Here is a 67,841-nt window from a genome sequence, read left to right as displayed (position 1 = left end):
GCCCCGCGGAGGACGGCAAAGACTTGGCGGGAAACCCGGGCGCTCTCACGTCTCAAACCCCCCCCCCCCGTGCGCCGAAGGAGAAAAGCAGCGGCGGGGGGGGGAGAGGGACTGAGCGGGAGCCCGGCGGAGGGAGCCCCGCGCCGTCGGGGGCACTAGGGCGGGGGACTGGCCCGGACCCGGATGGGAAGGCGCGCGGCGCACTCGGCGATCCCCGGAACACACCGCGGCCCCCCGCGCGGCCTCGAAGAGGCGGGAGGGCACTCCCGCCAGCTCTGCCCGGAGCTCGCGGAGTCTTCGAGGCTTCTTCCAACGGTGGCGGGCTGGGGTCCCCGGCCTGAGAGACCACCCGGAGACCAGAGACAGAGAGACAAAGAGAGCTCGGGTCCCACAGGGAGGAGGCTCGTGCCGAGGGGGAGAATGGGCGACAGCGGGGACCCTGCGAGGGCGGCGAGGGCGCGAGCGAGGCAGAGTGTCAGGGCGTGGGAAAGTGGGCGTCCGGTGGAAGGTGGGCGGGCGAGCAGGCCGGGAGCGGGGCCAGGAGCGGAGGCGGAGAACACACTGGCGGACCGAAGGGCGCACGGACGGGTGCGAGGGCAGGCAAGGAAGCGACACCCTCACCTCCAGCCTCTGTGCCCCGCGCGCTCCGCCCCTGAGCGCGCCAGGTAGCCCACCTTTGTCCAGGCGCGCAGCCAGGTGAGGCGGGAGGGCGGGGCCAGAGGCGGGCCAAGGCCGTGCCTTACCTGTCCGGCCGGCGGGGCGGGGGCGAGGGGCGCGGGGCCGAGCGCCTGCGGGAGCCGAGCGCAGCCAAGGGCCGAGCGGCGGAGCGGGGACGGCGCGGAGAGGTGCGCGGGCGGCGGGAGGATGTGCCCAGGCTGAGCGGGGCGGGAAGGAAGGGGGAGGGGGCGGGCGGGAGGAGAGGGGGCGGGAGCGCGGGGAGGGGACTGCGGAGGGGCGGCGGGCAGCGGGCTCCACTGCCCCCCGCCGAGGGGCAGCCCCTGGCCCGGCCGGGCCCCGCGCGCTCCCGGCCGGCGCGCCCTCGCCGCCAGCTGCGCTCTGCGCTCCGGGCCGGCTCCCCAGAGGCCTAGCCGCAGCCGCCGCGAGGGCGCGGGGCAGACAAAGGAGGCAGACAAAGGCGGGCGCAGCCGGGCGGCCGTGCGGGCACCGGGCGAGGCTGGCCCGTTCCTCCCGGTACGTAAGAGTCGCCTCGTGAGGCCCGGGGCGCGTGGGACGGGAGGGGCGCCGGCAGCGGTGGCGCATCTGGAGCGGCCCCGCGGGGAGCTGGGGGACAAAGGGCCGCGGCGGGGGGTCCCGGGCCGATCCCAACAATGGATCGAGGTCGCGCGCTCAGCTGCAGCCGCGTCTGGCCGGGCAGGGGCCGGCCGGTCCCCAAAAGGATTATTCCGCCTAGACTGTCAAATGGGATGGAAGAAATGCCCGGGGCGGCGGAGGCGGGACGCAGAGCGGCGGGGCCTTTGTAGCCTCCGAAAGTGCGCGGAGTCGGGGAGCGGGGTTCTCGGAGAGGTCGCTCTTTGATATGGGGGTATAGGGGTCGTCAAAGTGCTACCATCTCACCTGGGACGCTGAAGGCGCACCTGCGCCCCCCTTCTCCGGGTAATGAAGGCAGCCCCCCCGCAACACACACACACACACACACACACACACACACACTCACACACACACTCACACACACACTCACACACACACTCACACACACACACCACACACACACACTCACACTCTCACACACACACACTCACACACACACACACACACACACACACACTCTCTCTCTCACACACTCACACTCACTCACTCCGCCTCTCAACGCCCCTTCCAAAGCCGGCCCGAAGCTCCTCAGCCTGGCCCAGCCGGGACAAAGCCAGCGCTCCGGGCCACCTCATTCATCACCGCGCTGGGCGCCTTGTCCTGACGACCCTGGGAGTCCGGGAATGCTGGGTTATGAGTCCCGCGGCCCCCATAACTCATGACGGGGTCAGTGGGGCCACGGGCGCTGCAAAGATCAAAGAGTAGTGGGGCGGAAACCCCGGCATGTGGGAGGTCGTGGTCTCGCTTGGCGCCCAGAGCTGGCCGAGTGGTTTCCATTTTGATTGTTTTCTTCTTTCTCCAAATTGTGGCAAGTAATGGCTTATAGGTTTAAGAGCACCATCTAAGCCTAGATGCCTGGGCTCCTCTTCTGGTGCCATCCCCCATGACCTTGGAGAAGTGCCCTAACCTATTTGAGCTCATCCTTTTCTCCCTAACTCTCAGAGCTCAAGGATTAAATGCAATGGCCCAGGCCAAAGGAAATGTTCCAGAAAAATAAGCTGCCATTGTTATTGTAATATTATCAGCCCGTTGGGCACCAGGATGGATTGATGAAAAGACTGGACTGTATTCACTGGAAGAGTCAAATCACCCATTCCGTAAATACCTATCGAACACCTACCATGTGCTGGCACTGGGGACACAGTAGTAAACTACATGGACAAGAATCTCTGCTCTCATGGAGCTTACATTCTAGGGAAGGATGTAGAAGAAACAAGTGAGCAAATAAATGTATACTCTGGCAGGTGGTAATTAGTGCTATGAAGAAAAATAAAGCACGTTAAGGAGAGATTGCATGAAGGGGAAGGTGTTTTACACAAGGTCATCCGTAAAGGCCTCTTTGGTGTGGCGATGTTTTTGGCAAAGAAAAGGAGGAGCCATTCAGCTGTGGGGAAGAGTGATGCAGTCAGAGAGAAGAGCCAGTGCAAAGATCCTGAGGCAGGAGTGTGCTTGGTGTGTTTGAAGAAGGGTGAGGCTGAAGCAAGGAGATGAGGTCAGAGGGAGCTGGGACAGGAGCAGGTGAGCCTACAAAGGCCCCTCCACCTTTTTAGGTTGAGTTGGGAGCCATTGGAGGGTCATAAGCTGAGCAGAGGTGTGATCCAACTTAGGTTTTAATGATTCACTCTGATTCCTAAGGTTTCAAATACACCACAGTGGGGCAAGGGTGAAAACGGGATGATCAGTTATGAACTGTGGCACAGAAGAGGTGATTGTGGCCTGGAAGGGAGCAGTGGGAAATGGGCATGATTTTTCTCCTTATGAACCAGAAGCAAAACGTTGGACACACTGGTTCAAATGCTGCTGCCATGGCTGTTCCCCAGCTGGGTGATATTTTGACATGCTCAGACTCTGTTCTCTGGGTTCTCCCACAGTGATGCAGTGGATGTCAGGAGAGGCCCGGACACCTATCCCATCCAGGTTATGGTGACTTTGGGCCTCAGTTTCTCCATCTATAAAATGGTGGCAGTTGAATGGCCAAAGTGCACCCAAATATCCATCAACTGATAAGTCGATAAACAAAATGTGGTAAATCCATGCAAGGGAATATTATTTGGCTATAAAAAGGAATAAAGTCCCAATATATGCCACAATCCAGATGGACCTTGAAAACATGCTAAGTGAAAAAAGCAAGACATTAAAGAGTGTGTAATACTGTATGATGATATTTACATGAAATGTTGAGAAAAGGTAAGTCCATAGGGACAGAACGTAGATTAGTGGTTGCCAGGGGCTGAAGTGAGGAGTGACTTCTTCTGGGTATGGGTTTTTTCTTTTTGCAGAGATAAAAATGCTCTGGAATTAGATTGTGGAGATTGACGTACAACTCTGTGACTACACTAAAAACCACTGAATTGCATAGTAAGAGGATGGACTTTACGGTTTGAGGACAGTATCTTGATAAAGAAGTTATTTATTTTTCTTAAAGTGGCAGTTGAGCTGAATCAGAGGTTCTTAACTTGTGGTCCAGGATGGCTTCAGAGGATCTGGAAACTCCTGAAATTGTCTAAGACATTTAGTGTCTGTGCATTTCTCTGGGTAGAAGCTCAAAGTTTAAGAAGAGATTTGTAAGTTTCCCCTGACCGGTGAGGGTCCAGCACCACTGGAGAGTCAGCAGAACCCCATGGAGGGAATGGCACATGTGGGCTTTGCTCTGGCTGAAGTGTTGTAAGCCGCCCAGTGTTGCTGGCCTAAGGTCAAGGCTTTGGCTCAGGTCCGAAGTCAGCAGTGGACCCCAGGATCTGGGGCAGAGCTGCAGGTCAGGTCTCACACCAGGAGGCCAGACGAGCAGGGGAGGACCTATCTGTCAGCCATAGCCCCTTGTCTTTAGGGAACTTGTGCCATGAGAATGCATGTCTAGGGCACCTTGGGGGCTGTTTGCTGTCTTGGGAAATGGAAATGGGAAGAAGGTGCAGCCACGGGTGGTTTGGATGGCATTTTGAAAAGCATGATGGTTTGTCCAGAGTGATTGCTTTGGGGGCTTAAATAGTGTATGTAGATTCTAATATCAGTGTCACAATGGTCATTCATTGAGCATTTATGTGCCAGGCACTGTGCACTTTATATTTTTACAAACATCTCATTTACTCTTTACTCAACCCTATGGAATTGGAGCTACTATTATCCCATTTTACAGATGAGCAAACTGAGGTTCAGAGAGGGAAGGGCCTCACAGGTAATTAAGGAGCAGTGCTGGGGAGAGAAGCAGCATGTTGGACACATGAGCAGGTCCTGTGGGTGTGGGGGGCATCGGAAGGAACAGTGTGGAGCCCCTGCTTTGTTTTCAAAAACAGCTCTTATCTGCACACCACCACCTACAACCCAATCACTGAAGTCAGGGGTCTTTGCTCCTCATCCAGACTAAGCTGGGATTCAAGTCAGCCAGGTGGTAATTGAAAGAAAGTGAGCCGAGATGCTGGGTACCGTTCAAGCTTTATTAAAGAAAGAAATCTGCTGGGCTGTGCTCAAAGTAGCAGGCACCCCAGGGCTGCCCTGGAAAGGGGACAGCACCAGGTGTGGGGGTGGTGAGCTTATATTGGTATATTGGCGCCAAGAGCTGGATGAAACCATCAAGGAGGGTCATTATGCTAATGTGGATCCAGGTCGAGAACTGCCTCCCTGCAGAAGCAAAAGGGGTTTCTGTTTAAGTCAGGAGGCTTCTCACAAAGGGGAGGGGGAGGGGAGGGGAGGATGTGAGCGGTGCCATTTTGTACTGGGGCTTGTCTAAAGTGGCGCTGGTTATGTTGCAGATCTATTAGTAATGAGTCATAGTCCCCCATCATTTCATTTCTCTGTCATTTTTTCATTCACTCATTTAACACACACGCATTGAGACCCTGAATTGAGGCAATAGGTGAGGCGTTGGACTGAATGAATGAGACTGGGCCCCCGAGCGTCAGGGTATTAGTGGGATGGTCACCAGGCTATGTGTGGATCACTCTATATGTGTTGCCCCCCCACCTGTGTGTTTGGTGTCTGGGAACCTTAGGCAGGGTGGGATAGATGATACGTCCTGTGATCAGCCTGGTGGGTATGGAAGGGGGCTTTGGAAGCATCTTAGGGGTCTGGACACTACCCATTCAATCACCATGTATTTGTTCAGCAAACCTCAAGAATCCTCCCCTGCTCATGTACTGGGCTGGCACTCACTCTTTCTTGCAGCTTGCCTTCTCAGTTTTCATTTAAATGTCTCTTGGGAGTGATTTTCCCTCTATCCCCATTGCAGGCCCTCAGGGACCTGCTCCAGTTGGCAAATAAGATCTCTCTCCTCCTAAACATCCATCCTTCCCTCCTAGCCACCCTCCTATATACTGTCATTATGGTGAAAAATATGCAAATAACTTTGAAAAACAGTCTCCCAGCAAATGGGTATTCAAAAATGTAATAAATTAACCCCATAATGTAATCTGGGTCCCACGACCATCCATCACGCTGATGCGATTAAGATATGAAAAACCAGATGCTGCAGAGCCCAGATGAGTCTTCACAGAGCTCGCCGATGGTCCCATGTAGACTCTGCCCCTGCCCCATCCCCAGCTTCTTGGCCCCCATGGAAGCCAAAGCCATCAGAGGTTTAGGAACATTGTCCAGCCTGTTCATTTCACAAATGAGACTGAAGCCTTTTGGATTAGGGGTCAGATGAGTTTGAATCCCTTGTCATCTGCCTCCCAGCCTGTGTTCCTTCTGTTTGTGACTGGTTCTGAATCCAAGGCCCCAAACCCAGACATTTTTATCCACGGGTTTCTAGTTGACATGGTGGGTACCCCAGTGTCAAAGGCTACTGGCGACTTCAATTTCCCCATAGGAAAAATGAGGGTGTTGGTTTTATGTCCTCATAGATTTCTTTTAAGATCTTAGTTCTGTGAGTCAGGAGACCTATACATGGCTTGTACTGTGTCTTCTTAGGGCAGGGGCCTGAGGGGCCCTTGAGGGAGGGCCTGGCTTAAGCACCCATGTTCCTCATACTGTATCTTGGAGGCCACCCCACAGGAGTAGTTAGGCTCTGAGCCTCCCTACCCCAGGCCCAGTCCAAAGGGTCCCTTTACAAGGAATTGCCCCCTGAAGATTGCCACTGCCTGTCACCGATGAAAAAGCTGCTTGAACAGCCTCCAGAGAGGGGCAAAAAAAGACCCTTACTTTCCCCAGGTAATCAGACATCTGGAATGATTAAATCTCAAGAAGCCAGGGGACACTGTCTACAAGCCAGTGAGCTGCTCAGCCAGCTCTGTGTGGAAATGGTCCTCTTCTACATGGCATGATGTGGGCAGGGTCCTCCAGCCTCGAGAAGGGTTGCTGTGCCTAAAATGTGCTACTAGGTGCATCGCTTCCTGAAACAAAATTATCCATCCCTTTGGGTTAAGCATTGCAATTTTACAAAATGCAGATATTCCTTGGGAACAGCCCAAACCACTGTGGTGATTCCCCTACTTTCTTGGGCATCCGGGCTCCTGGTGAGCTTGTTAAAGGGCCAGTGCCCCGCTGTGCACCCACACCAGGCAGCTGCCCAGCTGCCTGTTTAGTAGCCTGCCTGGGGATTCTGATGCAGATTTCCTAGGACTGTCTTTTGAGAAATGCTCTGCTGACATTCCTGGCTTAATTGGCCAGGTTACTTTTTTCCTCCCCAGCAGAAGTGTATAAATACATGTTTGAAGGTATGGTGGTGGTGGTGGTGGGGGGTGTTCAGATTTCCAATAATGAACTGTAAATGGTAAACATTCCTGGCTAGATCTGTGTACAAACAGATGGACAAGACTCTTAGTAAGCTCTGACCTCCCTTAGTCTTCCCACCAGTAAAACAGGCAGCTGTAAGTAAGTTGAAGCCCTCGTGTCAGAACAGGTGTCAGAGCTGGGTTTGTATTCCAAATGATTTGGGGGAATTAGGGAACATCTCTGGGCCTGTTTTACCATTTATAAAGTAAAATGGATACTTAGCTCCCGGGGTTAACAAGGGAATTAAAGAAATCAGTGTTTGACACCTACGTGCTGGACCCGTGTTAGTAATTATTTTAATAATATTATCATATCTCTCAGGAGCCTTTCAACTCTTCCAGACTGAGTCTATGCCTTTGGGGGACTCCAGAACAGTACACGGAAGACACCTCCGTCCCCCTGCGTCCCCCAACTAGCTGTGTGACTCGGGCAGCTTACTTCACCCCTCTGAACCTCGTTTGGCCCATCTGTACAAAAGGGGACAATCATAGTAACTGCCCCATAAAGATATTGTGAGGATTTAGAGAACCCACGTCCACCCTTAGCCCAGTGCATAGCACACAGCTGGAGCTCTGTCAAGGTCAGCTATTGTCGTGAAGTACAGGGCGGGACGTTTTATCTTCTTGGGCGGTCAGCCAGGCTGCACTGAGGTACCGGATGGGGGTGGGGCGCCCTGGTGCACTCCGGTCTTTCGCTTCCTCGCCCCCGAACCAGCGGATTTGCTTTCGGTTGGGCGGGCAACTGTGGGTCCGGGGACGATGACTACGGAACTAGCGGTAGATGTCGCTGCCCTTAGTCCCCAGTTGTGCCATCCACCTGACCCACACCAGCAACCTCTATCCTCTCCCTTCCGGGACTGGAGGGGAAAATACGTAGCGATCCGAGGTGAAGACCCAAGAGGTCTTTTTTTCGCGCCCACCCGATGTCGAAGGGAGGCAGCACCGCAGTCTCAGCCCGCTGCCCCGCCCTAGGGTGGCTTACGCGAGGCCGTCACCGTCCCCGCTCCGGCCCCGCCCAGTGCGAGGGTGGGCGTGGCCTACACGGCGGGCGCTAGGACCCGCGGAGCGCCGCGGACGTCACCGAGCGGCGCCGAGGCCGCGGGTTGAGCGGGAGGCGCGAGTGGACCCCGGGCGGGAACGGAGGCCGGAGCGGGTACCGGGCGAGGGGAGAGGGATCGAGCCCGGCAGGGGGCGGAGTCTTAGTCCCCACTAGCTTCGGTTTCCGCGTGTCCGGCTTTGCGTTCCTGGCCCCGCATATTTAGCTGTTTCCATCTGTGTCCGCGGCCCTTCCCTTTTGCTGGCACAGCCCTGGTCTTTTCTAAGACAGCTGGGCGAGGAGGCGCGGGCGGCCCGTGACAGAGGCTATGACGCCAGCGTGCGGGGGTCCTTCCCAGCTGCCCTGATTCTGTGTGAATTGGGGCGGAGGGGTGGAGCGGTGGAGGCGGGCGGGCCCCGCGGCTCCTGGGCCTTTGGAACTACACGCTACCCACTCCCCAGGTAGCGGGCAGGATGACCACGCTCACGCGACAGGATCTCAACTTTGGCCAAGGTAGGGAGGCTGGACCTGCAGACCTGGGGGGGGGGAGGTCTGGGCCGGCGGGCTTCCCGGAGCGCACACGGTTGTGCCCCCTTTGCAGTGGTGGCCGACGTGCTCTGCGAGTTCCTGGAGGTGGCCGTCCACCTGATCCTCTACGTGCGCGAGGTCTACCCGGTGGGCATCTTCCAGAAGCGTAAGAAATACAACGTGCCGGTGCAGGTGAGCACCTAGGCCGCGCCAGGACGGCCGGCAGCCCCAGGGTCACGGTGGGTAGAAGGTGGCTTTTTGAAAACTCTCTTCCACCTTCAGCCCCGCTCCCTCATTCACCAGGGGCCTGCCTTGCCTTTGAGTTCCCCGCAGCTGCCACAGCCTGCCAGCCTGCCAGCCCTCACCGAAGTGTCTTTTCTTCCCATCCCCTGCAAGGGGAGTTCCCCTTGACAGAAGTTAGAGACCAGGGCCTCGGATTAGAGTTGCCCTGTTTTAAAAGAGCTCCTGAAGCTGGTGAACCTCGGATTGGGGAGGGGATTCCCGTAAATCTCTGGCATTTTCTCCCTCCCCTCATTCATCGTAAACTCTAATGGGCTTATGTTTAAAAGGCAGACAAAGTGGTCTGCTCTGTCTTCAGTCATTAGAAGTGCCTTCCCTTAGAAGGCATTAAGTACACATTAGAATGAATGACTGAATACTGGAAGGTGGTGGAAGCTTAAAGGATGCACAGGGAAAAAGAAAAAAGAACCAACACTGAGCACCTCTTGTGTACTAGGTATTTACTCATCTCATTTAATCCTCACCTATTAGTCACAGATGAAGTCACTGAAGCTCAGAGAAGTTAAGTAATTTGCCTGAGGCCACACAGCTCCTTAGTTCTTAACTTGAAATCTGATTAAATTTCTGGGTCCTTTCTCTGGAAAAATGCCCATATGCACAAATACACACAACTTTGTGTACATTTTCAGACTCTAGAGGAGCCCATGGATCCCACATTAGGAACCCCTAATGCTACATTAAATGCTAGTCTTTACATTGAATTGTCTTCTAACTTCTCTTCCTCCATGGATAAATGGTAGATGGGTTTCTTAGGTAGGGAGCCCTAGGGAGCTGCTGGGCCTCAGACAGATGTGGCCTGGGGCTTCTGGAGGGATGTTAGGTGGTTTCCCCATCCATGCCTCGAGCCTCACCAGCCACATGGGGTTGTGTGCAGATGTCCTGTCACCCGGAGCTGAATCAGTATATCCAGGACACGTTGCACTGCGTCAAGCCACTCCTGGAGAAGGTGAGGGGGTACCAAGCCCCTCCAGCCACCTCACCCCCAATCTGTTCCACACTTATGGGAACATGCCTGACTCTGGGATGGGGTGATGCTGGGACCACGCAGAGTCCCCATGGCTCTAACACTCAGAAGCCTTTTCCCCGCACTCTGGAGACCACCCCTATGTAGGGACAGGCCCAGGGCACGTGCGTCAAGTTTAGGGTGCCTTAGGCCCAAGAGTCCGGGTTAGTGGGGCTGGCTCTGAGTGGGGGCTGCCCCAGAGTGTTCTGGGTTCTTGTCACATCTGTTTCTCCAGTGCCCCCCACACCCTGAAAGTTCTTTCTGGGCTGGGCCCTTCAGGGTTTCCTCCTCCTATCTTGTCCTGGCCTCCCTGGGACCCCCATGGGATCCAGGCATCCTCTCCTCTTAGCCTATACCATTCAGGGCCAGGACTGCCAACTTGAACTTCTCAAACCCACTTTCTGGACTCTCGGGGACCCACAGACTAGCAGCTGAGTAGGGCTATGGGTGTGCCCTTTCCCATCCTTCCTGGGGCAGGGAGGGGCAGGGTGCCCGGCTCTGGAGTGGGGGATTACTGTCCTTGCAGAATGATGTGGAGAAAGTGGTGGTGGTAATTTTGGATAAAGAGCACCGCCCAGTGGAAAAATTCGTCTTTGAGATCACCCAACCTCCGTTGCTGTCCATCAGGTGAGCTCCCTCCTCCCTGCAGCTGCTAGCTGGTGTGAGGTCTCCAGTAGTACCCCCTCCTCCTTCCCCCTTCAGGCAGCCCCGAGTACCCTGGTGAAGACCTGAGAGGAGAAATGACAAGACACGCCAGCCTGCCAGGGCTTCAGCCTGTTAGTGGCTGAGACATGCCTGGCCTCGCACCGGCCTCGATGGACAGTGCACAGGTTACAGGGACACCCTCCCGTGCCACACATGGAAAGTCATAGCTTGGTGAATGGCTAGTCCTAACCTCATTTTATAGATGGACAAACCAAGGTTCAGAGAGGTGACGAGTTACCCAGGGTTGCCCGAGGGGTGGTAGAGCCCAGGACACAGATCCAATTTCTTGACTTCTCAGTCCAGTGTCAGGTCTGTAGTCAACTAGAAGTTGACCTTGGCCACATGTGTTAGCTGGTCAGCTGCGTGCTTCGTACGAAGAGGTCAGGGCATTAGAATCTAGTACCAGCCTGTCCCCACTGGCTCTGTGGCCTCAGGCAGCCCTTCCCCTCCCAGCTTGGTGTCCTAGGGTATGAACAGGCTTGGGCTATGGCCTGGCTGTGTCTTAGAACAACCTTGAGATTCCCTTACATCCCTCCCCACTTTCTGACTTAGTCTGATTGGGGCTGGGCATTGGTTTTAACTGTGTAGACTAATTAGGGTCCCGGGCCCTAGAAGCCAACACTCAGAGGCACTGGAGGGGTTCTGGACCCCCAGCTCTCCTTCCCGGGTTGTGTCTGCTGGTGGAGGGAGGGCACCAGTGTGACGGGGAACCCTCCTCTCTTGTTCCCAGCTCAGACTCCCTGCTGTCCCATGTTGAGCAGCTGCTTCGAGCCTTCATCCTGAAGATCAGTGTGTGTGATGCCGTCCTGGACCACAATCCTCCAGGTGTGCTCACCCTCATCCCTTTTTCCCTTGTGTTTCAATGGTTACCTTGAGTTGGCCTGTGTTCCCAAGTACCTATCTGGCTGCACCAAGCCTCATCTTTTCCTTCCTGCCCTTCAAAATCCCTCTGAGAGCCCACCTCCTCCAGGAAGCTTCTCTGAATGACCCCACCTGGTTTCAGTCTTTGTTGACTGTGCCTTTTCTTAGCATTTGGTTTACGCCCTACTCTAGGGGGCTGCCAAGCCAGCGAGGGAGGTGGGAAGAGGCTGGCATGGCATGGGGCGGCCCAGCCTTGACCCACCTCTTGCCTCTCCAGGCTGTACCTTCACAGTCCTGGTGCACACGAGAGAAGCTGCCACTCGCAACATGGAGAAGATCCAAGTCATCAAAGTGAGATGGGACTGGTCTGGGGGGTGGGTAGGGAGACAGCTGGGAGGCTCTGAAAACATGATGCCACAGTCTCAGGCAGGCAAGGGTATTGCTCATGGCAGTGCCTGGCAACCCAGCAGGTTCTTTTGTGCTAACCATGTGGCCACATGCCCATCACTGCTCCATCTGGGCACTCAGAGCTGAGAGGAGGCTTGATGGAGCCACATGATGGGGTCGTCAGCTCATCCTGGCTCTTCTGACATGGGGGTTCTCAGGGAAGGAAGTCATTGCCAACCAATTTCAGAATGGGTGCTTGGGGCTCAATAAGTCACTTGGGTTCCGGGCCCCAGCTTGGACCCAGAGACTCGGTCTCTCTGGTGGTGAAGGAGCTTGGGAATCTGCATGCCAGCAGTTCCCTAGGGATTCTGATGCTCCCTCAAGTCTGAGGATCCTCCCCCCTCAGAGGAGGGGGGAGGATGGCAAAGTGAGGGCAGGCCAGGGTCCAGCCCCCTTTCACCCCCTCACATTGGTCCCTTCCCTAGGACTTCCCTTGGATCTTGGCGGATGAGCAGGATGTCCACATGCACGACCCCCGGCTGATACCCCTAAAAACCATGACGTCGGACATTTTAAAGGTGAGCTGCATGGGGACTGGGGAGGCTTCATTTAGGGGACACCAAGAAGGTGAGGCCTAGAGCAGAGGCCTTGCCGGTCAAGGCTAGGGGTAGAAAACTGGGGAGAGCTTAGTGTAAGGCTCCTCCCATCTCCCTCCGTTTCCCTTAACCCTGGCTGTGGCCATGCGGTCCTACTCTGGCTCATAGGCCCTTCAGAGGGGATGCCCCGGCTATCCCCTGACCATGGCTGTTTCTTTCCATTAGATGCAGCTCTACGTAGAAGAGCGAGCTCATAAAAGCAGCTGAGGATGTGCCTGCCACCCCACTGATGCCACAACTGTCAGACTTTGAGGGTCCCTCAGCCCAAGGCAGCGCTGCAGGGCCACCCTGATTCCAAGTGCTCTTATTACCTCTCTATGTGGACCGCCCACCCTCCAGCCCAGGGCTTCTCAGGTCTGGTTGCCTTCATGCGGGAAGCCTCCCCAGGCAGGCAGCAAGAAATGCTGGGACCTTGATTTCTCAGCCTCCTGGGGTTCAGCCGGCCAGCACAGTCTGTCTCAAATACTGCTGTGAGTTGTTTCAATAAAGAGGCCCTCTGGGCTGAGCTGGGCTGTCACTAGTCAGAGTGGGATGGACAGCTATGGCCAGGTTAACCTGGGGGAGGAGCTGCTTCTCTACCAAAGGGCCAGGGACTCCTGCCCCCCACCTACAAACCCAACTCCACGCTGGGTACTGAAAACGTGTATTATGTGACAGTAAGTTAGCACAAGCTTGTGGGTTTGCCCAAGGCTGGAACTGGGGCAGGAGCTCCCAGGACAGGGGACCTCACTGTCCACTACAGGCTCAGCTCTTGCTGGAGGGGACCCGGACAGGATGGACGAAAGGCTGTCAGAGGAGGGCCTGTTAGGTCTTGTGGAGATGATGTGGGGAGGGCAGCCGGGCAGCTTCCTCCTGCTCTGGCATCATCTCAGGCCGAGCTGTGGAGGAGGCTGGCTCCCTGGTTGTCTTATGGCTGATGGTGATGCTGCTATTGGTGACTCGGGGCCCATACCAGCCTGCCCAGAACTGGGTGTCCTTGCCCCCATGCTGGAAGAGGATGTGGCGGACGCCAGGAGGGTAGTCCGAGAAGGTGTGGGAGACCTGGGGGGAGGGGAGGGGATGTTACCAGAACTGGGAAGGGGGATGAGGTGGGGAGATCACCCAACTGGAGAGGAGAAGGGAGGAGCCAGGTCCCGTAGGAGACAGCTGCCCAGGCTGGAAGGCAGGGGTTCCGGGCTTGGGGGCTGCCTTTTGTTTCCTGCCATCCTGGCCCCAGGAGAAGTAGGTGGGGGGCAGGACAAGCAGGCGATGCCTCACCTCTGTCCACGTGGCGTCGTTCCACTGGTGGATGGTCACAGGTGGGGGCTCGAAAGAGGCCAAGACGATGTAGTCGGCTGAGGCCAGCTGCACTCGGATGTGGTAGGTGCAGCCACAGTCTGCTCTGGCCGCGAACCTGGGGAGGGTGGGGTTTAGCTGTGTATCTGGGCCACTGGGGCTGGCCTCAGTGGAGCCCCGACTTTCATTTCCCTGAGCTTGGCTGGAGCCTCCCTTCTGCACTCACTGCTCGCCTACGAGGCGCAGCTGGTGTCCGTGGTCTTTGTGCCCCACTCTGCACCCAGACTGAGCAGTCTATCTGTGCTGGGCCTCAGTTACCCCATCTGAGGAAAGGGCAACCCTTGGGGACACTATACTGAAGATGTGACCTCAAAAAGCAAAACGCCCTCTACAAAGGCCTGGTGTGTCCAAGCTGTGTCACCTGTGCGTCACAATGGATCCAACAGGAGCCCGAAGGGGTTGCCCTGTGTGACAGCGCTGGTGCAGAGCTCACCCTCTGCACAGCTCAGTGAACTCTGCATAGCCCTCAAGCCTCGCCCCTCCACCCTTGGGGTGGTTGCTCTGGGGCCTTGGCTAGAGCTAGGGTCCTGCTTCTGCCATGGGCCAAGCCAGAGCCTTGCACAATTCTGCACACAGAATAGGAACTTGGGAAAGAATTGTGGGGTAAACAGGGGAAGGAGAAGCAGATCGGCAAGAGGGCATGAGTTTCCAGGAATGCCAGAGGGCTGGGGTCCTCTGTTGCTCAGTGCCTGTTTAGTGACAACTCATCTGTAGGCCTCAGGCTCCCCATCTGCAGACTGGGGCTAATGCATCCTGCTGACTGTCACAGGGTGGTGGGAAGGCCAAGAGCTGCTGTGGGATGAGCAAGTGCTCGGTCTGTCAGCAGAGAGGGGCGGGCCAGGTCTGCCTGCCTCTGGGGGCAGTCCTTGCCCTAGGACACTGCTGGGCAGAGGACACTTACTACGGGTTTTCTCACTCAGTGGGTGTGGCAAGAAGGGAAGTGGAAACATGCGGAGCGTGGAGACACGGGCCGTGGGCCCCACTCACCAGTCCTTCACCACGATGTCTGGCCGGAACTTGTCCAGCAGCTCTTCCCAGTAGCCCTCGGCCTTGAGGTCCACCAGCTGGGACTTGAGGCACATGCTGGGGAGCAGAGGGAAAGGCTGTGTCTCCAGGCCTGCTCTGCATGCCCTTGTTTGCCCAGGGAGGTGGTTCAGGGGATCCAGGGTGTCCCTTGCCTGGTGCAGGCCAGTAAGAAATATAGGGGAGTTTGACACGCTTGTGCTTGGGTGGTATGTGATCCCAGTCTGAAGGCAGCACCTCCCAGGACACTGAGGAGGGGACTTCTGAACTCACGTTGCTAGATTAGGGATGCTTATAGACAACCCAACTTAACTGCCTGATGGACTCCTGGCCTCCTTAAATTGATCTCCACCCCTTACTGCCCATTAACCCAACTACTGAGTCTACTGGCTGCAGGAAGCGTGGACTCTCAGCAGGTTTTGGAACTGCCTTCCTCGAGCTTTGCAGAGAGACCCTCACTTAGGCCTGAGATTTGACAAAGTTGTCCTGACCCTCTTTCCCCTCAACACAAGCCTGCTTGGTTCATTTGTCTTACCCGTAGGATGTGACAAAGTACTTCTTGACTTTGGGGTCAGGAAAATCTGTCCCATGATCTCCAGGGAGCCTTTCCACTTTCCACTGGTCCCCCTCATTGGAATCGATTCGCCATGATCCCATATCCTCTAGGAAAAACGGAAGCTGAGGTGAGATCCCTTGGGTAAATTTCAAGTCTTGCCCTCCCCATCTGGTTGCAGGAGGGTGGTTAGTGTAAGCGGGAAGCAGGGCTTGCTCATGCTCAGATCTTTGAGGCTGTGGACATCAAAGGGTTAACAGCTCGTTCCTTCTCAAGAGCACTGTGTAGCCATGGTCAGCACCCCACCAGCCTAAGCACACCCCAACTGCACCTTGGAGTGCCCCTACAAAGCTCCCCTCCTCCAAAACACTCCTTCCTGTCCCAACCACATCAGCTCTGATTTGGCACCCTCTCCCTCCCACTCTGTCCCAAACTGGCTCGACTCAACATGAAGCTGGAAAAAAGAATATTACCAGAAATTCTAAACCAGACCTTTCCTCACTTCCGTGTTGCCGTGGGACTCTGGGAAGTACCCACGTTTCAGTTCTCAAAAAATTAAAATTACGAAGGGCCTGCAATGGTGCGTGTGTTCTTAATGGCTAATGCAAGTTCACTCCAGCATGGGTGCTTCCCTGACTGGCATCGCCTGACGCTGAGAGGGAGAGGCCTTGGTTAACTGCATAACCAAGACTTGAAGGGACCTGAGAGAACTGGTTTGTGGGTTTATCAGTGGGTGCATATATTCTGATATGACTCCAAAGCCCTCTGTCCAGGGCTAGTATAAGGAGAGACAAGCATCCTCTGGGCTGGTGGCTGTAGTAACCCTGTATTGGAGGGAGGCCCTCCATCAGGCTGGCTTGACAGGTTCAAGTTTAGGCTTCAGGCCCAGTTGAGAGGACCTTAGAAAACAATAGTGCTCCTTTAGCCCGGCTGTCCAGAACAATCACCAGGGGAGCTTTTCCAAATTGCTTGTGACCCCCATTGGGAGCCCACCTATTCCCCACATGCCCCCCAGGAGAGCACCAGAGGAGGAATACAGAAATCCAGGAGATGGGCTGGCACTGAGTGTAGGCCCAGGGGGAGACCTGAGCAAGGTCGGGCTGACCGCTGCCGACCCCAGGGCCCAGCGAGAGGCTGCAGGCTGCCTACACGGCAGTGCGAATCAAGCTGGCAGCCTGGCAGGGCAGCTTCTGAATGGAATCTGGGGCAGGCAGAGAGATTGGGGTGTTGTCTGTGGGGCCTCAAAGAGGGGCCTAAGGCCTTCATCAGTTAGGACCAGACCCCAGAAGTTGGGCAGCTCTGGATCTTTGGACAAGTCAGTCACCTTGGGGCCCAAAGCTCCCCATCTGTAAAATGGAGTCCATCCTAATTGGTGCACCAACTCCCAGGATCCTTGTGAGGATAAAGAGAGAAAACAGATATGCAAGGGATTCTAAGTGCACAAACTATGCCTCTTCATCAATCACTGTTGTAGTCCCAACAAGAAGTGTAGTGCCCGGAACACAGTGCTAGGTGAATGAAGGAGAGAAACCCTGGCAAACACAAGAGAACATTACAGGCTACAAAGGGGCCTCAAACTATGTGATTGCAGACACGTCTAAAGCTTCATGTTCTTCATCTCGGGAGGATGGGTAACTATGCTTAAGGAGACCTCAGACAAGTGCCTGGCACAGAAGAGGCCCTTGATAAACATTAGGCAGCTTAGACCGAACTATGGGGCGAGTGGAGCTGCGGAGTGTTTATTCACCCAGCCAGCGTTTCTTGAGCATCTGCTATGTAAAGGCAGCGTTGTGGACGCTGTACAGAATAGCAGCCAAGATCCATTTAGGCTTTTGGAACTTGAAGTTTGTGGCAGAGGAAAAAAAAGAGATAGGGTAATTATAGGTTATGAAAAGTGCTAGAAGGCACTAAATGGGGGGTAATATGATAGAGGTGGGGAGCACTGTTTTTAGATGGGAGGTCAGGGCAGGTCTCCAAACCAAGACCTGAACAATGAGGAGGAACTAGGGGAGTGTGGTAGGGGTATGAGAGAACATTCCAGGTAGTATGGGAATAGCAAGGGCAAAGACGCTGAAGTTCAGGAAAGAGAAGGAACCACCCTAATGGCAGCCCCAGCCCACCTTCAGCACATGGATTGCGCAGCAGGTTCCTGCGGAGGCTGTTCAGAAAGTAGAAGATCTTCCAGTCGGCCACAGGCTGGTCCCAGTCCTTGGTGATGAAGCCTTCGTGCAGGCTCTTGCGCTTCCACAGGGTTGCAACGTCAATGAGGTCGCGCCACAGGCTGCAGACGGGGCGGCAGCGCAGCAGCAGCTCCCGGGCGGGCACGTGTGTGAACAGCTCCAGCAGGATGTTCTCAGGCAGCTCGTTGATGCTGACCAGGGCCATGGCGGGGTGGGGAGAGCACAGGCCTGCAGGGAAGACAGTGCTTATGAGCCCTGACCAAGGAGGTGCACCCCGCAGATCCCTGAGGACTTCACTCGAATCCTGTTTCCTCTTTCGTGCAAACAACAGGGGTTAGACGAGTATTTCTGAGAGTCCTTCCAGTGCATAGGAGGCCCTCGACATGCAGAGTGGTCACATTTCACACATTTGGAAAAGCCTAATAAAAATATTGTTAAATAAAAATTATTGGAGGCCATTGTTAAGGACTCTCAGTTCCTGCACTAGGCTCCAAAAGACCAGAGTAAAAATAAAAATGGATTCACCTCTGCTAAGTTCGACGTCACCAAACCTAAAGTAAGCTGTGATCTAATCTGAGTGATCAGGAGAGAGACATAACAGCCTATTTCCCATACAGGCCAGTTTCAGTGTTCGACAGGCATGATAATTATTTTTTTTACTGTCCTGTCTCCCTGTTCCCACCTATTATGGATTGAATTGTGTCCTCCCAAAAGTTTAACGTGTTGGAGGCTTGGTCCTCACTGTGACAGTGTTAAGAGGGTGGGAAATCCTACTGTGGTAGTTGAAAGGTGGCGGCTTGGAGAGGTGACTGGGTTGTGACTGCTCCGCGTCGGCCTGGAGCCTGCAGCCTCGGCCGGTGGCACCGCCCGCTCCCGCCCCGCCTCGCGTCACGCGCCGCGCTCGGGCCGCCTCCCGCGCCCCTCCCCAGCCGCGCGAAGAGGAGCCGGGGGTCCTGGGGGACCCCGCCATGCCTCGGGAGCCCCCGACCTCGCGGCGGCCTGCGCTTCCTGTACCTCCGTCTCCCTCTCCAGGCGGCGGGCGGCTCAGCAGCCGGCGGCCCTCGCCCTTTGCGTCTTCCTCCTCCGCGTCAAGCCCCAGCTCGGCCGACCTCTCCTTACACCTCTTCCCGCGCGGGGCCCTCCCACCCGGGCCCGGGGGGAGGCGGGGCCCGTCTCCGGAGGGCGAGGGAGGCGGACTCCGGGCTGCGGGCGGGATCTGGGGCGTGGCCTCGGGCGGGCCCCAAGTGACTCAGAGGCAAAAACCTCTTAGGGGTTTTGGTCGGGATTAAGCTCGTTAATTCCTTCCTTCGTTCATCAAGCCGCTACTTCAGGCCACCACCAAGGGTCGCTCAGGCTGTGCACTGCTCATGGCGGCTGCCCAGGCCGTAGCGTTGATCCCAGTCAGGGCTGCATCTTCTCCACAGAAGGGTGTCTTTCTCCAGTTTGCTATTCAGCTGGTGGGTGGTTGTTCCACCCTGGTGAGGCCCTAATCTAGTCCACTGCTGACTGAGATAGTTAAACTGAACAAGTACTTATGTAGCACCTACTGTGTGCCTAGTACCATCCTAAATGCTTTGGCTTCATCCAAAGTCAGTAAAGCTCTGGGCAAAGACTAGCACCAGGAAGCAGTGGTTGGGTGTCACTGCAACCCAGCATGAGGTGGACTACAGGCTACCCAGAGGTGTCCACGCACCCCGCCCCCCAGCCTGTGGACCGGCCTCCAGAGGAAGCTAGCAGTACAGGAGGACTGTCAGGTGAGATGTCTGCATCTCATGGTTCTGCGATGGTCTGACTCCTGAAATGCCAACCCCTCTCTGTACCACGAACAGAAACCACACCATTGCACCTTCTGCAGGTCCAGGCAGTACTGCCCATGAAGTTTGTCTTTCCTGCCAGAAACCGTAGGGCACAGGTTGGGCTGGGAACACCTTTTATTTGGCCTCATGTAGCAGGACAAGGTTAGGAGAGCACCACTGTCCTTCCAGTAGGAGGGAGAGGCAGGAGTGTAAGCGTGGTCAAGTGGGTGGGGAGGTCCTGGGAATGGTAGTTCCAAAGGTGGGGTGGGGTGGGGTTGGAATGCTCTCCAAACCACAGGGACCCTGGCCTGGGCTTGGACATGGACAGGTGGTCCTCAAAACCCCCCTACTGCACTCATCCAGGGCTCACATGTCCCAGCTCTTAGAATCAGGCCCCAATCCCGGCCCCTCTACCCTGAGTCACCCTGCACAGGATTCCCTGGGTCCTCTGGGGAGACCTTGTCCCCACCTAGCACACATCTGGTTGGGGCCTTCATTTACAATAAGGACAGTCCCCACTCGGCCTGGACCCAACCCCACCCTACCCTGGGCCTGCCCATCTGATACCAGGCCTGGATCAACTCTTCTGATTAGGCAGAGAGAGAGATTAGGAGCCACAGAATGGGGCTAGAGGATGGGCCAGCAGGTCCCTCCTACTTCCCAGATCTTCCCAGAGTTACAGGGTCACCTCCCAGCACCTTCACTATCCCAGGCAGCCACAGGCTTGCCAGATGTCTTGCCTGTACCTGCCCTGAGGGCCCCCAAAAAACACAGGGAGAAAGGTCCCAGGAAGGGAAGGTAAAGACACAGATCTAGGCTGGTATCTGAGCTTGGTGACCCACTCTAGAAGGAGCCTGGGGGAACATTCCACACCTCCTTGACCTCAAATGCTCCATCTCTTAAAAGGGCTCACACAAGCCACCCCTGCCATGTGTGAGGTTGAGATCTCAGGTGGAGAGCTGGCCTTCCACAGAATGTGATGGCTGCCCAAGCTCAGGGGCTCCACAAAGAAGAGGCAACTGGGGCCAAAAGTGAACTAAGAGGTCTGGGGGTGCCTGGCCTCCACCTCCCTTTCCCAAAGCCCAGCCCTTCTCTGACAGCAATTTACCAGTTAGGGTTCTGTGAATGGGGGCTCAGGGTGTGTCAGGGCAGTGGGGGCCCGATGGTGATGCTGCTGTTGGTGACCCTCGGGCCGTACCAGCCGGCCCAGTAGTGAGTGTCCACGCCGCCGTGCTGAAACCAGATGTGGCGGACGCCGGGTGGGTAGTTGGAGAACGTGTGAGAGACCTGGGAGGTGGTGGGGAAGCAGAGGGGGAGAGAGGTCAAGGGAGCTGACCCCGAAGGCAGCACTGCCTGAGTGGCGGGGGAGAAAGGAAGGGGCTGAATTCTTAGAGCTGGACTAGGAGTGAGCAGAATGGAGTTCTAGTCCTAGCTCTGTGATTTTGGGCAGACCACCTCCCCTCTCTGTGCCTCGCTTTCCTCATCTGTAAAATGGAGCAAAATCCTGCCCGGTCCACTCCACAGGATTATCACGTGGCTCAAAGGATCTGAAAGAAACTGCAAACTGCCAAAGAAGGCCCGATATGGTCATCACTGGGCACATGTGGCTATTTAAGTTCAAATTAATTAAAATGAGGTAAAACAAACAATTCAGTTAGTTGCCCTAGGAACTCTTACTAAGTGTTCCATAGTCATACGGAGCTACTGGCTACCGTACTAGGCAGTGCAGATGCAGACCACTTTTATCACTGCAGAAAGTTCTATTGGACTGTGCTGGTCTAGAACAAGAGTGGGCAAGCTGTGGCCTGCGGGCCCACTGACTGTTTTTGTAAATAAACTTTTATTGGAACACAGCCATGTTGATTTGCTGTCTAAAGCTGCTTTCACACAACAGCAGCAGTGCTGAAGAGTTGAGTAGTTGTGACAGACACGGTATGGCCTGCGAACCCTAAAATAATATTTGTATCAGGTCTCTTATTATTATTATTTTTTTTTGGCAGCAGGCCAGAATGGGGATCTGAACCCCTGACCTTGGTGTTATAACACCACACTCTAACTGAGCTAACTGACCAGCCCAATGTATCTGGCCTTTAAAAAAAATTTGCTGACCCTGGTCTGGATAACAGTAATAATTAATATTAGTAATTAGTAATGGTCAGTCTTTATGAACATTTTTGGTACCTGGCTGTACCAGCATCATTTCACTGACTTCAGAACTCTATGAGGGAAGCGCTATTATTCCCATTTTACAGATGCAGCAAATGAAGCTCAGAGCAGCGGAAACGCAGGTGAGAAATAGCAGACCTTGCACCTGAGCCCAGGCCTGGCTGACCGCGGTCTCAGCTCGCTCGCGCAGTCTGCCCTGACCCTCCTGGGCCCACGCACCTCTCTCCACTTGGCGTCGCTCTTCTGCTGGATCATCGCTGGATCTGGCTGGAAGGTCCCCAGAGGTGCATGCGCCGACGACAGCAGCTGAACGCACAGCTGGTACTTGGACCCGCAATCCGGCCTGGCTGCGAACCTGCAGGCAGAGGGAGGGCCCATGAGGGCCTCGGAGATGGGGGGGCAGGGTGGGGGTGGGGCGCCTGAGTGGCAGGCTCCCCACCCCAGACCCTCGCCCCAGGCACTCACCAGTCCTTGACCTCGATGTCCGGCCGTGTGGTGTCCATCAGTTCCTCCCAATACCCTTCGGCCTTGAGGTCCACCACCTGGGACTTGAGGCAGGTGCTGGGGATGGGTGGAGGGGGTGGGAGGGGCTGGGGCTCACCACCAGCACCCTGGGGGGCTAGGACTGCCCCTCCCTGGGGTGGGAGAGACCCCAGGGTGAAATGACTTGGGCTTTCACCCACCCTGAGACCCCTGGATCTTACTAATAAGAAGTCACGAAGTATTTCTTGACCTGGTCATTGGGGAATTCCTTCCTCTGGTCTCTAGAAAGATCTTCCACCTTCCACTCATCACCTCCGTTCACATCCAGGCTCCAGAACTCAAACCCCTCTGGTGGGAAAGCAGAGTTCACACTGAAGGGAAGCCCCTCAGTGGTCACTGTCTCCGAAGCACCCCTTCCTCCCCACTCTCCTCCCTGGGTCTCAGCAGTTGCCCTCAAGCCCCCTGCTGTGGGACACTGCAGATCAACAGGGTCCACCTTGTGTTAGGTGCTTCCTGAGTCCCAGGCACAGGTAAATGATTTCCACCGGGAATCCTGAGACACGTGAAGAGCTTAATGTCCAGACTCTTTTTGTGACGTGGAATGCTCTGACATGGGCCAGACAGACCTGGGTCTAGCCCCAGCTCTACCACTTCTGGTCTCTGTGACCTTAGGCAAGTTGCTTTCCCTCTCTGAGCCTTGTTTTTTCCCTCTGTAAATTTGGGTCAAGAACAGGGGCTGGGAAGCTTTTTCTGCAAAGTGCAAAAATATTTAAAATTTTGTGGGCCACATACTGTCTCTATCGCATAGTTTTTTTTTTTTTTTTCTTGTTTCTTTTTTTATAACCCTTTGAAAATGTAAAAATTATTCTTAACTCCTTGGCCAGATGTGGCTCATGGACAATAGTTTGCCAAATGTTGTTCAAGAACATGGCTGTTGGGGAGTCAACTGAGGCAGTCATTAAAAGCTCTGGACAGCTTGGAGAAGTTGCTTTGTCATCATTTTGCTTCAGAAATTAGCCATGTAATGGAGAACAAGGTTCCCATCCCATCCCAGTGTCCACCTGACACGTTACAACATAGCAAGGGAAAAGGGGTATAGAAGCCTTGTTTCACCTGTTGTAAAATGCTGGAAAGAAGGCTGGATCTCCCCTTCTTCCACAACTGAAACCCCCTTTGCCCTCTGGGACAGTCCCAGTAGGCCTAGCCTTAGAATCTGGGAAGTAGGCCAGTAAAATGTGGCTTTGACTTTCTGGTCTTATGTCTTGGGTGTAATTAGTCCATGGCCAACATTCCCTTTCTTAGGAAAGGTCACTGGGGAAGTAATCTTAAGAGTGGAATAAGAAACACCACTCTTGGCCTCACTTTGCCCATCTGAAAAATAGGTGCATTAACAGTACCTACCTCTCAGGGTTATTGTGAGAGGACTAAGGAGTTAAACCACACAAAGACAAGCTCATAGTAAGTGCTCAATAAACGTTAGCTAGTACCATGACAGTACGTGTGTTGCGGGTATGCCAGACCCTGTGTACCCCACCTTCAGCACATGGGTTGTGCAGCAGGTTCCTGTGGAGGCTACGTAGGAAGTAGAAAATCTTCCAGTCGGCCACAGGCTGGTCCCAGTCCTCGGTGATGAAGCCCTCACGCAGGCACTTGCGCTTCCAGAGGGTCACCAGGTCAATGAGGTCTCGCCAGAGGCTGCAGACCAGGCGGCAGCGCAGCAGCAGCTGGCGTGCGGGCACGTGCGTGAACAGCTCCAGCAGGATGTTCTCAGGCAGCTCGTTGATGTTCCCCACAGCCATGGCTCGTGGTGTCTGGTCACCCTCCTGTGGTTATTGGAAAGCTAAGCTACAGAGCTGGTGTATCTGCAGCACCTGGTGGCGGAGGAGGTTCCTGTCCCAGCTCTGCCATTTACTATCTCACGAGAGTCACTGTGCCTCTCCCAGCCTCAGTTTCCTCCTCTGTAAATGAGGCCAGGAATAGTACTGACCTGCAGGTATCACTGAGATGGTATAAGAAGCTTGGGGTGCAGCAGATGCTCAATAAAAGGCCAGCTCTGATTGTTTCACTGGCATCTCACAACAGCCTCTAAGGAGGCCTAGGGAAGGAGCCCCAGGTCACACCGACAGAGGGAGAGCGGGGAGGGAGCCCGGGTCTTCTCTGATTCTAGGTCCAGCCTTTTTTTTTTTTTTTTTTTTTTTTCTTTTTTTGGCCTGGCCAGTAAGGGGATCCGAACCCTTGACCTTGGTGTTACCAACATCGTGCTCTAACCCACTGCACAACCGGCCAGCCCCAGACAGCCTTTGCAGGGGAAATAGCACGCAGCCCCGCAGAGCACCCCAGGCGGCTCTGTGCCTTCTCCAACCTCCCTCCCATCCTCAAATCGCCATGAGCCGCACCGGCCAGCCGGAAAAAAAAGGTGAGGGGGAGACAATTGTCACTGTCTCTCACGGAGGTCCAAGTTGCTCAAGCGGCTTTCTCAAGATCACAGAGGACATGATGGGCCTGGCTGGAACTGGCGACGGGGTGGGGATGGGGGAGGCCCTGCTATCTCCCCACCCCCTGCCGTGGCTGGGCTCCGACCCCGGTTATCCGGCGCGCCTGGGGCCTCCCATCCCTCGCCGAGGCTTCAAAGTGCCCCCAAAAGCCGGCGCCCGGACCCCTGCGCCTCGCTGGCGACCCCAGGCCCGGTTTCGTCCCGCGCTGCCTCCCGCGGCCGCGCAAGCACAGCCCGGGCAAGCCCCGCGGCCTGGGCCCGGCTCGGCCCGGCTCGGCCCGGCTCGGCCCCGCTCGGCCCGGCTCGGCCCCGCTCGGCCCCGCTCGGCCCCGCTCGGCCCCGCTCGGCGCACTGCGGCGCGCCGGGGAAGCGCGGAGCCCGCCCGCCCGCGCCCCGGAGCGCCCCGCGCTTCCCGCCGCCGGTCACCTGCGCTCGGCCGCCGCGGCGCCATCCAGCTGGGCCGCCGGGGCCTGGAGACGCGGGGGGACGCGCCCCCCACTGCGTCGTAGGAAAATGACCTGGGGGTGGGGGGGCGTGCCGGAAGGAGCCTCCCACCCCCAGCTCCGCACCCTCCGTGTCACCCAGACTGTCCCTGCCCCTCTCGCCGCCTCCTCCCAGCAGCCGTCCCAGGAGCTGAGAGTCGCCCCAAATCGGACCCCCCCGATGAGGAGGACCCGGCTCCTGACCTTCCCCGGGAAGCGGCGGCCTCGGGCCTCGGGCCGACGGCGGGGACTGCGGGGCGGCCGGGCGCGGGGCCAGAGGCGGGGCGGGGCGGGGGCCTTTAAGAGGCGCGGCCATCCCGACCGGCCCAGACGCCGGCAGCGCCCGGACTCGCCGCCGTCGCGGGACCCGGGCCCCCGCAGCGCCCCGGCTCCTCCGCTCGCGACCGCCCTCGGCAGAGATGGACGGAGACGGTGACCCAGGTAGCCGCCGCCGCCCGGACCCTCTGGCTCCAGCCTGGGAGGGGAGACCAAGGCAGGCGGGCGAGGGCCCCACGAGGGTCATCAGAGCCAGCGGGACCCTGAGACCCCGCGGCCAGCTTTCACGCAAGCAGGGCCCTTGAGACAATCTCGAAAGAGCGTCTTTCTCTCTCGGTCTGGCCGGAGGCCTCTCGGCGACAGGCGGGGAAGGAGGACTCCTGGGTCCCACCTACCCAGGGAATAGCGCTGGAGGACTCCCGAGGGTCTGCCGGCCCGGGGCTGGGACGGGCTGGGGTGGAGGCTGCAGCCTTCTTCTTAAAGCAGCTTCTTCTATTTGCCAGCTCGGGCCCTTGAGCTGCGTGAATCCCGTGGGTTTCTTGGGGTTACCGGCTTCTGCCCACCTGTCTCAGCCTTTCTCCTGGGTTCTTTCATCTGGAGGGGCTGCTCTTCACCTGGGTGGCAGGATGCCCAGTGGCGACTAGGCCAGTAGTGAGGGAGAGTTGGGGGCAGCTCCTGCTGGTGCTCAGGGTCCTCTGAGACTGCCCTGTCATCTTCTCTGGCACCAGGGACCACCCTCCCCCCAATCCCTCCACCTCCTGGGCCTGTAGGGTTGCCTGCTGAGTCAGGGTGAGAAAGTCCTGCCTGCAGGCTGCCCTCACACCTTCCTCGCCAGGCGCAGCTGAGGGTGGTCATTGCTTGGGGGAGGTGGTGGGAAACAGATAACGCTCAGGTAGCCAAGCGCCCCTCTCCCGGCCTGACAACCCCAGCTCCTGCAGCACCCGCTTCCTATCCGAGGCCCCCTTGCCGCACCCCTTAGAGGGCCCCAGAATCTGCTCCTGCTTTTTCCCAGGACCCAGGTATTCCCTGGACTCTGGGGCCCAGTCCAGGTGAGTGAATTAGCCTTGGAGGTAGCTTCCAGGGGCCAGATAACTTTCCGACAGCAACAATGTGGGGAGTTGTGTGCAAGAGAGGGGGTGGGGGGCCGTAATCGGATCTGGGGCTTCAAGTGCCAGGCCCAGGGGCCAGGAGAGGGGACTGGGCGAGGTGCACCTTTCGGGGAGCATCAGGTGTCCGTTGGAGCCGGAGCCAGGGCAGGGCGGGAGGAGGGGTGGAGAGGTAAGGACATGGGCCCAGCTCCCCTGAGAGCTGTGGGGAGTAGGATGGGCCTGGCTTTTTCCCCTGCCTTCCTGCTGTTCTGTGGTGTGACGTGGGAGAAGCCACTAAGCCTCTCTGGGCCTGTTCCTCTTTGACAATAGGGAAGAGGTAAAGCCCCACATCACAAAGATGTGGCAAAAAAAAAAATTCCTAATAATGAAGAGAAATTGTTGTGTTCAATAAGATTCACTTGGTAAGATTCACTGAGGCCTCACTGCGTGCTCTGGGCTCTGAGAAATTGGGAAACCCTGATCCACCTCTCAAGGGTCTGAGTGTGTGTGGGGGTGGGGCGGGGCAGGTGCCGCATGTGAGGAGGTTAAGGGCTGGCAGGCCTGGGTCCTGACAACCCCCAGGCTTGGGACTAGGCCCTGCCACCTGTCCCATCTCCCAGTGCCTGGCCTGTTTCCACCGCCATCCTGGCTTTTCAGGGCCCAGTCCTCAGGAACTCCCCATCCTAGGTCTGAGAGCACCGGCTTCCTGCATCACCCAGAGTGGCCCTGGCTCCTCCTCACTGGCTCCCCGTCCTCCAGAGACACTGGCTACTCAGTATCTGCTTACTCAAGGCTTCTATGGACCAGCTGAAGCCAGCTGGGATCCACGAGACAGTCCAGCCCGAGATGCTGACATCTGCCCACCTCCTTACAATTAGAATACCCTTGCCCCTTCAGGGGGTTTCAACATCATCATTGTCTGTTGACTCGGCATTATGATTACCCCCATTTCATAGATGAGGAAACTGAGAGCCAGGGATGGGAAAAGAAGGGGTGAAAAGGGCCGGCCCATGGTTTACTTGGGAGAGTGTGGTGTTGATAACACCAAGGCCACGGGTTCGGATCCCTATATAGGGATGGCCGGTTGGCTCACTTGGGAGAGTGTGGTGTTGATAACACCAAGGCCACGGGTTCGGATCCCTATATAGGGATGGCTGGTTAGCTCACTTGGGAGAGCGTGGTGCTGACAACACCAAGTCAAGGGTTAAGATCCCCTTACCAGTCATCTTTTAAGGGGGGGGGGGAAGAAAAGAAGGGGTGAAGAAACCATTCTTTCCCAAGCATCCATTGTATCTTGTTTGATATACCAGGTGTTTTTTAATGAGCCCCTTGCCATCCCAAAATCACACAACGGTGGCTGCTGGCTGGGGATAGCTGGGTCTCCAATCTGTTTTCTCTTCCCCTGGCTTAGGTCCCCTGACTCCTTCCCTAAATACCAGCAGTGTGACTTTTGGCAAGTCACTTCATCTCTGAGCCTGAGCATTTTCATCTGCAAAATCAAAATCATGACAGTGCCTAATAATTCAAAGAATTATTTTATCGAGGCTGTGGTGGTTAAAGGTGGCTCTGGAGCCAGACTGTCTGGGTTTAAATCCAGGCTCCCACCGCTTATAAGCAGTGTGATCCTGGGCCATCTGACCTCTCTATGCCTCAGTTTCCGCAGTAGTGAAATAGGAAGAGCAATAGGAGCCACGTTGAAGAGATGGTGTGAGGATTTTGAGAGTAAAGGAGATTGAAACGCTTAGAATAATGCGTAACACTTGCTAAGTGCCCAATAAACCCCGCCTCCTGAGAGCCACCAGGCAGGTGGTGCCAGATGCCAGGGCTGGAGATGAAGCAGTGCGTTTCTCAGACCTGGTTCCGGCCCTCATGAGGCGCAGTCGAGTCGGGAGAAAGGCCCTTATCACCTCCCAGCACACAAGCTAGGCCGCCTGAGAACTTGGGCTGTGAGAGGATGAACGGGGGGAAATCCTGGAAGGCTTCTTGAGGAGGTGAAGGGATCAAGGATCTCAGAGGGTAGCTGGGAGGATTAATGGAGTTGGATGTAGGACTTAAGGGAGTTGGGACTGCTGTAGATGGATGCCATTAACAATAACAATGTCATCGTTTCTGTTACTGGCCGTGCAGGGGAAACAGGACCCTGGGGCAACTCTTCGGACTTAGCGGCTGATCCGTGTCCCCTGCCCCATTGGGCTTCCCTCCTGGGCCCCAGTTTCAAGGCACAGAATCTTCGGCCCAGCTGTGGATTGTCGGAGGGTGGGTGGGGGGCGGATACCGGGCATGCTGTGGCTCTGGGCGTGGAGGGGGACAATTTGGGGGAGTCACCCCCTCCCTCCCCCACGCCCACGCCCACCCCCACCCTGCCGGCAGAGATCGTGGGCCAGCCCGAGGAGGCGAGCCCGGAGGAGCAGCCGGAGGAGAGCCCGGAGGCGGGCGCCACGGAAGAGCGGCCCGAGGCGGCGGCGGAGGGGGAGGAGGCGGCGCACCTGGCCGAGCTGCCCGAGCCGCTGCTGCTGCGCGTGCTGGCCGAGCTGCCGGCCGCCGAGCTGGTGCAGGCCTGCCGCCTGGTGTGCCTGCGCTGGAAGGAGCTGGTGGACGGCGCCCCCCTGTGGCTGCTCAAGTGCCAGCAGGAGGGGCTGGTGCCCGAGGGCGGCGCCGAGGACGAGCGCGACCACTGGCAGCAGTTTTACTTCCTGAGCAAGTGGCGGCGCAACCTGCTCCGCAACCCATGCGGCCAAGGTGGGTGGCCCGCGCCGGGGGTCTCAGCGTCCTCTTCTGGAAAATGGGCCCTGACAGTGCCAGCCTGCTTCGAGGGTTCAATGAGATCAAGCGCTTGGCTCAGTGCCCATCTCAGGGTAGCCCCAATAAATAGTCTATTTCTGTATCTCGCCGGCCGCCTGCTCCCTGGGGGTCTCTTTCCCGGGTCCTCCTACCCTGAGTGACCTGGGGCAGGACGGGCCACGTGGACAACCCCCCCGGCGGGAGAATCAAGTGCCCACCCTTCCACCCCACCATCACCTGCCCACCCAACACCATTAAGAGTACCACGTTCGCCCTGCCCCCACTGTCGTGGCAAGAGCGAACCCTGTCACAGCCTCGGTAGGGGACTGGGTGACCAGGGTGGGGCTGTCGTGTCCCTACAGAGGACTTGGAGGGCTGGTGCGACGTGGAGCACGGCGGGGACGGCTGGAGGGTGGAGGAGTTGCCTGGAGACTGTGGGGCCGAATTCACCCACGATGAGAGCGTCAAGAAGTTCTTCGCCTCCTCCTTCGAGTAAGGAGAAGGGGTGTGGAGGCGGGAGGGGGGCGTCCGCACCGTCCTGACTCCACTTCTCCCAGGTGGTGTCGCAAAGCGCAGGTCATCGACCTGCAGGCCGAGGGCTACTGGGAGGAGCTGCTGGACACGACTCAGCCGGCCATCGTGGTGAAGGACTGGTGCGAGCGTGCGGCGTGAGGGGGTGGGGTGGGACGTGGGGTGCTGCCTCCCCGGTCTAGTGGCTGTGGCCACGCGGGCCATAGGTCTGCAAGGGTTGACAGCCTCCCAGATTTCTGGAGAAGGTGGAAATCCACCTCCCCTCCTGAGTCTTAAATGTTAGCGTGTGTGCGTGTGTGTTTAAATCAGTCTGCAGTCCAAACAAAACGTGTTTCTGTGGGCTGGCTTTTGGCCCCAAGTTTGGGTCTGGCTGACCTGGGGTTTAGTCCTTGTATTTGGATCTTGGGCAACTCACTTTCTCTCTGGCCTCGGTTTTCTTTTCTGTAAAATGGGACACTGGCAGGGATGTGGGCGTGAATGACAACGTTTGTGGAAGGCCCGGCCCCTAGGGGGCGCCCCGCAGGGCTGAGGCCGAGCCCGGCGCTTCCTCCCGCAGGTACTCGGGCCGCAGAGACGCCGGCTGCCTGTACGAGCTCACCGTGAAGCTGCTGTCGGAGCACGAGGACGTGCTGGCCGAGTTCAACACCGGCCAGGTGGCAGTGCCCCAAGACAACGACGACGGGGGCTGGATCGAGGTGAGCTTGGAGGGGCCGGGGCGGCGGGGTGGGGCCTGGGCGCGAGGGGAGGGGGCGGGGCTGGGCTGGGGTGGAGGGTGGCAGGGGGAGGAAACAGGACCCCTGAGGCTGACTCTGCCTCCCGTCCCCACCCCCAGATCGCCCACACCTTCACCGACTACGGGCCAGGCGTCCGCTTCGTCCGCTTCGAGCACGGGGGGCAGGACTCTGTCTACTGGAAGGGCTGGTTTGGGGCCCGGGTGACCAACAGCAGCGTGTGTGTGGAGCCCTGAGTGACACCCCCGCCCCACTCCATCGTCCCCCAACTGCCCTGGAGGGGCAGATAAGCCTTAACTTAGTTTGTAGCATCCTCACCTTCCCCAGGCACCCTACTCCTGCCCTTGCTCCAAGCCCAGCCCCCACTTGGGGAGAGAGGGGTTTTGTTGGCATACATTTGCATATGTTTGCATCTTCTAGAATGTAAGATCAGTGAGGGTGTGGGCCTGGGCTGGGCCCACTGCTGAATCCCCTGCACCTAGCACAGTGCCTGCTGCAACGTGGGCGCTCAATAAACGTTATTTGTCTGAGGAAGGAATGAATGAACAAACGGATGAGCACCTTTCTCTTCCCATCCTTTTGTATCTCCTGAGGGCCCTGGTCCAGCCTGGAAAAATACTTGGTGGGGCTCCAGTTGCTCGGGTTTCCAGGGCTCTTGGGCCAGCATGGAGCCGGCAGGGCTTGGACCGGCAGGGCTGGACAAAGGCTGCGATTGTGAGGCCCAGGAGGGGCGAGCTGGGCCTGGCGCCTGACTGACACCCAAGCTGCCCAGAGGCCAGAACAGGGTGTTTGTGGGGGCTGCCCTCCAGGTCTCCCTTGGTCAAATGATTATCCTAGGCATTGCTGTCCCCCCTCCCCCCTCCCGTCCCTTTCTGAAGGCAGGAGGTGGTGGTTGCCGTGGCACCAGGTGTAGGCTACCAGTTCTCCTGGGCCCAGGGGTGGACGTCAGTGCCCTGGTGGGGCATGAGGAGGTGGGGACTGGGGGAATACAGAAAGGGTCGCTTTGGTGTCCCTCTTCAGTTCATGCCCACTTCATGCTGTCCTCCCTGGCCTGGTGTTGGACTGGACAAGAGTCATTAGCATCTAGTCTCGGTCACTTTCCAAGCCCTGACCAGAGGCTGGCCCCTGGGCCTGGTTTGGGGGAGGGGTGGGGCAAGGGGACTACACTCTCTGGCCTCCCCAGCAGCTCTCAAAGCCAGCCTCTCCCTAGGACTCTCAGCTGCTGGTCTTGGGGGCTGTTGAAGGTCTTTGTATTAGTCCATTTATGTTGCTTATAATGGAACATCTGAGACTGGGTGACTTATAAAGAAAAATGAAATTTATTACTTACAGTTTCTGAGGCTGGGAAGTCCAAAGTCCATCTGGTGGTAGCGACAGAGACCCAGGGGTCTCACATTGCAAGATGGTGGAAGCAGAGAGAGACAGACTCTCTTCTTTTAAAGCCCTCAGAACCACGCCCCTGACCACCATTTTTAATCCATTCACTACCGCACGGTCCTACAATCCAGTCACCTCTTCAAAGCTCCACCTTTCAATTACTCATAATAGGATTTCCCACCCTCTTAACACTCACAGTGGGGGCTAAGTTTCTAATACATAAAACTTGGGGGACACAATTCAAGCTTCAGTGAGTGTGGGGGGGCATAATTCAATCCACTACAGTCTTGAAACATCTGCCCTCATCTCCTGAAATGGAGACCAAGACCCTCCAGCTTTGCTTTCATTTTGAGCCCCGATGCTACCTGCTTGGTCAGGTGGGGTTGAAGGGCTCAAGTTGGGGCCTGCCTGCAATTGTTCATTCCTTCATCCATTCATTCATTCACAATTCCTAGAGTCCCAATCCTGGGCCCCACCCTGTGTGGGGGCCCTGAAGTTACAGGGTTGAATAAGACACTCTGTCTCAGGGAGAATCAGCAGCCTGGCCATATTGAGGATGGGACACCCTTGGAAGGGATGTCCAGTGTCCTGGGCCCTCCAGTCTAATGTTGGAGGCTTAATCCCCGCTCTGGGGGCATTCTCAGTCTGACAGGGGAGAAAAAACCTTGGCCTTAGAAAACTCCCAGTCTATAGAGGAGGCACAGCCCCTGCCCCAAGGGTACCCTCTATCCTTTCTAAGGTTTCTCACAGTCCAGTGGGAAGGCACTGTCCACACCCACCTGAGTTGCCAATCAGACAAGGGCAGGATGCCTTGTCCTGGAGGTGCAGTTTGATGAGGAGCTGTGAAGGAAGAGGCTTACCCCGATGAGCCCCTATGTTGAATAGGTGAGGTGGTGCTTTGGGGCAAGGGACTAAGGGTGGGCATGTGGGGAGCCAGCTGGGGATGAATGGAGAGAGGACCAGAGCCCACACTGGAGCTAGGGGATGAGGCTGGACGGTGACATGCAGTGGGTGGGAGAAGCCAGGAGTCTGGGTTGGGTGACCTGTGAAGACTCAATATCAAGGCAAGAATGTGGAGGGGGGGACGACATGGGAGGTGCTGCAGGTGGGAGAGCCCCCCTGAGTTTGAGGTGCCCATGGAGCATTCAGGAAAGAGGTCTGGGGGTCTGGGGCTCTAGGTTGGAGATACAGCTACAGGAGTTGCAGTGTATATGGCCAGCAACCAAAGCCAAAGGCAGATGGATGGACAGGGGAGGCAGACCTTCAGGAAGGTGGGGGTGGGGTTGGTAGGAGGGTGCAAGCCTAGCAAGGCCACCTCCAGCCAGTTGCCTGCTCTCAGAGGAAGGAGCCGGAAGCCCAGAGGCCAGATTGATTCTCTGCCCTGAGGCTGCTGTGGTCTCTCTCCAGAGCATGGAAGCCACCGAGGAGACCTGTGGGGCTTGGGTAATGGTGTGCCCCGGACCCAATGTCCCTCTGTGCCTGTCACTGGAGGGACAGTTGGATACACCATGGTATTTGGTTCAGGAAGAGGAGACAGCTGCTTCTGAGCCATCAAAGGCTGGTGCTGCTGGATGAGGTGGGCCTGCAGGGCTCGCTGTGCACAGAGCACTGCCTGTCCCATCACACTTACAGTCCAGTCGGAGAGGGGGGTGGGGGAGAGGCTGTGATCATCCGCCTTCTACACATGAGGAGATTGAGGGCAAGAGACTTTCCTGGCAAATGACACCGGAGAGCACAAACTCAGATCAAGGCACATCCGGCTCCAAAGAACGTGCTCTTAACCCTCAACTTTACTGTCCCCTGCCCTAGAGGGCAGAACTGGACCCAGAAGAAATGTTATAGGAAGGTGGAGATTAGCTTTCTTTAAGGAAAACCTGTGTGCTGTCCAGCAGGGGACACTCACTCTCTAGACAGTGTGGACGATTGAAGCCAGAGATAGCAGACAGGGACTGCATGTTCCCTAAGATCTTTTCACATCAGTCCATATTTATTGAGCACCTACTATGTGTCAGGCATACTGCTAATCATGTTAGTAATTATCTCGTTCAATTATTTAGTTGCTTGTGTTTATGTTTTCTGTATCTAGACCATATATTCCAGGGGATCAGAGACCTTGTTTGTTTTATTCTCACCATTACTCTAAGAGCTTTATATATATTGATACATCATAATAACCTTATAAAGTGGAAACTATTATTACTTCCATTTATACAGATGGGTAACTTGCGCAGGGTCATGCAGTAAGTAGTTGAAGCTGGATTTCCAGCTTAAGTTTTAACCACTTCACTGTGATACAGGATCAAAGAATTGCACATGCCGGGGGACAGAGAAGGGGCAGAAGCTAAGGGCTTCAAGGTGAGAAAGAGTGAAAAGAGTTGGAGAAGGATGTGGGCTCCAGGGTTCTATGCACGCCATTCCCCTGGCAGAAGGAAGGGGTGCTAGGTACTTCTAGGCCATTTTGGTTAATGAGTCAGGGGAAGTAAAATGAATCTTCTATTAAATTTCTTGGTGGCTACCTCTATTTAATAATTCTCTAGTGGAAAAAGTCCTTCTTCCTCTTTCTAATTAATTTACCTTGTAATCCAGGATTTTTGTGTACGAGGTATATTTATTTGGTTGTGCATGGAGGGAAGGAAGGGAGGGCCACTTCCTACAAGCACCACTAGGTGTCAGCATTGTCAAGGCAGTTCCCATGCTGGGCTGGTCCTACCCAGTTCTCTGCAGAGAAGGAGGCTCAGAAGTTGGAATTTGAATCCAAAGCCGGATCTCTTTCCATTCCTTGGAGTTGAATCTGGATTCTGGGGGACTGGGCTTTGGGCTTTTACCCCAGAGTCTCCTGAGAAACATTTAAGAGGCTGGGTCCTCTCAGGCCTGAGTCCTATATGACCAGGAAGGGCTGGAGGTGTCCAGGGGTCTGGCCTCAAGTGGGACTGTGGGCCTAGACACCCCCCACCCCTGTTTGTCCCCCCCCAGCAGAGCCCTGGGCCTTCCTTGAGGCCCCTCGCCTGCAGTGAACACAGAACACCCAGGCAGATCCAATCCTGATCTCCTGGTGAGTAATGACTTTGCTATTTTTTTCCCCATAAATTAAACCTAATCTTGTGTTGACTCTGCTGAACAAGGAGAATAATGAAGAAGATTAAGATGAGATGGTATTCATTCTCCTCCAACAAAAGCCAATTAATTGTCAGTAGGATTACCGCCCTGAGCCGGGAGCCGCCACCAGCTCTGCAGACAGGGTGGAGTAGGGCTGCGGCCGTCTGCCAGTGCTGGAGATGGGGTTGTTGATGTTGCAGCAGGGAAGATTTCAGTTAGATGTAAGTGAGAACTGCCTGGATGAACAGGGTGCTGGGGCCAAGCAGGGAGATGTGAAGAGCGTGGAATCACCGACGCAAGTGATGTTCATCAATCGTGGGGCGAGGCTCCACGGAAGTTTCTGAACCTCTGCACATATTTGGCATTTGCTTCCTGAGGCCCTTGGACCACCTCACCATGTCCATCCCAGGCTGCCTGGGACCCTCCCTGCCTTTCTGGGGTCACCTTGGATCAACGAAACTGCATGCAGGGGTCTGCAGCCTCCTCCCCACTCTGCTTGTTCCTTCCGTTCCCAGGAATCAGGGAGACTGCTTGTCCAGGGTCAGGAGCAAGGATCTGGAAACAGAAGCACTTGGGCTTCACTGGGCTTTGCCCCTTGTCTTCTTTCCCCAAAATGGTACCTGCAATCCCCACCTGCCAAACTGTTTTGATGCTCCGAGGAGCTAATGTGCCTGAAGTTCCCGGTGCCCACCAGATTCTCTGAAGACGATGCTGAGGCTGAATGGATCGAGCCCACTGCAGTGCAGCTGTCGTTGAGAGGCGGGGGGAGCTAACGTCTGCTGATCTCCTCCACCGTCTCCATGGTCTCAGCGACTCCCTCCAGCAGGCCTCTTTGGGAAGCTTCATTTTGTTATCCCAATTTACTGAAGAGGAAGATGAGGCTCGGAGAAGCAGGTCTCTTGGTCAAGGTCACAGAGCTGTCACCTGCAGAGCTGGCCGGGACAGGGCTGCGGTCCGAGGGGCCCCAAAGCTTGTGCCCTTCCCCATCTGCGCATGGGAGGCATTTAGTACTTGCTTGCCGCTGCATGAAACTCTCATCTCGTGCTGTTTCTGGTCCAGTAAGTCCCTGTTGCAGACCCTCCCACCTCTTGATAACTCCCAGGAGTAAATGGATTGTGTGTGATTTGTGAAATTCTTTGCAATTCTTGGCAACTCACCTATCTCACTACTTGTATTAAGAAAACTCCACCTTCCCATCCAGATCTCAGAGTTTGCTTCATGTACTTGGGTTGATGAGGCTTCGTTATTTTCTGAGCATGGCAAAGGTATCCCCAAAGTCCAGTTTTACAGTCTATGATACCTCACACCTACAGAGTGCTCGCTACGTGCCAGGTGTGTTCAAAGCACCTTCCACGTACGGCTTCATTTAATCCTCTGGGCCTACCTATGTCCCATTTCATTTCCTGATACTGAGCTGAGACTGAGGCTCAGAGAAGTGCAGTCTCATCCCAGTCACAAAGTGAGGACTTTGCAAGGCTGGAATTCAGCTGAGATCTGTCTCACTCCAGAGCTGGACCTCTCCCCACACAAGGGGCTTCCCCAGGTGATGTGACTCTCATGGGGGGCTTTTAGTCCTGAGGGGATATGGAGCTTGGTGGGGGCCATGGGCGTCAGGGTTCAGTTGAAGCCACAACCGTGTCCCACAAATCATACATTTAGGTTCAGCCTCGGGGATTGACCTGTGGTTCATATGTGAAAGCATTTAGTATCCAAGCATTTATTGAGCACCTTCTGTATGCCAGGCACCTTGTTACGCTCCAGGGATACAACAGTGAACCCATAAGATTCTTTTCCCCTGGGAACTCACAGACTAAAGGAGGGGAGAGACCTGGGTTCCCAGTTCTGACCCTCCCTGGCTGTGTGACCTTGGCCAAGTCATTTAACCAGTTGGTTTCTCAGTTTCCTCATCTGTAAAATGGGGATGATCCTAGTGCCTACCTCACACTGTTATGAGAGTCAAATAAATTAATATTTGTAAGACACTCAGATCAGGGCCTGCTCATTAAAAGTGCTATGTACAAGTTCATTAAATAAACAAAATGCACAGCCTGGAAACTACGGTCTGATAGTAAAAGGGCTGTGAGGAAAGCCCACTGCATTTTGCGAGTCCAGGGGAGGGACATCTAACCTGAACTGAGGTCAGGGAAGACTTGCTAGAGGAGACGGTGACCGGACTGTTCACCTGGGGGATAGTAGGAGGGTGAGTTCCTTCCCTGGCCGTCTCTTAGCTTCCTGTGCCATCTGTGGGAGCCGTAGTACTGTCTGGTCTTTTCCTGGAGCTTATTGTCATAATTTGTCAACACACTAAGCACCACGGTGGCATCTGGATTTGAATAGAAATCTCTGTCCTCAGGGACCCATGATTAAGGGGGGTGAGAGGACAGGGTCCTGAATCTTTTCCAAGACAGAATAGGAGCCCAGATGTGGGGAGCAGTATGTGGGGAGGTCTCCAGTCGTGTAGGGTGTAGAGAGGCCCTCAAAGCTGCATAAAGACAAAGATGTCTTTGAAAAAAAAGAAAAAAAGAAAAAAAAAAAGGGGGGAAGCAGGCAGAGAAAATGATTTTCTCGGCTGGCGTTTCTTGGGGAATTAAATCTTGTTTTTCGTCACCACTGAGTGGAATAATCCAATATATTAAAGCAGAAGCCCCCTCCTATTTATTGCTGTGACTTTGACCTAACAGTCTCAGGTCTGCATTTGGAATCAGACCGTCCCGGGGAGGGAGAGAAGGAGGGAGGGCGGCGTCAGCCCCCTGGATCAATTACTCTCCTCTCCAACACTGGAAAAATGAATTATTCCCCGAAAAGGAGGCTCCTCGTCCGATGAGTTCTGCACTGCAGAGCTGGCGGAGTTGTACCAAATTGAATTTGGTCTTTGAGAGGCATTTAAGACCAGGTGGAATGTGTGTGTTGGTGGGGGGCGTGTGACAGCCCTGGGGCTTCTGTCCGTCTTCTGGGGAGGGGAGGAAGAGGTCACCCTCCTGCCCACCCAGGGGTAAGACAGCTTGTTTCCAGTCTGAAGCTCAGAGAGGTGAGGTTGCCTGTCTGAGGCCACGCAGTGAACTGGTAACTATGGCAACCCATCACCTTTATGTCCCTGTCTTCTGTGTTCTCCTGAAAATGCCCCCCCACCCTCCCAATGCATCCTCCAGCAGGCTGGGCCTCTCTGGGCACCAGGACAGTTCGCCTCTCCTTGTCCCTCCGTGGCCCGGCCAACTTGAGATTCAGGTCTCTCAGGGAACCCCAGGTCGAGCAAGTTGGGGTTGGGCGCTTTGTACTCTGGAGCACGGGTTCTGCCCACTCATAGCTGTGTGACCTGGAGCAAGTAGCTTAACCTCTCTGGGCCTCAGTATCCTGATCCGAAAAATGGGTTAACTACAATACTTGTATCGGTTGTCACTCTGTCAGCTACAAATGACAAAGTGTTTTAATCAAAAGGCAACTTTTAGGGTCCACATAACAGAGAAGCCCAGTATAGGTTTCTTTCAGTGCTCTTTCAGGTACCATGGATCCAGAGGCTCCAACGACATATTCAGAACTTGGGTTTTCTCTTGGTCTCTCAGCTCTCTGTGGCTTCATCCCAGGCAGGCTCACTCTGGAAAGGGTTGGGCACCCCCAGGCCTACGTTTTGCCAGCGTTAAGTCCAATGGGTTCATGCACCCACCTGTGAACCAGTTACAGTGGCAGGAGAGATGGCATCATGATGAGGAAGGCCTGGGGTGGGGTCACCCCATGAGAACTGCATGGCATAGAGAGGGGTAGATGCCATGGGGCTTGAAGAAGAGGGATTGGGTGCTGTATCAAAAGCCTACCATGGAGTCCCACCTCTCCAGATCCCGGGCATGGGTGAATGGGCCCTCACCATAGTGCTTGGCACACACCACGTGTGACTGCTGCCAGTTTTCTCTGAGCGGGGTATAGCATCCTGCTGGGCAGGCTGTGAGGGGCTCTCTGGACTTTCTCTGCCTCCCTCCTGGTTTCCACTCCATCTGCTCCCCCTGCCCATCCCCAGGCCAGATGCCAGGCTGGGGCCTTCTGCCTGGCCAGGGGTCCCCAGGGAGGGGGGGCATGCCTCACCCCATACAGCCTGGGAGCTGCAGAGGCTGCAATTTCACTAATGATCTGGGGAAGAGAGGAAAAAACTAGCCTGAGATGGAGCTATTTTAGCTGAAAAACCCTCCCCCTGGATTTGAGTAGGGTTTGTAGGACTAATGAGCTGGGGCCAAGGGAGCTGGCAGGGAGGAGGGTGCTGCGCTTGGTCCAGGCTCCGGTTCTGCAGGGGCTAGAGGTCTGGCTTGGGGCGGGGATGATGGTGGGCTCTGTGCCGAGAAGAGCTCCCTGGCTCACCCCACAGATGCACTGCTCGCTCTGGTGTTACCCCCCACCCTCCTCATGCCCTCCTCCCAGTCTGACCCACCTCATGTAGGAAATCTCCCCAATGGCCAAGACCGTTTTGCCAAGCTTTATTATCTCTAGTCTGGATGGTGAAAACACTGGGTGTCTGTTTCATTTTTCCCTGCATACGAAGTCATGTTATAGTATTGCAGTTGCCTTTTTATATTACAACCCCAACCCCAACCAGAGAGATTCGATCCATTCTACGTACACTTGGACATTTGCCCCCAGGGTTCAAGAAGGATGAGGAGCAGGAAGAGGGAAAGAGGAAACAAGAGTGTCTGGTTTCACGGTCACAACTGAGCACCAGCAGGTTCTGTCTTATAGGTTTTCACTTAATGCATCCCTGCCCTGCACCTCTCCTGGTATGGATGAGACACTGAGGCTGTGTTGGCAGAAGGAAGAGACACGGCATCCCTTGAGAGTCAGCCTTTTCTTGGGTCCTGCCACCTTGGCTCTGGGGTCAGATGTCTGTGTTTGAGGTGTGTGGAGGTGTCTCCACCTCTGTTTCCTTTGGGTGGAGAGAAAGGGCTGGGAGGAGAACCCAGACTGGGGGGGGGCGGTCGGCATCAGGAAGGCTCTGGGGTCAGGGAGGAAATGAAGGTGTAGGTGGGCAGAGCTGGCAGAGACATGGCTTCTAGGGGGTCCTCAGGTGCCTGATCGGACTGCCTGGCCCCTGCCTGTCAGGGAACATGGGACCTCTGGAGCCAGAGGGACTAGGAGTTGGGATTCTGAGAGGTGGTGGAGCACTGAAGTCCCCAGCTCAGTCCTGGATGCAGAGTGGCCAGCTCTGTCCCTTCCTGGCTGTGTGACTCTGAGTAAGGCTTCCGATCTCTCTAAGCTTGCTTCTTCCTTGGTCAAATGGGGGTGAAGATTGACCCTACCTCGCTGGGCGGTCATGAGAATGAAACTGGACACTGTGCAAAGCACTCATTGCAGCCCCTGGCACTCCCTGGCAGTCAGTGCTCAAAATTAATATTACATTTTATTAGTGTTAAGTACTAATACACGGAGTAGCATGAAGGCTACTCCATGGTAGAGGGGTGCAGGGCAAGAGGCCCTGTGAAGGACAGGGAGTGGGGGCGTCCAGGGCTTCTCCCTGTGGCTCAGAGGGCTTTGGGGGAGAGGCCAGCAGGGCCAACCCCTTGGCCATGCTTTATGTGTCCCCAGATCTCAGGCCCTGTGGAAAAGGGACTCAGGAGGGATATTTGGGGGGCTGTCCAGAAAGAGGGGATTGTTTTCACTTTGTCTGGGCACGGGCAGCTGAGGAAGGTGGAGGAGCATGTCAAAAGAGGGAGAAGGGGCCGCCGGTTGCTCAGTTGTTAGAGCAGTGTTGTAACACCGAGGCCGAGGGTTTGCATCCCATTACCAGCCAGCCACAAAACCAACCAACCAACCAAACAACAACAAGAAGAGGCAGGAGAAAGGGGTTGGAGAGCAAAGGAGAGGGGTGTGGCAGAGCTGGGGGTGCTTTGGGGAGATGACTCCTCTCCACCTTGCCTCGGCATCCCTGAGCCCTCTTTGAGGATGGGGACTCTTCTCAGGGTGGTCTCCACTGCTTTCTCGGCCATTCTTAGTGGTTCCTGTGCTTTGCTTCCTTCTGCCTCCCTCCCCTCACCACCTTGTGCCTCAGCCCCTGCTCTGCACTTCCAGCATGCCTCGCCCAGTCCCTCCCCAGCCCACCCATTCCCAGTGAGGGGGAGGAAGAGGAGGCCTGTGGGGGGTGGAGGACTTCACCTGGAGCATCTGCAGGCCTGTGGACCAGACGGGGAGGTTGGGCACCAGGCACAGGTGGGGGCTGGGGCAGGAGGGGTTCAGAAGGACTCTGCCTCCAGGAATTCTTTCCAGAGTTCCCCCAGCCTTCTCTGCCTGTCCCCACCTCACAGCCACCAGCCTGTGGCAGTGGAGCGAGAAATGGCTGTGGCTGGAAAAAGTGCAGGCAGGGCCTGGGTTCAAATCTGGTTTCTACCACTAGCAAGATGGGTGGCCCTGGGCAAGTTATTTACACCTCTGAGTCTCCACTAAAATTTGTTGCTTTTACGTGGACATGTAATGCCTACACATCAGGGTTAAGTTTATTCTGTGTAAAACTATGGACACACACCAGGTGCTTACTAAAGACTATGGTGTTGATCTGGTTTTGAGATATGCAGGGAAGGGGGTCACATCCACTCCTGGGTTCAGCACATAGTAGGGAGGTGGGAGGGGAGCTGTAAAAGGGGCTTTGTCAGTCACAGCTGCCCCCAAGGTGCTGTGGCTTGGAGAATGGGGGCAGAAGCATGAATTAGAAATGTTGGAAAGGATAGTAAGAGGGTGAGAGGAGGTGAGTTGCCTGAAGATGGGGCTTCAGCCTTACCTGGCCAGGGGCACCCAGTCTTGGACTACCCCAAAGGCTCTTTTTAGTTGCAGGTGTGAAGAGGTGTGCGTGGGTACACGAACCATCTGTCTTCTTGAGCCTGGCCTGAATCCCCATAGCTGCAGCTTCAGGCCCCCATAGTTTTGCCCCAAGAGGCCATTGGCCCCCCTGTCTTTGGCCAGCTCCCCTTCCCTCCTGAGTTAGGTGGCCTGGGTCATGAGAACAAGTAGAATGGGGTGTCTCAATCCAAGATTTCCAGTCCACATGCTGCTGCTTTTGCCCAGAGTGGCCTTGGGAAAGTCGCTTCACCTCTGAATCTCAGCTTCCTTCCCTGTGAAATGGGATGATAGTACTTACCATAAGGAGCTGCTGCAAGAGCCAATAGAGTGAGAAAGTGCTTTGTCAACTGCAAATGTTCTGCAAACACAAGTTTGCCAGATTCAAAGAGTTTTCTCATCTATAAAACCCTCTCTTGGAACTCTAAGCATGCCCCAGACACACAGACTGGGAGATACTGTTCTCCTGGGTTCTGGGCTGTTGCTTCATGTCCCCCTCCCCCAACCTCTAATGTCTTTGGGAGGACATTTACCCATCCTGCTAGCCTTGGGGGTAGACCTGACATCCTGGGTGGGTTTCTGGTTTTCTCTGGGCCTTTGTTAGGTGGACTATAATGTGGAGGTGGTAACCCCTGACTTCTCCATTCCTCAGCCCTGATTCCACCTGAGAACGAATTGGTCTGGAGGTGAGAGGACAGGCACTCCATGAAAATACTAACTGGCCACCTGAGGTGTCTCCAAGGCCAGCTTCTTCCTGAAATACTGTAACTGAGCACACACTGTGGCCATAGAAGACGGTCCATCAACACCCCGCCCAGAATCCAAAAGGAAGGCAGAGACCAACCTGACTCAACAGAGACCTTAGACGAGACCTCGAGCCCAGCAGCTGCACTTTTGCTTAGCTGAGGTGGGGTTTTCTGTGCCAATGGGCAAGAGGGCAGGGACACGTGATGCTTTTCCTTTGGGTGTCTCTCCCCCCTCCACAAGTTTTAGTCACTTTGGGATACGGGGAGGCAGAACCTTAGGGGAAAATCTGGGCCTTTTCCACTCAGGTCACCTGCTGTGGCCCCCTTGGGGCGGGGTGAGATTTTCAGAGCCAGTCGCTGGAACTGAGACCGAGAGGTAAGCGTGCTTCAGCACCGCGGACAGCACCCCTCCAGGCGCTAAGACCCAGAGACCAGAGGAGCAGAAAGCCCAAATGGGAGGGTCCCAGGTTGACAGGGATGACACTGCCCTGAAGAAAGGAGAGAGGAGCGGGGCACACGGACTGTCAGCACTAACATAGGCCAGCACCGACACTTTACTGCATGTCACCTCCCGGCCTCATTCTCATTTGACAGCTGAGAGAATTAAGCTCAGCAAGGTTAGATAGATTGTCCCTGGTCACACAGCTATTGGTGGTAGAGCACAGACTTCAATCTAAATTTGTCTGGCTCCAGCATTTTCATATTCCTGTTTCTCTAATCACATAGGAAGAAACACAGCCTTTGTGCACTTGTAGCTAGGATGACCCCAAAGCTGCTGGCAATTGTAGCGGGGAGGCTGTGTCTGCGTTTGTATGTGTAGTTTTATGAGCGCCTCCGGGTGTGCATGAGGGTGGACTTGGTGGAGTGTGACTGTTTACAGAAGGCTGCGTGAGTCCCCATGGTAGCTAGAAGATAAGAGTTAGTGTCACATCTCGAAGATCCTCCCTCCTCCTGACTCCTGGAAGGAGACCTAGAATTCACTGCTGGCCTTTTTTTTTTTTTTTTTTAAAAAAAAGCACTTAAAGAACAGGCCAGAACTGATAGCTAAATTAAACCTGCTGAGAGCGCCTGTTTAATTGAAAATGCCATCTGTAATTTAAATGTCAGAATCGGGATGGTTATTACAGCTGCCTTGAAGACTGGGGCTCATTTCACAGTTTCAAAACAGACCAGGAAAAGCAGCAAATGGACCATGGCCTGCAGTGTCGTGGAGCGATTAATAAGTTCTCTGGTCTTGCTGAGCTCCGGCGCCCACTGCAGCCCCCTCAGAGGGAGTCTGGCTGGGCGTCGACAGCTTGGGCTCCAGGACTCGACCTCTTGCCTCATCCCCTCCACACCTCTGTTCTGTTCCCCACCCAGCTGCAGCTCAGGCTTCCCAGAGTTCAAGGCTCATCTTGTCTCTTTTCAGTCTCCCTGGCACTTCTGGGGTGAACTGCTAAGCTCTTAGCCTGACATTTGAGGCCTCTGAAATGCCTCCCTCTCCAGCTTCAACTCCTGCCACTGCCTGCTGCAGACATCCTGAGTGCCTCCAGGCCTTTCCACAGGCTGAGCTCCCTGCCTGGAAACCCATTGCTTTTCTTGTCCCCTGGTGAGCACCACTTATCATTCATGACTCAGCCCTCATGTCACCACCTCCAGGAAGCCTTCCCTGAGTGCCCCATGCCTCCCCAAAGCACTGACCAAGGCCAGGTTAAATGCTTCCTTCTGGGTCTCCCATGGCCCCTTGCTCACCTCTGCAGCTGACTTACCATGGTGCTGTCTCTTCCCCACTCTTCTTATACTATGAGCTCCTCAAGGATGGTGATGGTACCTTGTTCTTCTTGAGACCCAGTGCCCAGCATGGAGCAGTCACAATTGCTAACATTTACTGAGCACCTGCTATGCATCAGACACTGTTATTAGTCCCATTTCAGAGATGGAAAACCTGAGGCATGTAGAGTAACCTGTCATAATCAGTGGCAGAGTTGAAACTTTGGTGGATCAGTCTGCCTCCAGAGGCCAGGCTCTTAACCACTGTGCTATGGTGCCTCATTCAGGGCCTCAGCCTAGAGAATATCTGTTCATTAAACACATAAAGGGGGGTTGGCCCGTGGTTCACTTGGGAGAGTGCGGTGCTGATAACACCAAGGCCACGGGTTCAGATCCCATGTAGGGATGGCCAGTTAGCTCACTTGGGAGAGCCTGGTGCTGACAACACCAAGTCAAGGGTTAAGATCCCCTTTCTGGTCATCTTAAAAAAAAAAACACACACACACACATAAAGGACTTGTCAGGTGTGTTCTGGTCCCTTCCTCGGGAGTAGATGCCATAACAAAGCAACTGGGCATAAACTCCAAAGGGAGGTAATCTGGCGCCCTAGATGAACTTCCTGTTCCTGGAGCTCAGGCCCTGATGCTTTCTCTTTGAATGAGGGGCTTTCAAGAAGGGATCCGTTTGTCCAAGATCCCCAGGGCTTCAAGGGGAGGTTTTGTTTCCTCTTACCTCCCCCATAGGCAACTCTCTGCCTGCTCCATGCTCTGCCTATGATCCCCCAGTTGCATGTAATAAAGCAGTGAGATGCAATTGGACAACCATGGTTGGTGCCCCAGCCTTGCTACTTACAGCTGTGGGACCTAGAGCAGGACATTTCACCTCTAACCCACTGTCTTCTTCTCTGAAGTGGGGTCATAATAATACCCGACTCAGAGTGTCGAGGATTAAGTAAGATCATGGAGGTACAGTGCTTAAGAGAGGCACATGGCCAAGCCTCAATGCATGACAGCTATAACATTCATTCATTCCTTCTTAGCACATGTCCAGCAGTAAAAGTCTATGCCTGCTCTGTGTTTCAGGGCTCCCAATGTCCAGCTTTCGGGCACTTTCAACTGCTTAATGGAAAGAGGGCCTCAAGGATGACATTTTTGTTCTATGTCTGGCGCTGCACCTGTCATGCTGTCAGAGTGGCCCTTTTCTCCTGGTCCTTTCTGGCCCACACCCCATCTTCGTGTTTTATCTTCCCTCTGCCCTGCTCCATCCCCTGACCTTCTCTTCTCTGGGGTTGTCATGAAGCTTGTTTTTCCCTCAACCAAGAGAAAAGTGGAGAAACTCACTCCTAATTAGATGGGTTTCCATCTCCCCAGGTCTTCACTTCTTGCATGTTCTCAACTTGTTAGAGGAAATTGTATATTGACATTGGTATTGATTTGCATAATTCAGATATAATTAGGAGAAAGATTTGCTGGAGTGGCAGGCAGCAGGCTTGTGCTACTGGATCTTGCTGACCTTGGGGAGCACTTGGAACTGGGCCTTTAACTCTTACCAAGATTATGGTGCTGGTCCCCAGAACTTTACTCCTGCATGAGGTTTCAAGGCAACAGGAAAGCCCTCTTGCCCCCTGAGTACCTCCCCGCTTGCCCCATCATCTGGAATTCTGACAACAAGGACTATTCTGGGTGGCCCGCTGGGGATGTAAAAGGACATTGCCGACCCCGAGGTCAAATGGACACAGGGGTCAGCTTGCTCTTGGTGTCCACCATCTGGAGAGGGGAAGAAGACTTTGGGGTAGTGTCATTTTGACAGTAAGAGGAAAGGAAGAATAATTGAGCAGCGCTGGAAGCAAGAGACTAAACATTAGCGTGAGCCAGTGAATCATACTGTTGCTGTTATGAGAGGTGTTGGTGCGTCGTTGGAAAGATTAGGAGCATAATGAGGCAAAGAAATAGATGAAAAATGCACGTCCGTGCCTGTTCCGTCCTGTAGCCATTTCTTCATGCCTTTATTTATTCATCTATTCATTCAACAAATATTTATCAAGGGGCTATTATGCACCAGGCAAATAGCAAAGAATTAGGTATTAACATTGGGAAAACAGATGTGACCTCTTATTGTTAAGGGTAAATTTGGTTCCCACCTATCTCAGCCTAGGAGGGTGGATTTGGGTCCAGGATTTGGGGTCTGAGAGGAAGGCTCTGGAAAGGACCAGTGCCCAGAAGACCATGTGATGCCTCCTTTGAACTGTGCCTCTCTGTTCACCTGTGAGCTGGTTCTGTTCTAGGAAGGTGATTGACATCACTAGGTGGGGGTAAGGAGGCATTCCCATTCAGTGACCACGCCGGGGGCAGGGGCAGGCCCGGTCAGGCCAGCTTCATGGGAAGCAGGAAGATGAGCAGGGATTTCTCTCCACACTCATCCCTGCCCCCACTCCTGCCCCATCGTGACCCGTCCTACTGCCACACAGTCCCCGCAGAGTGACCATCACCAGAAGCCACATTCAAGTTCCCCAGGGAGCCATCTCCAGGCCACTGATTTACTTGTTAGCTGTCACCACGGGCACTGAATAATAAGGCCTCTTCCCATGGAAAGGATATTAGAGGCCGAGATAGGAAGGGCTAGGGCAGTGTGATATTTATTTCCCAGGCGTTTGCTGCCATGAATCACAGGACTGTCTCTAACCTGCCCATACGCAGGCTCCAAGACACTCTTTCAGGGTCCCAGGGGGGTGACTTGCCTGGTGATCCATTTCAGAGCCTGGCCCACAGTTCGGGCTGCCTGCCAGGGAATTAAATGGGCCTGTTTGTGCTCTGGGAGTACAAAGAGGGGAGGTGGCAACTGCCTTGCATTTGGAGAGGACTCTATGATTCATTCATTCATTCAGCAAACACGTATTGAACGTCTGCTGTTTCCTGCTGTGGACTGGGCTGGGGGCTGTGACTACAGGGGTGACCCAGCCAAGCCTCATCCCTGTCCTTGGGAGCTTAAGTAGTGTTTGCTTTTCCATTCTATTTTTTTTTTTTTTTTTTGGAGGCTGGCTGGTGCAGGAATAGAACCCGAGACCTTGGTGTTTTCGGCACCAAGCTCTAACCAGCTGAGTTAACCTGCCAGCCTCCCCTTTTCCATTCTTCTGATCTCACCCAGTAGAGGAGACTGTTCTGAGCACTGGCTGGGGGCAGTAATAGATTCCTACATTCTCTGTCCTGCTGCCTCTCTCACCCCCATCTCCACCCCATCCCACCTCTGCCCAGATGGTTAAACACAATATTTAATTCCTTTTTTTTTTTTTTAAAGGATCCGAACCCGTGGCCTTGGTGTTATCAGCACCACACTCTCCCGAGTAAGCCATGGGCCGGCCCACACAGTATTTAATTCCTGAATGCTCTGGTGATATTTTCCAACTTTGACCCAGGACTCCTTTTCCTTCCTTGAGCAGGAGAATGAAACCTCGCTTTATCATCACAACTTTTGTCAGGCCCTCCCTCATGGTTACTTACATTATTTCATTTCATTCCCACTTTACAGATGAGGAAACTTGCCATGGGTCACACCTAAAGCAGTGGTGTGCTGGAGGAGACTTGCACCCATGTGCATCTCTCCCCAGCTTTGTCTTTAGTGATGTCAGGTTGGTAGCTTGAAATTGGCCACGGTGGGAGTATTTACACCATGGAAATGGGCAGATGCTACACATCAGGGCTTTTCCCCTTTGGAGAGCTGGTTGTTAAGCACGTACCAGCACACCACTCCCTTAAATGCTTTGACTAATAATCTCTGGAGCAGCAGCAAAAGATGGGGGTCACATTGGAGCAGCAAAGGATGGCCCTCCTGCTGGTAAGTGGCTGCTTTGTTCTGGAACAACTGAGAAAGAACAAAATGAATCCCCACTGAGGAGCCAGGAGTTTTCAGCCTCTGTTTTGACATCACAGGTCATTTTAAGACTTGGATGTGGTTCCTTGCCACCCTCCCCTCCCACATCCAGGTTAATGATGGAGTGAAAAACTTGCTGCTAACCGAGGTCTCACTCAAGGTTAACGGGTGCTTTGAGTGGTGTGAGTGATAGCTTTCTGCAGGGCTCTGAGGACCAGGCAGAATGTGGCAAGGAGACAGTGCACTGAGGCCCCCTCAGCAGAGAGAAACTCAGGTGTGCCCTCTAGAATACACTTTCTGTACAGCCAGTGTTTTTTCCTTCCCTCATCCTTTTGATCTCAGCTGCGATGTCATCTCCTGAAGGAGACCCTGACCATCCTATCCACAGCATGCTCCTCTGTCCCCACAATTTTATCTTTCAGTTTATTTTCTGCTGACTTCTTTGTCTATTTCTTTCACTAGAATACAAGCTCTATGAGATGAGAAACTGAGGCGAGAGGGGCTTAACATGTGCAACTTCTGAGGCTTCCTGTCTATCGTCTCCTCACTGTGACCTCGTGATCCGTGATCTGGGGAAGACTTTACCCCAGCTGTTTTCCCCGCCAACTCAGCTGCCCATCAGAATGCTAGAGGAGGCAATGGTGGGTCAGTGTTAGGCCCCTGTGCTTGGACTCAGATCCCTGCTTTTGCACCCTCATTTTGGTGCTTACTAGCTGTGGGTCGATGGGGAAGGAACAGAAAGGACAGCCTGGAACAGAAGCTGTGGGAGCAGTGGAGCCCACTCTCAGCTGGCCCCCACCCCAACCCTCTATAGCTCATTCTCCCAGGGACAATTTTTCTAGATACTCTAAGGCTTTTCATGCCTTAAAAAAAATTTACTTTTGATATATAAAAATAATGCTTTGCGCTGGAGAAAATTGGGAAAATGCAGAACAACATTAAGACAAAAATAAAAGTTATCTTTTAGAGAAGAGAGAACCACGTGGATTTTACTTCTTTCCTTTCCTGAATTAGCCCTGCCCACCTGAGCCCAAGACCCTGCCTCCTCCAGTAATTATAAGTAGCATTAAAACTGCCTCCTGGACCAAGTTATTACTTCCAAGAATAATAGTCTCTGTTACTACAAGAAACTAATTAACAGCATGCAATGAGGGGGAAAAATTCAATTAATTAGTGGCTTAATAAGTGCCAGCAATGACTCTGGGCTTGGCTTGGGCATTGGGGTGGGAGACCCTCCAGAGGGCTAGGGGTGGGGGGCTTAAGAGGTGGGGGTGAGAACAGAGATAGGGAATGTGTGGGGTCCTGCAGGAGCCTGAGAGGCCAAGAGGGCATTGTCTAAGAGGAAAGAACCCCGTTTCTGTGCCTGTGAGTGTTTTTCAGAGCCCCTCCTGGGCTGAGGCACTCGGCCTCATTGGTAATGGGAATTGGGGGAGGAGTGTTCCTAGTCTGGAACTGTCCCAGTGAGGCAGTCTGGCAGCTGCAGGGAAGCGAGGAAAGACTGGCTTTTCTCTGTCCTGTGGGCTGGGGTGGGAGGGGAGGTGGGTACACCTGGTATGCTGTTCTTCCTCGTGGCCCCACCAATCCACTCCTTGAAGTCCTCTCAGCTCTCAGCTGGAAGCTTGGCGTCACCTCTGACATTGCCCCTTTCCAAGCCCCACCTCCATTCATCCTGTCACAAAGTCTGGCGGCTCCTACCTTCTGAGTGATTCTCTCCTTTCTCCTTCCTCACCCTTCCCACTGCCCGGTTGTGCTCCTCCTGGGACTCCTGCAGTAGCCTGCCCGGTGTCCACCCCCTTCTCCTCCAGCCCGTTCCCCACCGGCAGTCACTGTGATCTGACCCTGTCACCATCAGGAATTGGATGGGGTCAAGCCGCTGCTTTGAGCCATGAGGCTCAGCCCCTGCTCCAGGCTCATGCCCCCCACATGCCTCCCCACTCTCTGTGCCCCAGACACCGCAGCTGCTTTGCATTATTCGAAGAAGGCAAGTGTGGGCTTGTCACACACAGATGACACTCACGATGCAGGGGTCTTCTAGCACATATGTCTCTTCCGAGGTCCTGGCATGTGAAGTCTGAGAGGGCCCTAGCATTGGGTCCACACGGGCTTGTGTGTTTGTAAAATGTGCAAGTGTAGATGATGGTAACTGCAATCCATTAAGACCATTGTGTCTTTCCTTTCAGATTTCTCTGCCTTCACACTGTCCTCAGGTCAGGGGGTGCTGGAGTGGTCATGGCAGTTTTAGAATCCATCTAAGGCAAACTTGAATGAGGAATTCACCTAGTGTGGCTTCAACACAATTTAGGCATGTGGGTCGCAGTCCCTGAGTCTACTTAAGGAGCACTCCCACCACCCACCCATGACTCACCTGAGATCATGACATGAAGACACGGCCAGGGGCTGGTGCACGAGGTGATCATGTTTTATGGTGTCTGACCCAAAAGGTTTGACATGTATAGAGTGGGAAGCTAGTCGCCGGCTGTGGACACTTTTAAGTGGAAGATTTGGTTTTTGTTGGGGTCTCCTAAAACAGGAATTCTCTCCTGTCACGTATAAGTGGGCTGCTATGTGTGCTGTGCTGTGTGTGTGTGTGTGTGTGTGTGTGTGTGTGCGCGCGTGCGTGTGTGTGTGTGTGTGGTTCTTTTTCAATGGTAATCGTGTGAAATGGAATCGATCAGAATTCCTGTGTCTGTAGCTGTATTAGTTTCCTATTGCTGCTATAACAAATTACTACAAACGTATTTGTTTAACAGTACAAATTTATTAACAGTCAGCTCTGGAGGTCAGAAGTCCAAAAGAGGTCTCACTGGGTTAAGATCGAGGTGTCAGCAGGGCTCTGTTCCTTTCTGGAGGATTTATGGGGAAAATTCACTTTCTTGCCTTTTCTAGCTTCTCAGGCCACCTGCATTCCTTGGCTTGTGGCCCTGTCCTCTATCTAGGTTGGGCTGAGTCCTTCTCATATCGCCATCTCTCTGACTCCCCCTCTTCTCTCTCTTCCATTTTTAAGGACCCTTGTGATTGCATTGGGCCCACCTGGATAATCCAGGAAACTCTGCCTATTTTAAGGTCAGTCGATTAGCAATCTTAATTCCATTTGCAAAATTAATTCCCCTTTGCTGTGTAACCTCACATATGTGCAGGTCCTGGGGGTTAGGGTGTTGACATCTTCAGGGGGGCTATTATTCTGGCTACTACAGTAGGACACAAACCTATAGCAGCTCTATAGATGATAAGTGTATCTGTGTGTAAAGATATATTTTTTGTATCCCATATGTGATGGTTAATTTTAGGTGTTAACTAGATTAAGGAATACCTAGAAACCTGGTAAAACATTATTTGGGGGTGTGTCTATTAGGGTATTTCCAGAAGAGATTATCATGTAAGCCTGAGTGAACTGGGTGAGAAAGATCCACCCTCAGTATGGGTGGGAACTACCCAGTCTGCTGCAGGCCTGGAGAGAAGAAAAATGGAGGAAAAGGCAGGTCTCTTGCTCTGTTGGAGCTCAGACACACTCTTCTCTCTTGCTCATGCACATCAGAACTCGAGGCTCTTCAGCCTCTGGGTTCCAGGATTTACACCAGCAGCACCGCTGGGCTCTTAGGCCTTGGCCTCAGACTGAAAGTCACACCATAGGCCTCCCTGATTCTGAGGCTTCCAGACTTGGACTGAGCCATGCTACCAGCATCCAATTTGCAGATAGCCTATTGTGGGGCTTCTCAGCCTTCATGATCTCATGAGCCAATTCCCCTAATAAATCTCTCATGTATTTATATACATATCCTGTGATTCTCTATCTCTGGAGAACCCTGACTAATACACCATATAACAAAATATATTTATCATATATGTATGTTGATATACAGTCATGCGTTGCTTAACTACAGGAATATGTTCTGAGAAATGCATCAAAGGTGATTTCCTCATTGGGCAAACATCATAGAATGTACTTACACAAACTTAGATGGTATAGCCTACTACACACCTAGACTATTCCATTGTATGTGCAGTCCATCGTTGACCGAAATGTTGCTATGTAGCACATGACTGCGTGTGTGTGTGTGTGTGTGTGTGTGTGTGTGTGTGTGTGTATGTGACTGTATGTATGTGTGTATTTCACTCAACCATGCTGGAGGAATTATCTTTCTGTCTTTTCTCAGGAAAATGATATTACAGTCTTGACATATGAAGAAGGAATCCAAGAGTATGCAGCCAGATATGTAAGAAAAAATATTATAGGAGTGTGTTAAGCAGCTAATAAAAATATGTTTTCCTTGTATCTTATGATGTTTGTGATATTTGTCAGCTTTAAAAAATGCATAATTTGCAACAATTTTTTTATTCTAAATAAACAACTTTCATGCCTACTTTAAAAAAGATATACTTTTTAAAAAGACTCCTGCCCCCATCCAAATTGTATAAACTTCAGGTCTTATGTATTAGTCTGTTTCTGTTGCCTGTAACAGAATACCTGAGACTGAATAATTTGCAAGAAAACAAAATTTATTTCTTACAGTTCAGAGGCTGGGAAGTCCACAGTCCAGGGGCTGCATGTGGTGAAGGCCTGCTTGGTGGTGGCTCTACAGCGACGCAGGGTGTCATATGGTGAATGGCTGAGCTAGAGAGCTAAACTCACTTTCTCTCCTTTTAAAGGTATCAGAACCATGCCCGTGACCACCCATTAAACCATCAATGGATTAATCCATTTATGAGGATACAGTGCTCACAATCTAATCACCTCTTCAAAGGCCCACCTTTCAATGACCATAACTGGATCTCCCACCCTCTTAACACTGTTACAATGAAGATGAAGTTTCCAATCATGAGCTTTTGGGAGACACATTCAGCCCACGGCACCCCACAAAACTAGGATCCCCTGCCGCTCCTACCCCAGGGCCTTTGCACATATTCTTCCCCATGCTGAGAGCGCTCCATGTCTCCCCCACCCTTTTCTATTGGCTTATCCTTCAGACCTCAGCTTGCGATCTAGTTCTTCACAAAATCTTCTCTCACCACATGCCCCCCTCCCCAACTTGGTTGGGGCTTCTGGTCTTTTCCTTTGTGGCCCCCTCTGCAATTATAATCAATTATTCATGAAACTGTCTGTTTATGACTAACTCCCCCATGGGAATGTCAGCTCTATGACTTGCATGTCTTCTGTACTGCTGTTTCTCCCAGGGATTAGCACAGAGTCTGGCACATAGTCAGAACCTGACAAATACGAGCATATGCAGAATGGGAGGACACACAAAAGGTGGGGGAGTGGTGCTCTCAGGGTGGCAGAAAGGGAGATGTTCCTGAATGTAGGTACCTGTCCAAGGTCATGCTGCTTTTATGTACTGGAGCTGGGATTCTAACCAAGAATTTTTCTAAGTCAAATATGTCCCTTCTACCACACCACACATTTGAGGCCAAAGGCCATTTAATAGGTGCCCAGGTGGTGGGTGGCAGAAATGTGTGTCAGCAAATCCTAAGGCAGGAAGTTGGCGAAGAGCCAGGCTGGATTAGATCCTGGGGTATTAGGGAGCCACCGCTGGTTCTGGAGCAGCACTGGCTGTTATGGCCTGCCCTTGTGGGATTGTTCTGTGGAGAAGGGTCCCCCAACCTGAGTCAGCTAGGGCTGACAGCTAAGCCACGGCCCTCTGGGTTGCACTGACCTGTCTTTCCATGGTCCCTCCATTAGACCTATCAAAGCCAGCTCCTGTGGGCCAGCCATTTCCAGAGGGAGGCTGATAAGGCATTTATTGAATTTATGATTTTAATTTATGACAGTTCTAATCCCATTATGGTCTCCCTTTTGTCTGCAGCTTGCGCAGCAGTGGAGTTTAATTACGGCCAAGCAAGATTTCCCCTACCCAGGGGACCTTTCCTGCCAGTCCTGGTGTCCCCTCCCAGTTGCTTGAGGGAGTTTGGTGTGGGGGAGGGGAGGTGCACAGCAGAGGAGGAGAGGCTCCCTGGTACCCGGGAGTGGCGGGTGCTGCAGCACTTCCTGCAGTTGGCAGTTGCACCGTGCAGGATGTGTGGCGATGGCTGGTGAGTGACAAGTAGGACCGCAGCATGGAGCTGTGCTGGGTGGCAGTGTGCAACCTGCACAGCTTCACGGACAGCCCTGGGGGTGTCCAGAGACAGGCAGGGTCCCATGCAGTAGGAGGAAGCAGGAGCTCAGAGAGCTGCCAGGGCATATATATCAAAGGCTCCGAGAAAATAACTATCTTGGGGTGAGTTCAAGCTTCCACTGACCTCACCAGAAGTGGGGATGTCTCCCCATGGTCAGGGTCCCCAGAGGGAGGTCCTAGCCAGGGCAGTGGTAGCAGCAATGTTGCGGAATCCCTTCTCAGGGGAGGGCAGCACAGAGTGGAGAGGAAAACATGATAAGATGGGTTGGAGTCAGGTACTGATCCCAGCTTTACCAGGAGTCTCTTTGTGACCTTGGGTCACATGTAGCCTCTCTGGGATGCTCTATCTTTGACTAGGAAATTAGGTGCAGAATCCAGGCCCTACCTAGGCCTGGAAGGAGAGTGTGTCTGGGGTGGATGTGAAATGGAGGAGGTAGGATGAAGGGCCAGAATATTGGACAAGGAGGCTCAGTGGACAGCACCAGGCTAGGGCTCCTTGGGGTCTGTGCCGAGGCAAAGGCCAGGGGGGCCCATACATGATCCTAGAGCTCAAGGCTAATGGAAGAGTCAGGAATAGTGGAAGGGGAAAACAACCTTGGCCCGTGGTTAGGGAGACCTTGGAAGTGAGAGCAGCCTCAAGCATTGCAGAGAGAGTCCCAGCATGTTGCCTCAGTTTCTTCATCTGTAAAATGGGTGTGAGAACACCACCAGCCCTACTTCCCCTACAGGTGGGAATGGAAATAGAGATCTTGTTGGTAGACAGGGCCTGATGACCGTCAGGTGTGGGGCCAAGTGGGGAGCAGCATTTCATGGCTCTCTGGGCCTCAGTCTTATCACCTGTAACTGGGAGGTTAGAACAAGATGACCTCCAAGAATGCCTTTCAAAGCCTCTCAGCTCAGGCATTTGCAGAGTTGATGCTCAAGCAGGGAAGGCTTCCTGGAGGAGTCAGTCTGAAGGAAGGGGAAGGGTGGAGCATTTTGCAGATCTGCAGGCCCCCAATCCTGATTCCTTATGAGCCAGATGAGAGTGGAGGAAGGACAAGGGAGGAGGGCAGCATGGCGTAGGGGTTGAAAACTCAGATACCTGCAAGGGTGGGGCAAGTGACTTAAATGAGCAAGGCAGGCAGGATGTCACACAATAGGGGGTGGTGGGGACTGTGGCAAATTAGAGTGGCATGTCCCACCTAAAGGGGCAGCCATTTCTCTGCTCTAGTGAACGTTGCCGTGTGAAGGTGCTGGTCTTGGGTTGTCAGATGGTCTCAGTCTCTGCAAGTGTTTCCATCTGTAAAATGAGCACAATAGTACCTGCCTCATTGATTTGGTGTAAGGGACCAAATGAACTAATAAGTGCAAAGTGCTTCTAACAGTGCCTGGCACATAGTAAGTGGCGATTACTTGTATTGACAAAGACTGCGGTGGTTGTCATTCTCTGTCCGTGCAAGGCACTAGATATCTTCCTTCCCCTGCCTCCAGCACACTCCTGGAGGGAAGGGTAGGGAGATGACTAATCGTGATTATTCAGTTACTGGGGGTCTTTGGAGCAATGGGCTTCCCTGGCTGTCTGTGCACTTGGCTTGAATGGCTATCGTGGGTGGAAACTGTGATCCAGGGAGAGAGCAGACACTGGAAATGCTGCCGTGATCAGAACCCTTTGAGTCACCTGGATCACTTCATACGGGTTTTTATTTTATTTTAGGAGCTAATTCTAAGCCTGAGACACACGTGTTTGCAGGAAGGATTCATCAGGCTTTGTTGGGCTGAGAGAGTCGCGACTAAAAAGCTTGGGGAGAGGCGGGGTCACGCTGTGAGGCACTGAAACGATGCCAGTTGGAGAAGGGGCCTAATTGTGAACCTAAAAGAGATTTCCAGTTGTTTCCAAGGACAAGGAGGGAGAAATTAGGAGTGGAGTGACAGGGAAACTGTCTAGCCAGTCTTCTACACCTCATGCATTCTTAATTCTGCCAGGGCTGACAGAAAGAGAGGCTGTGCACATGGGTGTGCACACACACCCGTGTGCACTCGTGTGGTGTGTGCCTGTTTACTCACTGCTCCACTTCCTCCAAGGCACGCTTGTGGGTTAGCCTCAGCTGGCCTGGATTACACCTTCTCCTGTTTCTTAATTTCCAGTTCTGGATCTTCAGATAACCAACTGTGTGTCCTCAGGCAAGTCATTTACCTTGCTGTGCCTCAGTTTACACATCTGGAGAATGGGGTGATCATTCCAGCCCTACCTGCTCCAAAGGCAATCTGATGGTGGTATCCTTGAAGGACTATCTTTGGGGTCCAAATGTACTTTCTTTTGTCTGCAGAGCCATCTGTAGTTTCAAGGTTTTTTACAACATTATCATGTCTGATTCCTGCTGAGAGCCCATGAGGCAGGGCTGGTGGCTGCAACCCTAGTTATAAATGGGGAAACTGAGATTCAGAGGGTGTTATACAATATAGATCTTATTTTTATTTAGGTATGGTGAGGCCACCAGACCAGGAGACAACTGCCATTGAAAAGATAGTTTGTTATACTCACAGATCCCAAGAGAAGGGGGCATGTCACACCACGGGGGGCCACATGGGGAAGTGCCAGGCCAATCACAGGCAGAGGAGAGGGGGAAATTGTGGGCAAACACCTTTATTGTGGTTTCTGTGGGAAGAAATGGGTAAGGAGGGTAAGCAGGCTTAGCATTGGCTGGTTTGAATAATCCCAGTGGACTTTGGGGCACAGGGGCTAGTTGTCTGATCCCTGGCCCTGGGTGATTGGGGCAGGTGGAGAGTGACCCGGAGTGTGAGGGCCTGATAAAGAAGGTGGTAGAGCGTGTGGGCTCTGGATTGGTCGGTTTGCATTTTAAAGGTAAATGGGCTCATAGGAGAGTTGTTTACTGTCTCTAGTCATTAGCTACCCCTCCAGGATCTGCAAGGCCCCAGATGTCCAAGCATCAGAATACAGAAAATAAAAGACATGGTTAGTACGGAGGGTTGGCTGACCGGCCCAAGCTCATGCAGAAATGGAAGAACCCAGGTGTTTTGACTCTCAGTCCAGCACATTCCCCTCTGGTCACTTGTCTTCAGGTGGTTTCTCCCAAGATCCCGTGCCTTCCTCATGGATTGACACCCACCTTGCCAACGCAAAGGGTAAGGGTCTCCCTAGAAGGTCACAGTGGGAGGAGAGTGAAGACAACTAAACTTTGTCTCCAAAAATCTGTCCCAGGACCTCTACATTAGCCAGTACTCTTTTAGTTGCAAGTGAGGAAACCCCACCTTCAACTAGCTTGAGCCAAAAAGTGAATTTGTCAGTTCCCATAACTGGGTGTTCAGGGCTGTCCAGCTTCAGGCAAAGCTGGATCTAGGAGCCCAAATGCTATTGTCAGGACACCATCTGTTTTCCATATCTTGAGTCTGCCTTCCTCTGGGTGTTCTTACATGGGCTTTCGTCAATTGTTGGGAAAGTGGGCCAGCAGTTGCCCCCAAGTCTGACCTCTACAACTTGTTACCCAAAAGGAAGAGAGAGCCTCCCTCCTAGGGTTCAAATGTTAAATCTCAGGAGAGATTCTGATTGGTCCTCTTGGGTCAGGTACTCATGCCTGAGCCAATCAGTGTGATCAGGGGGATAAGAACTTAGGGCAGCCTGGCCTAGTTACACACCTCCCTGCAGTGTGTGTGTGTGTGTGTGTGTGTGTGTGTGTGTGTTACCATGAATGTGTTGTGCAGAGCACTGTGACTAAGCCCCATCAGGACCTCAAGGAATGGGGCAGAGATGGGCAGTGTCTGTTCCCAATTCAATGCTCCTCATTTCACAGCCAACAATATTCCCATTTCCACTACCATGAGGGTGAGGGGGCTAAAAGCACAGACCCTGGAGCTGCTCTTTTTGGGTTCAAATCCCAGCTCTGCCTCCAGCTGTGTGACCTTAAGCAAGCCACTCTACTTCTCTGTGCCCTAGTTTCCTCCCCTTTACAACAGGGATGGTAATAGCATCTCCCTCGGGAGTCCTTAGAGGACTGAAGGGCTAACACATATGAGGAGCTTAGAGCAGTGCTAAGTGGGCAGGTGATCTTTGTTGTCACGACTGTCATTCGTATTACTATGAGGGCAGAGTACACTTGTGATTATGGGCAAGGCTGCAGAGACTGAGCCACCGACTAGCCTGACCTCCCTGTGCCTCAGTTTCCCTACTTCTAAAAGCAGGAGCACAGTATCAGCTTCACTAGAGTGAGTCTTCAGTGGGTTCATCCAGGTGAAGGGATTGGCCTGGTTTCTAGCCCGTGGGAAGCACTCTGAAGAGGGCGACCGTTGCTGGTGCTGTGACTATTGATGTAGCTGAACTGGGTTAACCACGTCAATAACATTCCGACATATTTTCCTGCAAGCTCCAGGGGCAGGAGTGGAGATGGCTACCAGACCCTCCAGGCAGCTGTGGGGCAGTGACGTGGGTAAGAGAGGACAGCTGGGGCCTGGCAGGGAACTGTTGGGGCAGAGGACCTGCAGGGCCCCAGACCCAGATGCTGCCTCCATGGGCTCAGCTGAACTCAGTGTGTTTTGGCTGATCCATCACCTTCACCTGTGCCCTGGTGTGAGGCAAGTGCTGGCAGCAGAGTCCCAAGGTCTGGGTTCAAGTCTCAGCCCTGGTCAGGACTTGCCTTTGGCTAGTCAAAGCCTCAGTTTCTAAATTAGTGAAGTGTGGTGATGAAGTCTACTTTGCCAGGATGTGGCAGGTTTAAAAGAGAATGCAGAGGGGAGACCGAGCCCAGCAGAGCCAGCTGCACAAATGGAAGGGGCTGGTGGCCGAGGTGGCTTAGCCTGGCATGCGATCAAAGGGCCTTGAGCTTGCTTCCTAGATCTGTCACTCACGAGCTGGGCAACCCCAGCGTAAGTTCCTCACCCTCTCTGAGCCTCATCCCCTCACAATGTGGATTATTTTATTTTATTTATTTATTTATTTATTTATTTATTTATTTATTTATTTTTTGTGTTTTACCAATATTTCTTCTTTTTTTTTTTTTTTTTTTTCTTTTTTTCTTTTTTTTTTTTTAATTTTATTTTGTCGATATACATTGTAGCTGATTAATGCTCCCCATCACCAAAACCTCCCTCCCTTCTCCCTCCCCCCCTCCCCCCGAACCATGTCCTTTCTGTTTGTTTGTTGTATCAACTTCAAATAATTGTGGTTGTTATATCTTCTTCCCCCCCCCCCCCCGGTTTGTGTGTGTATGTGTGTATGTGTGTGTGTGAATTTATATATTAATTTTTAGCTCCCACCAATAAGTGAGAACATGTGGTATTTCTCTTTCTGTGCCTGACTTGTTTCACTTAATATAATTCTCTCGAGGTCCATCCATGTTGTTGCAAATGGCAGTATTTCATTCGTTTTTATAGCTGAGTAGTATTCCATTGTGTAGATGTACCACATTTTCCGTATCCACTCATCTAATGATGGGCATTTGGGCTGGTTCCAACTCTTGGCTATTGTAAAGAGTGCTGCGATGAACATTGGGGAACAGGTATACCTTCGACTTGATGATTTCCATTCCTCTGGGTATATTCCCAACAGTGGGATGGCTGGGTCGTATGGTAGATCTATTTGCAATTGTTTAAGGAACCTCCATACCATTTTCCATAGAGGCTGCACCATTTTGCAGTCCCACCAACAATGTATGAGAGTTCCTTTTTCTCCGCAGCCTCGCCAGCATTTATCGTTCATAGTCTTTTGGATTTTAGCCATCCTAACTGGGGTTAGATGGTATCTCAATGTGGTTTTGATTTGCATTTCCCGGATGCTGAGTGATGTTGAGCATTTTTTCATATGTCTGTTGGCCATTTGGATATCTTCCTTAGAGAAATGCCTACTTAGCTCTTTTGCCCATTTTTTAATTGGGTTGCTTGTTTTCTTCTTGTAAAGTTGTTTGAGTTCCTTATATATTCTGGATATTAGTCCTTTGTCAGATGTATATTTTGCAAATATTTTCTCCCACTCTGTTGGTTGTCTTTTAACTCTTTTAATTGTTTCTTTTGCTGTGCAGAAGCTTTTTAGTTTGATATAATCCCATTTGTTTATTTTTCCTTTGGTTGCCCGTGCTTTTGGGGTCGTATTCATGAAGTCTGTGCCCAGTCCTATTTCCTGAAGTGTTTCCCCTATATTTTCTTTAAGAAGTTTTATTGTCTCAGGATGTATATTTAAATCCTTAATCCATTTTGAGTTGATTTTAGTATACGGTGAGAGGTATGGATCTAGTTTCATTCTCCTGCATATCGATATCCAGTTATCCCAGCACCACTTGCTGAAGAGGCAGTCCCTTCCCCAGTGAATAGGCTTGGTGCCTTTGTCAAAGATCAGATGGCAGTAAGTGTGAGGGTTGATTTCTGGATTCTCTATTCTATTCCATTGGTCAGTGTGTCTGTTTTTATGCCAGTACCATACTGTTTTGGTTATTATAGCTTTGTAGTATAGCTTAAAGTCAGGTAGTGTTATGCCTCCAGCTTTATTTTTTTTGCTGAGCATTGCTTTGGCTATTCGTGGTCTTTTATTGTTCCATATAAATGTCTGAATAGTTTTTTCCATTTCTGAGAAAAATGTCTTTGGAATTTTGATGGGGATTGCATTGAATTTGTATATCACTTTGGGTAGTATGGACATTTTCACTATGTTGATTCTTCCAATCCAAGAGCATGGAATATCTTTCCATCTTCTTGTATCCTCTCTAATTTCTCTCAGCAGTGGTTTGTAGTTCTCATTATAGAGATTTTTCACCTCCTTGGTTAACTCAATTCCTAAGTATTTTATTTTTTTGGTGGCTATTGTAAATGGGCAGGCTTTCTTGATTTCTCCTTCTGCATGTTCACTATTGGAGAAAAGAAATGCTACTGATTTTTGTGTGTTGATTTTGTATCCTGCTACTGTGCTGAAATCATTTATCAATTCCAACAGTTTTTTTGTAGAGGTTTTAGGCTGTTCGATGTATAGGATCATGTCATCTGCAAACAGGGACAGTTTGACTTCATCTTTTCCAATCTGGATGCCCTTTATTTCCTTCTCTTCTCTGATTGCTCTGGCTAGTACTTCCAACACTATGTTGAATAGGAGTGGTGAGAGTGGGCATCCTTGTCTAGTGCCTGTTCTTAAAGGAAAAGCTTTCAGCTTTTCCCCATTCAGGATGATATTGGCAGTGGGTTTGGCATATATGGCTTTAATTATGTTGAGATACTTTCCCTCTATACCTAACTTATAGAGGGTCTTTGTCATGAATGAGTGCTGAACTTTATCAAATGCTTTTTCAGCATCTATAGAGATGATCATATGGTCCTTGTGTTTGAGTTTATTAATATGGTGTATCACATTTATTGATTTGCGTATGTTGAACCAACCTTGCATCCCTGGGATGAATCCCACTTGATCGTGATGAATAATTTTTCGTATGTGTTGCTGTATTCTGTTTGCTAGTATTTTAGTGAGGATTTTTGCATCTATATTCATCAAGGATATCGGCCTGTAGTTTTCTTTTTTGGTTATATCTTTACCTGGTTTTGGTATCAGGATGATGTTTGCTTCATAGAATGAGTTTGGGAGATTTGCGTCCGTTTCAATCTTTTGGAATAGTTTGTAAAGAATCGGTGTCAATTCCTCTTTGAATGTTTGGTAAAATTCTGCTGTGAATCCATCTGGTCCTGGGCTTTTCTTTGTTGGGAGCCTTCTGATAACAGCTTCAATCTCCTTTATTGTTATTGGTCTGTTCAAATTTTCTACGTCTTCACGGTTCAGTTTTGGGAGCTTGTGTGTGTCCAGAAATTTATCCATTTCCTCCAGATTTTCAAATTTGTTGGCGTATAGTTGTTTATAGTAGTCTCGAATGATTCCTTGTATTTCAGATGAATCAGTCGTAATATCGCCTTTTTCATTTCTAATTTTTGTTATTTGAGTCTTCTCTCTTCTTTTTTTTGTTAGCCATGCTAATGGTTTGTCAATTTTATTTATCTTTTCAAAAAACCAACTTTTTGATTCGTTGATCTTTTGAATTGTTTTTTGGTTTTCAATTTCATTCAGTTCTGCTCTGATCTTAATGATTTCTTTCCGTCTGCTAACTTTAGGATTGGATTGTTCTTGTTTTTCTAGTTCTTTAAGGTGAAGTGTTAGGTTGTTCACTTGCCATCTTTCCATTCTTCTGAAGTGAGCATTTAATGCAATAAATTTTCCCCTCAATACTGCTTTTGCAGTATCCCACAGGTTTTGGTATGATGTATCATTGTTTTCATTAGTTTCAATAAATTTTTTGATTTCCTGCTTGATTTCTTCTTGGACCCATATGTCATTAAGTAGAATGCTGTTTAATTTCCATGTGTTTGTATAGTTTCCAGAGTTTTGTTTGTTATTAATTTCTAGTTTTAATCCATTGTGGTCTGAGAAGATACATGGGATAATTCCAATTTTTTTGAATTTATTGAGACTTGATTTGTGACCTAATATGTGATCTATCTTGGAGAATGATCCATGTGCTGATGAGAAGAATGAATATTCTGAGGTTGTTGGGTGGAATGTTCTGTAGATATCTGCCAATTCCAATTGGTCTAGAGTCTTGTTTAGATCTTGTGTTTCTCTACTGATTCTTTGCCTAGATGATCTGTCTAATATTGACAGTGGAGTGTTCAGGTCCCCTGCTATTATGGTATTAGTGTCTATTTCCTTCTTTAGGTCTAATAGAGTTTGTTTTATAAATCTGGCTGCTCCAACATTGGGTGCGTACATATTTATGATTGTTATGTCTTCTTGATGGATCAGTCCTTTTATCATTAAGTAGTGTCCCTCATTGTCTCTTTTTATGGTTTTTAGTTTAAAGTCTATTTTGTCAGATATAAGAATAGCCACTCCAGCTCGTTTTTCTTTTCTGTTTGCATGGTAAATCTTTTTCCATCCTTTCACTCTTAGTCTGTGTGAATCTTTATGGGTGAGGTGGGTCTCTTGTAGGCAGCATATAGTTGGGTCCTGCTTTTTGATCCAGTCAGCCAGTCTGTGTCTTTTAATTGGGGAATTTAAGCCTTTAACATTAAGAGTTGTTATTGAAAGGTGTTGATTTATTCCTAGCATTTTATTGGTTGTTTGGTTGTCTTAGGTGTCTTTTGTTCCTTGCTTTCTGATTTACTGTTTGGTTTCTTTGTTTGTTGGTTCCTTAGGTTGTAGATAGTGTTTTTGTTAGCTTGTTTTCTCTTCATGAATGCCATTTTTATTGTACTAGCGGGTTTAGATTTTTCTTAGGTTTTTATGGCAGTGGTAGTTATTTTTCAGGAACCAAACCCAGTACTCCCTTGAGGATTTCTTGTAAGGGTGGTCTTGTGGTAGTGAACTCCCGCAGTTTTTGTTTGTCTGAGAAATATACTATTTGCCCCTCATTTCGGAAGGATAGCCTTGCAGGGTAGAGTATTCTTGGCTGGCAATCTTTGTCTTTTAGTATTTTGAAAATATCATCCCATTCCTTTCTAGCTTTTAGGGTTTGTGATGAAAAGTCTGATGTTAACCTGATTGGGGCTCCCTTATAGGTGATTTGACACTTCTCTCTTGCAGCTTTTAAGATTCTCTCTTTGTCTCTGAGTTTTGCCAATTTGACTATGACATGTCTTGGAGAAGGCCTTTTTGGGTTGAATACGTTTGGAGATCGTTGAGCTTCCTGGATCTGAAGATCTGTGATTTTTCCTATACCTGGGAAGTTTTCTGCCACTATTTTGTTGAATATGTTTTCAATGGAATCTCCATTTTCCTCCCCTTCTGGAATACCCATGACTCGGATATTTGAGCGCTTGAGGTTGTCTGATATCTCTCTCAGATTTTCTTCCATGTCCTTGATTCTTTTTTCTTTCTTTTTGTCTGCTTGTGTTATTTCAAACAGCCCATCTTCAAGTTCAGAGGTTCTCTCTTCAACTTCGACAAGCCTGTTGGTTAAACTCTCCGTTGTGTTTTTTATTTCGCTGAATAACTTCTTCAGTTCAGCAAGTTCTGCTACATTTTTTTTCAGGACATTGATTTCCTTGTATATTTCCTCTTTCAGATCCTGTATACTTTTCCTCATTTCATCATGATGTCTAGCTGAGTTTTCTTGTATCTCATTCAGTTTCCTTAGAATTATCACTCGAAATTCCTTGTCAGTTATTTCAAGGGCTTCTTGTTCTATAGGATCTAGAGTATGAGATTTATTAACTTTTGGTGGTGTACTTTCTTGATTTTTTGTATTTCTGGTGTCTTTTTTTTGGTGTTTATTCATTGTGGCAGGGGGTTTCACAGTCCACCGGTTTAAGACTAATGACTAACTAGGATGTTGCTGTGGTTGCCAATTTGGTATGGCTCCCGCCGTGACTGCTCAGTTGGCCTCTAGTGTCTTGTGTGTGTGGTTGCCTCGGGTCTTGGGCTTCTCCGGGGATCCACCTTTCTGGTCAGCTTGTACTCTGCTGGGCTGGTGGATCACGTACCACAGGGTGTGTGATCTCTGTTGAGCTTTCACTTTCTGTACAGGACTTCTCCCCGTTCCGTGTGCTCTGGCCCAGGCTGTTAGATCGTGCAGTGGCGACCCCACCGGGTGTGTGGTTTCTGTCGAGTCTCCGCCTCCCTGGCCGCACGTCTCCCCCCTCTGTGCACACTGTGCTGGGTTGGGGCGTGTCTTCTGCACCCCTCGTCTATCAGCTGGGCCTTCAAGACCCTGCTCAGCACCGCCTCGCCCAGGAAGTCTACCAGGTTTCTGCTAGGCACAGACGACCGGTCTCTCTGGGTGCCTTTGTAGCACTGTGTAGATCTTTCTCGGGTCTTGTTCACCTTTGTATCCCCCCGGTATAAACCGAGTCTAGTGCCCGCCTGCAGCCTGCTCTCCGGCAGGTTCAAGCGGACCTGGGAACTCTCCTGCCACACTATTCCCAACCAGAAATTCGTTAGGCTTTTTTCCAAACTAGTGGATGCAGAGATGGTATCTGCCTCCCAGTAACAGGAAGTTTACCGGGGCCGGAGTCCAGGGTGTGGTGGAGTGACAGTCGGCCGGCCCGTACTTCCTAGCCCTCCCAAAACTGGTCGGGACGCCCCACACCCCCAGCCCTGCCAGAGAACCGTGGAGGGAGTGGGAGAGGAGGTCGGCCCGCAGGGTCCGGAAAGCCCCGCGCCAGGCCAAGCAAATGGGCTCAGTGATGGCCGAGCAGGGCGGAGCTGCCCGCACCTGGGAAAATGGAGGCAGCACCGGGGCAGTGAGTGGCCTGGTGGTGCAGGCGGGGAGCCTCGTGGGCATCCACCCCCCGAACAGAGCTGTGCCAGGGATCACTCACAGTGCTGTGCCAGGTCGGGCGCTCGCTCTGTCTCTGGTTTGTTGCCTTCCGTGTTCTCGGCGCTGCCGCCTCGGGCTGTTCAGTCGCGGCGCCGCTCGGGCGCTCCCAGGAGTCTTCTTTAATGCCGGCCTGAAACCTCGAATCCTGGATAGGGCAGCTGGCCGCCTTCAGCGCGGCCCCGGCCTCCGGGATCCTGATGTGGATTATTTTATGAGGCTTACAGGTTACTATTGTGAGGCTAAAAATGAGATCACCTAGGCCAAGTGTCCTGCATGCTGGATGAGGTGGCTGGAGGGGAGTGAGCTACAGGGCCAGGCTGTCATTGTGGCAGGAAGGGCACAGTTCTCAAATCCTCCCTCTTCTCCCCTGAACCTTTCATCTCGCCTGTGCTTCTGCAGCCACTGCCTCTGCACTCTCGCGGCTTCCCTTGTACTTTCAGATTAGACTTCATTGCTTGAGTCTTGAGGACATGAATGTGATGCGCTGGCATCTTTGCCTATTTGTGATTGCAGGTGCTGCATTGATCACTAAAGTACATGCACAGATGCCGGGTCCTGCTCCTCACGCAGCCGTGCAGACCTGCAGTTACACGGGGGGGGGGGGGGGGGGGGAGGGGGGACTTTTTTCCTTTTCATCTCTACTTCTTGCTCCTTATCCTTGTTCTAGGTATGGTCTCCCCACTTTTCCTGTGATGTTCAAGATTCTAATTAAGTGGAAAAAGCTTTTACTCCTTACAATTCTCCAGTTATGAATAATGATACTGGCTCATAAATGAAAATTGCTTTTCTATATAAATTCTGTTTTTTTTTTTTTTTAAGGAAGGCATGAAACCAGGGCTCTTGGGTCATTTGCATGTTATTAATTTCAAGCGGAGCTCTTAGCTAGCTTATTAACAGTGAGTGTATTATAGCCAAGTTAAATGGTGGGGATATTAATTACCTTGCAGGCTTTTATGTATGGAGAAATGGCTTGTTTCTCTGTTGGTGAGTGGTCTAGGTGGGAAAACATAACTCCTCTTCTGGGAGGCATGGAAGGAAGTGGGTTTTGGTGAGATGCTCTGTTGATAGACAGTGGATCTCAAGAATTGGTGCTAGGACTCTTTTCCTGGGACTGTAGGACTCTGGGTCAGGGTGGCTGGACACACCCTGGTGCCTAGGCCAGGTGTCTCAGAGCCAGACACAGACAGAAGAGTGAGGCACTTCTTCCCAACACATAAGACCATATGCCCTTGGCTTTCACCTCCACCAACGACAGGCCAAGTAGAATTGGGTTGACATGGTGTCAGGAGACATTTCGATTGGTCCAGCATTTCTAAAAATCTCAGTCATTTATCTCTGTTTTGGCCATATTGACATATTACCTCTTCTATTATTTACTTCCTATTTTTATTTCCATTGACTCACTTTTTAAAAACTGAAATTTAGTTTAAAGGGAAACTTTAGATCACCGCCATAAATGGGAAGTCAGCATCCCTAGTCATAAATTCAAAGGAACATAAAAATGAATACGTGACTATTAAAATAAAAAATGTCCATCGTACACCACCTGAAAGTGACTCTCATGTGGGTGGTGAGGCATTTACCAGAAGGTGGAGAACCCGGGTCAGGTGGAGGGAAGGCCTTTCTGACTTCATGGCCTGGGCAGCCCCAGGGTGGGGAAGGTGTCAACAGACAGGCAAGGGGAAAGGGCAGGGAGAAGATGAGCAACCCAGAGAACCAGTGCTCTCTAGGGTCCTTCCAAACAGAAGCAGCTGAAACTAGGAGGCTGTAGGGGAAGAGGCAGAACCGGGGAATTTCTGTATATTTTGAACTTTAGGGAATAATATGTAAATGATATGCAAATTCCACACCAGCCTACATTTTCTCAGGCCAATTGCTCAGGTGTTTTGCCCGTAGCTCCCATTCTCATCTGGTCCCTGAGTTCTCACAAGCTATACAGGAGCAAAGGGACTGTCCAGAGAGCACTAGCCTGGGAGTCAGGATGGGGGCAGCTAGGCTCTGCTGCTACATGGCTGTGTGACCTTGACCAGAACACTGGGCCTCTCTGGACCTCTGTTTCTTCATTTCTACATGAGGGGGTTGAACAAGATGCATCTGGGACATTGTGAGGGTTGATTTTATGTGTCAACTTGACTGGGCCATGGGGTGCCCAGATATGTGGCCAAGTATTCTGGATCTTTCTGTGAGGGTGTTTTTTGGATGGGATTAACATTTAAATCAGTGGACTTTGAGTAAAGCAAATTGCCCTCCATAATGTGGGTGGGCCTCATCCAATCAGCTGAAGGCCTGAATAGAACAAAAGACTGACCTCCCCTGAGCAAGAGGAAATTCTGAAGCAGATGGTCTTTGGACTTGAACTGTGGCATTGGCTCTTCTCTGGGTCTCCA

The 67,841-nt window shown here is 52.5% G+C and overlaps 4 protein-coding genes across 8 annotated transcripts; 2 read left to right on the top strand and 2 right to left on the bottom strand.

The window, feature by feature from the left end:
• The first annotated feature begins 8,117 nt into the window (after positions 1-8,117).
• On the top strand, positions 8,118-13,020 carry MAD2L2 (mitotic arrest deficient 2 like 2). Of its 2 annotated transcripts, XM_063105008.1 has the most exons (9): positions 8,118-8,187; positions 8,536-8,583; positions 8,672-8,790; positions 9,773-9,844; positions 10,428-10,528; positions 11,337-11,431; positions 11,745-11,818; positions 12,340-12,432; positions 12,676-13,020. In XM_063105008.1, exons 2-9 carry the CDS (start codon positions 8,544-8,546, stop codon positions 12,715-12,717), a joined length of 636 nt encoding a protein of 211 aa, XP_062961078.1. In that variant the 5' UTR covers positions 8,118-8,187; positions 8,536-8,543; the 3' UTR covers positions 12,718-13,020. The 2 variants fall into 2 exon arrangements, with proteins under 2 accessions (XP_062961078.1, XP_062961077.1); XM_063105007.1 differs by having other exon boundaries at positions 8,127-8,583.
• Positions 13,021-13,150: 130 nt separating this feature from the next.
• On the bottom strand, positions 13,151-18,770 carry FBXO6 (F-box protein 6). Of its 2 annotated transcripts, none has more exons than XM_063105954.1 (6): positions 18,616-18,770; positions 17,542-17,829; positions 15,404-15,530; positions 14,833-14,928; positions 13,768-13,903; positions 13,151-13,551 (listed from the first exon to the last, which is right to left on the bottom strand). In XM_063105954.1, the coding sequence occupies exons 2-6, from the start codon at positions 17,804-17,806 to the stop codon at positions 13,315-13,317; spliced, it is 861 nt and encodes a 286-aa protein (XP_062962024.1). In that variant the 5' UTR covers positions 17,807-17,829; positions 18,616-18,770; the 3' UTR covers positions 13,151-13,314. The 2 variants fall into 2 exon arrangements, with proteins under 2 accessions (XP_062962024.1, XP_062962025.1); XM_063105955.1 differs by lacking the exon at positions 18,616-18,770 and adding an exon at positions 18,376-18,462.
• A 1,198-nt stretch (positions 18,771-19,968) lies between these two features.
• On the bottom strand, positions 19,969-24,999 carry FBXO44 (F-box protein 44). 3 transcript variants are annotated; one of them, XM_063105950.1, is made up of 6 exons: positions 24,967-24,999; positions 23,581-23,869; positions 22,297-22,394; positions 22,029-22,124; positions 21,783-21,918; positions 19,969-20,684 (listed from the first exon to the last, which is right to left on the bottom strand). In XM_063105950.1, exons 2-6 carry the CDS (start codon positions 23,843-23,845, stop codon positions 20,509-20,511), a joined length of 771 nt encoding a protein of 256 aa, XP_062962020.1. In that variant the 5' UTR covers positions 23,846-23,869; positions 24,967-24,999; the 3' UTR covers positions 19,969-20,508. The 3 variants fall into 3 exon arrangements, with proteins under 3 accessions (XP_062962020.1, XP_062962021.1, XP_062962019.1); XM_063105951.1 differs by lacking the exon at positions 24,967-24,999 and adding an exon at positions 24,443-24,742 and having other exon boundaries at positions 22,268-22,394; XM_063105949.1 differs by lacking the exon at positions 24,967-24,999 and adding an exon at positions 24,443-24,742.
• Positions 25,000-25,441: 442 nt separating this feature from the next.
• On the top strand, positions 25,442-30,802 carry FBXO2 (F-box protein 2). The gene is made up of 6 exons (XM_063107121.1): positions 25,442-25,463; positions 28,757-29,125; positions 29,530-29,659; positions 29,725-29,820; positions 30,255-30,393; positions 30,531-30,802. Exons 1-6 carry the CDS (start codon positions 25,442-25,444, stop codon positions 30,663-30,665), a joined length of 891 nt encoding a protein of 296 aa, XP_062963191.1. The 3' UTR covers positions 30,666-30,802.
• Positions 30,803-67,841: the final 37,039 nt, after the last annotated feature.

The sequence above is a fragment of the Cynocephalus volans genome, chromosome 8 (genome assembly GCF_027409185.1).
Source record: "Cynocephalus volans isolate mCynVol1 chromosome 8, mCynVol1.pri, whole genome shotgun sequence".
Taxonomy (NCBI): domain Eukaryota; kingdom Metazoa; phylum Chordata; class Mammalia; order Dermoptera; family Cynocephalidae; genus Cynocephalus; species Cynocephalus volans.
Note: the sequence above shows the minus strand (reverse complement) of the source record. Positions and strands in the feature narration are given on the sequence as shown.

Excerpts from the sequence above, each read along its gene's own strand:
- FBXO6 (XM_063105954.1), bottom strand. The coding sequence starts at position 17,806 with ATGGCCCTGGTCAGCATCAACGAGCTGCCTGAGAACATCCTGCTGGAG. Across the intron at positions 13,904-14,832 it reads GACATCGTGGTGAAGGACTG|GTTCGCGGCCAGAGCAGACT; the intron begins GTGAGTGGGGCC and ends CACCCTCCCCAG. Across the intron at positions 13,552-13,767 it reads ACGACGCCACGTGGACAGAG|GTCTCCCACACCTTCTCGGA; the intron begins GTGAGGCATCGC and ends CCCTCCCCCCAG.
- FBXO44 (XM_063105950.1), bottom strand. The coding sequence starts at position 23,845 with ATGGCTGTGGGGAACATCAACGAGCTGCCTGAGAACATCCTGCTGGAG. Across the intron at positions 22,395-23,580 it reads GCACAACCCATGTGCTGAAG|AGGGGTTTGAGTTCTGGAGC; the intron begins GTGGGGTACACA and ends CTTTCCCACCAG. Across the intron at positions 21,919-22,028 it reads GACATCGAGGTCAAGGACTG|GTTCGCAGCCAGGCCGGATT; the intron begins GTGAGTGCCTGG and ends CTCTGCCTGCAG.
- MAD2L2 (XM_063105008.1), top strand. The coding sequence starts at position 8,544 with ATGACCACGCTCACGCGACAGGATCTCAACTTTGGCCAAG. Across the intron at positions 8,584-8,671 it reads GGATCTCAACTTTGGCCAAG|TGGTGGCCGACGTGCTCTGC; the intron begins GTAGGGAGGCTG and ends CCCCCTTTGCAG. Across the intron at positions 8,791-9,772 it reads AATACAACGTGCCGGTGCAG|ATGTCCTGTCACCCGGAGCT; the intron begins GTGAGCACCTAG and ends GGTTGTGTGCAG.
- FBXO2 (XM_063107121.1), top strand. The coding sequence starts at position 25,442 with ATGGACGGAGACGGTGACCCAG. Across the intron at positions 25,464-28,756 it reads GGACGGAGACGGTGACCCAG|AGATCGTGGGCCAGCCCGAG; the intron begins GTAGCCGCCGCC and ends CCCTGCCGGCAG. Across the intron at positions 29,821-30,254 it reads GCCATCGTGGTGAAGGACTG|GTACTCGGGCCGCAGAGACG; the intron begins GTGCGAGCGTGC and ends TTCCTCCCGCAG.